Source organism: Erinaceus europaeus, chromosome X, assembly GCF_950295315.1.
Source record: "Erinaceus europaeus chromosome X, mEriEur2.1, whole genome shotgun sequence".
NCBI lineage: Eukaryota > Metazoa > Chordata > Mammalia > Eulipotyphla > Erinaceidae > Erinaceus > Erinaceus europaeus.
In genome coordinates this window covers 100459270-100531358 of record NC_080185.1, presented here as the reverse complement: position 1 = coordinate 100531358, position 72089 = coordinate 100459270, and positions in this window count along the sequence as shown.

Below are 72089 nucleotides of genomic sequence, written 5' to 3'. Positions count from 1 at the left end.
TGTGATTTCATTGCTCTCAAGCGAACATTTCCTTTTTTCCCTCCCTCCCTCCCTTCCTCCTCTCTTTCTTTCTTTCTTTTATTCCTTTTTTCTACTTTTCTTTTCTTGCCTGCAGAATTATCACTGGGGCTTGGTACCAGCACTGCTATGGCAACTGTTTTTTCCATCTTATTGGATAGGACAGAAATAAATTGAGAGAGAAGAGGGAGATAGAGATAGAGAGAGATAGAAATAGAGAGAGATAGATAGATAGATAGATGGATAGATGGATAGATAGATAGACCTGCAGATCTGCTTCACCACTCATGAAGCTGACCCCACTGCAGGTGGGGAGCAGGGACTTGAATCCAGATCCTTGTGTGGGTCTTTGCACTTTGAACTATGTGTGCTTAATTGGTTGTGTCACCACCTGTCCCCCTCTTTTTCTTTTATTAGTGACTTGATGTTGCTTTACAAAACTATGAAATGAAAGGGGTATAGTTCTGTACCATTCCCACCACTGAAGTTTTTTATTCCCATTCCCTCCATTAGAAACTCCAGTAGTTCTCCCAAGGTCACAGATATGGATTAGCTATTATTTCTATAATTATCTATCGATATTTATACATATTTGTCCATTGTTCTATGATCCTACCTTTTCTTCCTTTCTAAGTCACACCTACACTTACTTCTACTTCCAAGTGTCCTTCCTTCTTTCCTCTTCTCTCTACAGGTCCTGGTGGAATTAGAATTCAGAGACCTCTGAACATATTCTCTAACGTTTCTTCCCCCTCTAGGAGTTAGGATCAAAGAACTTTATGGGGTGCAGAAGGTGGGAACTTTGACTTCTGTAACTGCTTTTTCGTTAGATGTTGGCATTGACAGGTCGATCCATACCCCCAGCCTGTTTCTATCTTTTCCTAGTGGGGTAGGGCCTGGAGAGATGAGGTTCTGGGACATATTGGTGAGGTTGTCTGCTCAGGGAAGTCAGCATGGGATCATAATAGTATCTGCATCTTTGTGGCTGAAAGACAATAGGATATTAATAATCAGGAATCAAAAAATAAGAATAGAGCAGATGAGAATAGGGATCTTAGTGTGGAAAGAAGCTAGACAGTCCATTCTAGGTTTGTTCCTAGAGATGAATGACTTTAGTAGTTTTTGCTTGAGTTTGATAGTTAACATGGAGGTGGAGAAAAATATTGTCTGGGAAGACAGTGTCAGAGTTGAGACTAGAACTAGAAAACTGGATTAAGGCAAAGAGTAGCTCCCAAACATGAAGAAAGTATATAAATAAAATAAACTGTTTACTCCATTAACCTGACCCAGAGCCCATATATATTCATATTTAGCACAGGAGCCTGTGTAACCTTTGAGTCCCTGTTAGTATGAGCTCACAGTTAATGGTCACAGCTGAGGACATTCTAGGCCCAAGCCAACTTTTTCTTTTTAAACACATTTCAGAGAGAGACAGAAATAGAGACCATGACATAGCTCTGCTACCTCTAGTTCCTTCTGGTTCTGTCCATGGAGCTCCCATATGGTGTTGGGACTCAAACCCAGCTCCTGGTACAGAGTAAGGTATGTGATCCCCTCCCCTGGGTGAGCTATCTCTAGGCATGTGGTTAAGGGTGTACTGTGAAAGAATCAAATGGGGGGGAAGTCAGCAAAGAATTTTCCACAGGAGGAAAGGCAGCTGACTGAAATGATCAATGATAAACATTCAGGATAGGCGGCGGGGGGGGGGGAGGGCTGGCACTGGCACACCAGGTAGAGCCCCGCATGTAAACATTCACAGGGGCCCAGGCTCAAGTCCCTAATTGCCACCTGTGGAGGGGGGGAGCTGCACAAGCAGTAGAGGAGTGCTGCAAGTGTCCCTCTTTCTCTCACCTTCTCTTTCCTCTCCCTCTGTTTCTGTCCCTATCAAAAATGAAATAAAAGGAGAGAGAGAGAGAGAGAGAGAAAGAGAGAGAGAGAGAGAGAAGAAGAAGAAGAAGAAGGAGGAGGAGGAGGAGGAGGAGGAGGAGGAGGAGGAGGAGGAGGAGGAAGAGGAGGAAGAGAGAGAATGAAAGCCACTGAGAGTAGTGGATTTTCCATGCTGGCACCTAGCCCCCGTGATAATTTGTAGAAAAAAAATCAGGAGGGGAGCCAGGCAGTTATGCACCAGATTAAGCACACATGGTCCATGTGCAAAGAACTAGGTTCAAGCTGCTGGTCTTCACCTGCAGGAGATAGGTCTCATGAGTGGTGAAGCAGTGCTGCAGGTGTCTCTTTCTCCCTCTCTGTTTCCCTTTCCTTTTCAATTTATCTCTGTCATTGTCCAATAAATAATTAATAAAGTGTTAAAATTCAGGAGGGCTTTTATTGAATGAGATAAAGAAATGGCTAAGAGGAGATTCACAATGAAATAGTGACCTTAGCCATAACAGGAGTGACAATAATCTCTCTGGCAAACAAGTTATTCTTGTTATGTATTGTCGTGTTGTTAACTATAATACCTTATGGTTCAATGCTGGGTAACATGCCTTTGGATGAATAATCCAAAAACATTTCTTCCCTTTTTCATATACAACAAGAATAAAGGAGATCTGATAATTGGCATGTCCAAGCAAGCTGGTTTATTAAATTCTTCATTAGAGCCATGAAGATGTCTTATTTACACGGTATTGATTAAGTCTGAGATGAGATTTAGGGAATCTATTGACATTTGTATCTTGGTGGGAGGTGCACTCTGAATTTTGGCAGTCTCTTCAGGATATTGCTCAATAGGAGGAGGATGGTATCTGGTTCAATAGGAATAAAACATAAGTAGCTTCAGAATCAACTTTAGTACAGTCAGAGACAGTACAGATAAAGGGAATTAAATAGTCACTGACTTTATGTGCTTGACTGTCATGATCATTACTGTCAACTTCTAGAATTATTTCTCCCTTTGGAGGAAAGAGATTCAGCAAGATACTTTTCTACAAAGTCTGGACCTAATAAATGAACACATGCTGAGGATCTAATGAGAAAAGATGGGTATCTCCCAGGGGCCTATACAAAAGAGAATAGCTGTAGAAATAGGAAGATTTTAAAAATGAAATCCCACCATTAAACTGCTATACTACTCCAAGGTAGATGATGTTTATAACTATGAATTTAAGCAATAAAATATGACTAGTGTCAAAAAGGACAGAGATATGTATTCCCAATCTGGGGGTGGGGGTTACCTCTCACATCTGATTAAGAGGGATTACTGGGAAAAAGCCCTTGGAGTTCCTATAATCCCTGTAATTGGGCATTGGAAATACTTTGGGAAAGGCTGGTTTGAAGACTACCTACTTTTGAAAGTCTTAAGTTTTTGGTAATCTCTCTTTCTGTACCAGACTGTATGTAGTAATGGGAAAAAATAGGAGAAGTTTGCTTCTGTATACAGAACTTCATTTGGCAGAGTTTAAGATGAAGACTGTAATATCTCTTTTAGGTGGCTCATTTTAGGTTCCAGTGAGTTGATTTGCCAAATTAACTAGACTTGAAGTAGATAGGATAGCTTTCCATTTTATCCTGTTTCTTTCCTTCTTTCTTTCTTTCTTTCTTTCTTTCTTTCTTTCTTTCTTTTTTTTTTCTTTCTTTCTTTCTTTCTTTCTTTTCTTCCTTTCTTTCATTGGGAGGGGGTTTAATAGTTTACAGTATAGCTGTTGGTACATGTGTACAATTTCTCATCTCATCATGATTGGTGTCTGTGAAACATTCTCAACTCCAACTTAAGTCCTTTTCCACCATCGTGCACCAGGATCTCTTTGCTCAGTCCATTATCAAACACAGAATGGGAGACCAACCTTATCTAGCATCAATAGGTAAACTGAATTTTCTTTTAAAACAATATGAGATCTACTATCATAACTGTGAGAAGGTTCATCAGTCCCCACCTGCAGGGGGAAAGATTTGCGAGTGGTGAAGCAAGGCTGAAGATCTCTCTCTCTCTCTCTCTCTCTCCTCCCCCTTCCTTCTCAATTTCTAGCTGTATCTATCTAATAAAGATAATTAAAGAAACAATGAATAAATAAAATATTTTAAAAGTTCATCAAAAATTTCTGTACAAATTTGAATTTTATCCCAATCAATAGACAATTCTATCACCCAACTCTTTTTAATTTTTTTTAAATTTTAAAAAAAATTTCTTTATTGGTGGGGTTAATGTTTTACAGCTGACAGTAAATATAATAGTGTGTACATGCATAACATTTCTCAATTTTCCACACAACAGTACAACCCCCACTAGGTCCTCTGCCATCCTGTTCTAGGACCTGAACTCTCCCCCCCAACCCACCCCAGAGTCTTTCACTTTGGTGCAGTACACCAACTCCAGTCCAAGTTCTCCTTAGTGTTTTCTCTTCTGATCTTGTTTGTCAACTTCTGCCTGTGAGTGAGACCATCCCATATTCATCCTTCTGTTTCTGACTTATTTCACCTAATATGATATCTTCAAGCTCCATTCAAGATGGCTGAAAACGGTGAACTCACCATTTAAAAATATATATTTATTTATTTCCTTTTGTTTCCCTTTTTGTTTTTTATTGTTGTAGTAATTACTCTTGTTGTTATTGATGTCTTTGTTGTTGGATAGCACAGAGAGAAATGGAGAGAGGAGGGGAAAATAGAGAGGGGGAGAGAAAGATAGACACCTGCAGAACTGCTTCACCACTTGTGAATCGACTCCCCTACATGTGGGGAGCTGGGGGCTCAAACCAGGATCCTTACACTCGTCCTTGTGCTTTGCACCACCTGCACTTAAGCCGCAGAGCTACTACCCAACTCCTGAACTCACATTTTTAATACCTGAATAGTCTTCCGCTGTGTATATATACCACAACTTTCTCAGCCACTTACCTGTTGTTGGGCACCTGGGTTGCTTCCAGGTTTTGGCTTTTACAAATTGTGCAACTATGAACATAGGTATACACAGAATTTTTGAATGGGTGTGTTTGGTTCCTTAGGATATATCCCCAGGAGAAGAATTGCAAGATTATAGATAGGGTAGGTCCATTTCTAGCCTTCTGAGTGTTCTCCAGACAGCTCTCCACAGGGGTTGGACCAATTTGCATTCCTACCAGCAGTAAAGGAGGGTTCCTTTGTCCCACACAACCACTCCAGCATTTGTTGCTGCTATCTTTTCTAATGCATGACATTCCCACAGGAGTGAAGTGGTATCTCATTGTTGTCTTTAATTGCATTTCTCTGACCATAAATGACTTGGAGCATTTCTTCATATGTTTCTAGGCCTTTCAGATCTCCTCTGTGGTGAATATTCTGTTCCTGTCCTCTCCCCATTTTTGGATGGGGTCATTTGTTTTCTTGTTGCTGAATTTGGCAAGATCTTTATATATTTTGGTTATTAAAATCTTTGTCTGATGTATGGCATGTAAAGATTTTCTCCCATTCTGTGAGGGGTCTCTTTGTTTGGGTAGTGGTTTCTTTTGCTGTGCAGAAGCTTTTTTTTTTTTTTTTAATTTTTATTTTTTATTTATTTAAGAAATAATTAATTAACAAAACCATAGGGTAGGAGGGGTACAACTCCACACAATTCCCACCACCCAATCTCCATATCCCACCCCCTCCCCTGATAGCTTTCCCATTCTCTATCCCTCTGGGAGCATGGACCCAGGGTCATTGTGGGTTGCAGAAGGTAGAAGGTCTGGCTTCTGTAATTGCTTCCCCGCTGAACATGGGCATTGACTGGTCGGTCCATACTCCCAGTCTGCCTCTCTCTTTCCCTAGTAGGGTGGGTCTCTGGGGAAGCGGAACTCCAGGACATATTGGTAGGGTCTTCAGTCCATGGAAGCCTGGCCGGCATCCTGATGACATCTAGAACCTGGTGACTGAAAAGAGAGTTAACATACGAAGCCAAACAAATTGTTGAGCAATCATGGACCCAAAGCTTGGAATAGTGGAGAGGAAGTGTTAGGGGGATACTCACTGCAAACTCTAGTGTACTTCTGCTTTCAGGTATATATTTTGCAGTAGTTTATGGATATGTGTGAACATATGCTCTCTCTCACAGAAACTGGTGTATATCTAGTTTTTGGGACTTTGTTAGAAAGTGAACCACCTGAGATGGAATAAGAGTATACTATGAAAGGAACGGTCTCACCTGAGTAATGAAGCTGAAGGGTTGTCATTCCACATGTGAAGTCTCTGGACACAGTCTGAAGTGAAGCATGTTGAGGTGTGCAGAAGCTTTTTAATTTGATGTAGTCCCATTGGTTTATTCTTGCCTTAGTCTTCTTTGTAATTGGATTCGTTTCATTGAAGAGGTCTTTAGAATTGATGTGGAAAAGAGTTCTGCCAATATTTTCCTCTAAGTATCTGATAGTTTCTGGTCTAACATCCAAGTCCTTGATCCACTTGTAATTTACTTTTGTGTTTGGTGAAATATAGTAGTTCAGTATCATTCTTCTGTATGTTTCAACCCATTTTTTTCCAACACCATTTGTTGAAAAGACTCCCTTTTCCCCACTTAATGGTCTGGGCAACTTTGTCAAAAATTAGATGTCTATAGGTGTAGGGGCTTACTTCTGGGCTCTCAATTCAATCCACTAGTTAGTGTGTCTATTCATGTTCCAGTACCAAGCAGTTTTGATGACAGTGGCCCTATAATACAATTTGAGATCTGGGGGTGTTATGCCTCCAGTTCTGTTATTTCTTCTCAAGATTGTTTTGGCAATTCTAGGTCTTTTCTGGTTCCAGATAGACATTTATAGCTTTTTAATAATGTCTATTTTTTAATTAAGTGATCGTACAGAGAGGAATTGAGAGAGAAGTTGGAGATAGAAAGGCAGAGAGAGGGAGTCGGGCGGTAGCGCAGCGGGTTAAGCGCACATGGCGCAAAGCGCAAGGACCAGCGTAAGGATCCCGGTTCGAGGCCCCGGCTCCCCACCTGCAGGGGTGTCGCTTCACTGGCGGTGAAGCAGGTCTGCAGGTGTCTTTCTCTCCTCCTTTCTGTTTTCCCCTCCTCTCTCCGTTTCTCTCTGTCCTATCCAACAAAGACGACATCAATAATAACTACAACAACAAGAACAACAAAAGGGAATAAATAAATAAATATTTAAAAAAAAAAGAAAGGCAGAGAGATACCTGCAGCTCTGCCTCACCACCGTTTATGAAGCTTCCCCTCTGATGGTGGAAACTGGGGGCTCAAGCCTAGGCCCTTGAGCATGAGAATGTCAGTGCCCAGCAGGGTGCACCGCCACCCAGCCCCTTCTTCACTTTTTGAATATTTTTAAAGTTAAAATCTTATTTTTAAACAAATTCAAAATGAATTTGTTTATTTAATTCAGAAAAGCAATGCAATAGAAAATGAAGTGGTAGGGATATCACATGCTAATCAGAATTAAAGTTTTTATCAGCTTTACTGATAATTAACAGGTAAATTGTATATATTTAAGGTGCACATAATATGTATATTTGATATGCATATTACTTTTTGTTGAGATATGGTGTGGAAAGGGAAGAAAGAGGGCAAGAGTGAGCTGGAGAAGGGAAAACATCTGAAAGGTGTGATTGGAAGCAGGAAGTGGGTCCTTACAGGTTTTCTTGATTATGGAAAGAAGCTAAAGTTACTAGAAACCTTCCCCAGGTATGGCTGGCAGCAGTGGTTGAGTGGTTAATTCACTGGATGTGATGCTAGAGGCCCTTGATCAAATCCATTGAGTCGGATGTCTTTACTCAAACTTTTTCATCTTTTTCAACTTTAGATCTTGCCTAGGTGTTAGAAAGAAAGCACTCTTGACCACTAAAATGTCAGTCAGTAAAGATAACCTGTGAGTTATTAGTAAAGTTGTTATCAGCTTTACTGATAACTCACAGGTAAATTGCCTATATTTAAGGTGTACATAATATGCATATTTGATATGCATATTATCATTGTGAAATGATTACAGCAATTCATCTCACTCAACAACTTGCATATTATCTACATCAAATGGTTGTTGTTTCTGGATTAAATATATTTTCTAACATACAGTACACACTAAGGGAATATTATTCATTGGATACTACTTTATTTTTGTTGTTCTACTTGACTCTGCTTCAGCCATTTGGAATTCTTTCAGTTGATGTTTTGCTCTATTGACAGAACTTCACTGATACAGATTGTTCTATTTTATTTTGAGAATTTTTCTTGCTTTCTGGCATTTTAAGATAGTCCAGTTTCATCTTTACATATTTCCTGATCTATGCCTAGAATCACTTTTTTCAAGAATATCTGCTCCTTTTACTGGGAAATGGTTTTGGGACATCAAATTAAAAGGCTTCTTCACCTTGCAAGTCACCTGAGAGTAGAGACATCCTACTCAAGGGATTCGGTCACAGGCCTCTAGCTTCACATCCAGTGACTTAACCACTCAACCACTGGGGTCAGCCATGCCAGGGAAAGGTTTCTAGTAACCTTAGCTTCTTTCCATAATCAAGAAAACCTTCAAGGACCCACTTCCCACTTCCAATAGCACCTTTCAGATGCTATTGGTACTGTAGTTGTAGTTCTGTACTGTAGTTGTCTAAATTTGAACTCCTTTCCTGGAACAGATCTGCTATCTGAACTCTTCAAGCAGTAGAAAGGTAGGCTATGAATTCTTCCTTCACCTTTCAGGCCTGAATTGATTTCAGCTCTAAATCATCAGGATTCCAAAATGACATATCTTAGGGTATCCTGCCCTGTACCCCATCAAGTTGAATTTTAGGACACCCTCTGGTATCTGGAGAATATTTGTTGATAACATACAGCGCCCCCCACACACACACCACATTGGATTCAGTGACTAAATGCTGTGATCATTATAGAAATTTCCCTGTTAGCCTGTTAGAGCTCCATGTTGTATGTTTGAGGCTCCAGAAGTCCCAGGTTCAATTCCTGGCACCATGGTAAACCAGAGTTGAGCAGTGCTCTGGTGTCCGCCCCCTCCCTCCCCCATAATACATAAATCTTTAAAATAGAAGGGTTTTTTTTTTTGTTTTTTTTTTACTTTTATACTTGCACATGAATTACAATGCCTTTAGGAGTGTTCTTCAACATAAATCAATTGGCCCTGCTTAGGATATGTTTTTACCTGTGACTGTGGAATGTCACCACAGTTATCAAAAAGTGACCAGAGTTAAGCATTCATCTGTGCCAGCTCTTTGAAGCTCATGTCCCAACTCATTTGATATTATTCATCATTTATATATTATAATCTAATAATATAGTTTCAGATCTGAGGTGTAATGTCTCCAGTCTTGTTCTTTTTTTCTCAAGATAAAGCACGAGATTTTATAGGCAGAGAGGAATATACATAAGTTATTCTGGGCACTGCTGACTGAGTAAAGCAGGCTCACTTTCTTTAAATGGAACAAATGAATATTTTGGAGCAGGACCAATAATTGGTGCTGATCAGTAAGTGGTTGTTCTAGGCCTTTCTTTTCTGGAAGAGGCAGGCATTGAAAGGTTTTGGTTGCTGATCTGGGATATAACATAAAAACTACTTGTTGGGCTTTTTTTACCCCAGGTTATTTTAATACCTTGATATTATAAACTGGAAATCTTGAAACAATTAAAATTCAGCACCAAAACATTTGGCCAAATTTCTGCTTGCCTTTCTTTGCAAAGCTGATGAGAAGCTTTCTAAAAGAGTAGACTAAGTGACAGTGAGAGAACATGTGGGAAAATTAGACCTATGTCTGTGCTGTTCTTACTTCCAAAGGAAGTAAGACTAAGACTGATCAACTCAACTCAGCTTATCTGTAGGCAGAGATGTTAGAGAAGATTTTGTTTTTTTTTCCCCTACATGGCCTACATTCTAAATCTGGAGTCTTTTAGTATGGGGGGTGAGAAGGCAACTGCTCTGTGTTCCAAACGGAGGCACTTATACGTCTACTTTGAAGAAGCACCCTTAGCAAGAGATAAATCACTGGCCTGGAGCTTTTTATTATTATTATTATTCCCTTTTGTTGTCCTTATTGTTTCATTGTTGTAGTTCTTGTTGTTGTTGTTGAATAGAACAGAGAAATGGAGAGAGGAGGGGAAGACAGAAAGGGGGAGAGAAAGATAGACACCTGCAGAACGGCTTCACCGCCTGTGAAGCGACTCCCCTGCAGGTGGGGAGCCGGGGGCTCAAACCGGGGTCCTTCCTCCAGTCCTCACACTTTGCGCCACATGTGCTTAACCCGCTGTGCTACCGCCGGACTCCCCTGGCCTGGAGCTTTTACAAATGCTTTCCATTAATAGTTCTCTGTCAGACAACAGCAGGTAAGCCAGCAGTGAAGATCAGATTAAGTATGTTGTTTTCCCACCCAAGTCTATTCTTTTAAGTGGTCTCAAAGTAGAATCAGGCTTAAAAACTAGTGGATCTTGAAGCCAGAAAAAAAAAAAAAAACCACAAACCTGGACCACAAGTGACTAGAGCTATTAAAATTTAATAGAACCTGAGCCTGTACTGGAAGGAAATACTGTGTTGTTGTCTTGACTTCAAGACACATTCTTATATAGAAAAGTACAGAACTCACACTGAAGCTAAGCAAGATCCAGGACCCTAAAAACCAGTATCTGAGAGAACAGTCTTCCTCTTGCTGGTCACAAGATGTTTGGATTCCTTGCAGGAGATAGTTTCTGAGTCTGTACATGCAGAAGGTTCTGGAGGCCAGAAGTATCAAGAGACCGGGGGTTGGGGATGAGGGGGGGAAGAGGGAAAAAACAGAAATGAGGAAAACTGAGTTGTCAGATTTTTGGGGGGTGGGATGAGTGGGGGGGGTCAAAAGATAACATTCAGAGGTACATGACTGGACTGAAGCAAACTCCCCAAGTGTGGTTTGAGCAACTCCTTTATCTGTTGATTAGCCCCACCTACCAACACAATCCTATCTACCATAAAGTGAATTTAGGGCGAGGGCCTGTGATTTAATGATGCTTTGTTGCCTGCCTGACATCTGAATGCATTGTGCACTTGGACATATGGATGATGACTTTGTTGTGGTATGAAAAAGGCAGGGAAAGTCTCTATCCACGGGCACAATGATCGTCAATGTAGCAATGAATGCATTTCTCTGACTCTATAGAAAAACTTGCTTCAAGGATACTCAGAATTTATTGAAATGTCAACCTATTTTCCAACAGGCATAATCACGAGAAACATGCAAATTAAATTCAGATTCCAAACACAATGTCAAATAAAAAATCTACTTCAAAGCTCTCTTGTGTGATAGTTTTTTTTGGCTTATTTCTTCTGCTCTATGTTATGCATTTATGTATGATAACTGTAATGACTGAACAAGTTCCAACTGGAATAGGGATTTATTAATTTACTGTTGTTGGTGCTGCTGGTACTTCACCACTCTTGGCCAGATTTTTTTCAGATAGAAAGAGACAGAGGGAGGGAGAGAGAGAGAGAAAGATGTCAAAATTTCCCTTTGCACTCTGGAGGCCGGACTTAAACTTGAGCCACATGCATGGCAAAACAGACATACTAGCCAAGTGAACTATCTTCCTGGCCTCTTGCCTCTGTGTTTGAAAAAAAAGTTAGCATTGAGCACTGAAGAACTAATGGAAGAAGTAACTCAGATAATAATAACACCTATAATGTTATAAGCCAATGTTACTTCAGTAATAAAAGTTACCAATTTTTATGAAAAAAGCAGAGGATTTTTATTATTTTATTTTATAATTTATTTTATTATTAATTTTATTTTATTAATTTATTTTATTATTTATTTTATTTTATTAATTTACTTTAATTATTTTTTTTAATTTCCCTTTTGTTGCCCTTGTTTTATTGTTGTTTTAGTTATTATTGTTGTTGTCGTTGTTGGACAGGACAGAGAGAAATGGAGAAAGGAGGGGAAGACAGAGAGGGGAAGAGAAAGATAGACACCTGCAGACCTGCTTCACCGCCTGTGAAGTGACTCCCTTACATGGGGGGAGCCGCCTCGAACCGGGCACCTTATGCCGGTCCTTGCGCTTTTGCCATGTGTGCTTAACCCGCTGCGCTACCACCCGACCCTCCGAGGATTTTTATTTTAACCAGAACACTGCTCAGCTCTTGTTTATGGTGGTGATGAGGACTGAACCTCAGAGCCTTGGACATGAAAGTCTTTTTGCACAACCATTATGCTATCTCCCTGGTCAGATTCAATCTCAGTCATGCCAGCTGCCACCTTTATGAAGATAGATAGGTTTTACTTTACTACTCAAGTCAGTTGGAAATCTTCTTCTAGCGTTTGCCCTTCTTCCGTAGCCAGTCAACAGGTCAGGTTGAAAGCTGTCAGGAGCTGCTTGTTGCTGGCTTTGAAAGTGACTGGGATCCATGTGGATTCAGTCAGCTAGGAAGGATCGTCAGTTTCCCCAATGAATGGGTACTCACGGGATGCACCATGAGAAGGTCGATCGAATGCATCCCGTTGGAAATGAATTATGATATCAATGTGTTGAGTCTGCATCAGCTTACATTTCAAATAGCAGTACAGGAGGGAAGGTGGGTATAAGCCGCTCCACTGCTGGCTTGGGATACTGGTGTGCAGATTGAGACAAATGTTGGCTTCTGGTTGGCAAGGAGGGAAGAACCACTTCTCCTGGACAAGTGTCCTTGGATGTTCTCATTAATGAATGTCTCTGGGCCATAGGCAGAGTCCAGAAGCTACCTTCTTTGGGCCTCATCAAATGCCTACTAACATCTCATAACTCAGGGATGCATTATCAAGAGTACCTGTGGATTCAGTTAAAGCAGGTTCCAGCTCACTGTCAGTTGTTACCTGTTCTTGGCTCTCAAGCTGCTGGGGGCCAGCCCCGGGCGAAAGTAAAGTAATTAGGAGTTCCTGAAGGAAAGGGAGAGTCAGCGAGATGAATGAAGTGAGTGACGCGTCAGCTGCATTAGGTGCAGGACAGAAGCATCTCTGTCCTTTGTTTGCAGAGGTTTATTATTTAAACACTTTTTTGCCCGGATATAGTTGACATCATAGAAGATTGTTTTCATTAACATCAAGGATACAGATGGCATCATGTATTATTGTTTTCATTAACATCAAGAATAACCTTAAACAACAACATTACTATTATAGGTATGTTTTCCTTAGAAAGTTCCCTAGGTCTGGGGCATCTTGATTTTCCCTTGAAAGTTTTTTGGGTCAGGGGTAGCTGAAATCTATCCTTGAAAGTTTCCTGGGTCTGGGGTAGTCTAAATTTTCCCTTGAAAATTCCCTTGAAATGACCATCTGTGTTTGACCATCTCCCTGTTCTGACCTTCTGTATGAATAAACATTTTCCCCTGGAGCTAAATCTAATAGCTTTACTTCTTAACCCATTCTTGGATGGGTCTAACTAGGTCATAAACCAAGTTTTTTTGTAATACAGTAGGCTGTCCACCTAAAGAAATCTTCTGCTGTAAAGTAAGCACACACCATGGGGGCTCTCTTCTGGTTAACCTTTTTAAATATGAAAGTTCACTAACTTTTAGCAATATTAAAGTTTAATAACTGCTGCCCATATATCCTAACATCAGCTGTTTAACTACACATCCTCTATATTCATCATGGATGCCTGTAAGTGGAAGCATGGGATTTGTGGGTGAGGGTAAGCAATAGGGCCTTCTTATATTTAAATGGAAACCACAGTCTGCCATTCATGCTACAAGCCACCCATAATTCTGGCTTTTGGTCTGAGTCCAGCTAATTGAGAAACTGTAGTGGTGATAAATAGCTCTTTTTCTGAAAGCTTTTCAGTGGGTACAGCAACTTCAGCTCTTAGGCCATTTTTAGTCTTGTTACACTCACTGCCATAATTGTTGTCACAATGTGCTTCCCCCAGGAATCTCCTTTTATTGTCCCCAGGTGTTATTTGTACATATCCAATATAGCCAGTAGGTCTTTAAATTATCAATGTAAGGAGAAATAGCTTCAGTTTAGTCTTAGGACTCCCTGCTTTGCAGTTAGCCCTAGCCTGCTGGGGCTGTGCCGTACAGCAGGCCTGACTTACCACTGCCATTGTCCTCAGGTAATATTTGTGTATTTTCATTAGCCAATAAGTCTTCAAATTCTCAATGTAAGGAAAAATAGCTTCAGTTTAGTCTTAGGACTCCCCGCTTTGCAGTTAGCCCTAGTCTGTTGGGGCTGTGCCCTACAGCAGGCCTGACTTTGCTCCCGCCATCAAGAAGGTCTGCGTTTTTGGTGAAAAAGTCACCCTCACTCATCCCAACCTTTGCATCAGTGGGATACTCCTCTGTATGGCGGGCCCCCACCTTTAAGCCATCTGGATTGTTGCGCTGAGTGAACCCCACCTTTTCACCAGCTGGGGTTGTTACAATGCAGTGCACATAATATTGTGATCTTTTAGGATTATTACACTGTTCATGCATATGACAAAGGCTTAAGAAAAGATTTTGGAGCAAAACTTGGGCCTGCTGTGTGGTGCCACAAAAAGCCTAACATGGTTGGAATGGCAAGAGAGCTCACTGGGATAGTGTGCCTGCTTGTTATGTGCATGACCCAGGTTCAAGCCTGTCCCTCATTGCACTGGAGGGAGCTTCAGTGCTGTGGTATTCCCCCCCCCCATCTCTGTATCTTTCTATCTGAAAATATAGTCTCAGAGCTGTGAATCCCTGGCAACAACAAAATAAATGAATGTAATCTTTTAAATGAAAGTTAAACACTGTTATAACAGCTTTTACGTGAAGGGAAAATTCTCACTTATTGCCATTCCAACCTGCAGTGGAAGCAAGAGCTATACTTCAGCCAGACTTTGCCTCCATTTCCAGGGAGTATTTATAAAGGGAGAAGCAGGAAGGCTGGGGAAGTTGTTGCTAGGTCCCACAGCAAGCAGGGTGGAAGCCTGAGGTATAATCTCTTTCTAGGGCCATTCTGATCTCCATTTGTAATCCCCTCTCCCTGTCCCTGTCCCTGTCCCTCTTATGTTGAAAAAGAAAAAAGGAAAAAAAAAACCTAGTATAGTCATAGGCTTTTTGGAATATAACTAAAACAGGCCTACTACCTATCTACAAAACGGAGACCCCCAACTCTTCATCTGCACTATTCCAGCCTTCAGGTTCATGATTAGTCAATAATTTATTTGGCTCTATATGTTAACACTTTTTTCAGTCACTAGGTTCTGTGTGTGTGCGTATGCATGTGCGTGTGCATGTGTGTATGCTTGTCTGATGAATTAGAGGAGCAGAGGAGACATTATGGAGAATCAATAGGTGTTAGAGCACATTCTACAAAGGAACTGACAGTTTGTGCTTCATTTACTAAGGGGTGAAAAATTGACTATAGGGACAGAGAAAGATGGCAAGATAGAGTCTAAATTAGATCCAAATACCTTCTAAGCCCTCAGAACAGGCAGTGCTGGGCAAATATTTATTGAGCACCTAATGGGGAGAGGCTGTAAATGGAGACTGGGCTGACAAGTTTGGTCCCTGTCCCTGATTACATAATGATGAATCTTGTGATTGTTACTGGACTGTATTCAGTAGGAATGGCTTGCTGTGAGAGAGCTTAAAGAATAGCTTCTTGGCCTAGTGGGGGTTGTATTGTAATATGGAAAACTGAGAAATGTTATGCATGTACAAACTATTGTATTTACTGTTGAATGTAAAACATTAATTCCCCAATAAAGAAATTAAAGGGAGTCGGGCTGTAGCGCAGCGGGTTAAGCGCAAGGTGGCGCAAAGCACAAGGACCGGCATAAGGATCCCGGTTCAAACCCCGGCTCCTCACCTGCAGGGGAGTCGCTTCACAGGCGGTGAAGCAGGTCTGCAGGTGTCTATCTTTCTCTCCTCCTCTCTGTCTTCCCCTCCTCTCTCCATTTCTCTCTGTCCTATCTAACAACGACAACAACAATAATAACTACAACAATAAAACAACAAGGGCAACAAAAGGGAATAAATAAATAAAATAAATATTAAAAAATATTTAAAAAAAAGAAAAAAAAGAAATTAAAAAAAATAAAAGAATAGCTTCTTGGGAGGCAGGAGAAAATGTGCCTCAAACCCAGGTATGGGTACTTGTCAGAGTCCAGGAAGAATTCAGGAACAAAGACGCCAGCAAAGACAGACTGGATTTATTGGGTGCTCCTGGTGCATGGTGGCAGAAAAGGACCTATGTTGGAGATCAGACTGTTTTTCTGACAGAAGTCTATTACAGGAAAATGAGACATTGTACCCATATGTAAATAATTGTACTGTAAATATTTAACTCCTTGATAAAAGGATTAAAAGGAAAAAACGTGGAAACAGACTCTAGAGGAATAAGGGCATTTGCAGGGGTCTTTTGGGGGGAGGGTAAATAGGGTTTTCTCTGGAAAAGAGGAGTTGATTAATATTCATTAGGGGACACGAATAGGAGAGAACTTTCTAAAAAATTATCATTTTTCCTAGAATTCGGGGCCCTCCTCTTCTTTGACCATTTTTGTCCATTTCAGAACTGTCATGGTGTTAAGTGAAGATGGTTCCCTTAACCATTTGGAGATTTAAAAAGTTATTAACTCCATCAGCTGGGGCCCTAGTCGGGGAGTCCTGAGATTCCCAAACAGACATGACAGACCTAGACCTCGAATAGATCCCTCTCTCTATTGTTACTGGTCATCTCTATCAGGAACAACACAATAGACCTCTTTGTGGGCCCCTGTAGGACCTTGCCCTCAACATAGATAAACAATGGTAGAGAATGTTCTAGCCTCCAAAGGGAGGCTGGACAACATACTCTATGTTCCACCTGAGGAAGATGGGTCCTGAAATTGGGGCAGCTTGGAAAGTTCCTACTCATGACCACAGAATGTGAGCTCAGATCTATAGGGATGCAGAGGTCACATAGGCTTCCAAGCTGAATATGGAAAACAATATTTATACACCTTTCCCATATTTGGGAGCCACTCTCTTTCCTGATCCAGCTTTCTGGTCCTTCTGCCAGCCATGACATCATCTCCCCAGACAATTACTTGGATCCACCTGCATATCAGATGTCAGGCTGAGAAAAGAAAAAAGAAAAGGAAAGGAAAGGAAAGGAAAGAAAAAGGAAAAGAAAAAACCTAGTATAGTCATAGGCTCTTTGGCCTATAATTAAAATAGGTCTATTAACTATCTACAAAATGTAGGACCCCCACCAATTCTTAATCTGCACCATTCCAGCCTTTAGGTTCATGATTAGTCAACATTTTATTTGGCTCTATATGTTAACACGTTTTTAAACCACCAGGTTCCAGATGCTAACATGATGCCAGCTGGACTTCCCTGGGCAGATGACCCCACCAGTGTACCTTGGAGCCCCACTTCCCCAGAACCCCGCCCCACCAGGGAAAGAGAGAGAGAGGCTGGGAGTATTGATCAACCTGTCAACACCCATGTTCAGCGGGGAAGCAATTACAGAAGCAAGACTTTCCACCTTCTGCACCCCAGAATGACCCTGGGTTCATACTCCCAGAGGGATAAAGAATAGGAAAACTATCAGGGGATGGGATTATGGAGTTCTGGTGGTGGGAATTGTGTGGAGTTGTACCCCTCTTATCCTATGGTTTTTTGCCAGTGTTTCCTTTTTATAAATAATTTTTTTAAAAAGTTATTAACTCATTGTTTCATATAGAGACAGAGAGAAACTGAAAGGGAAGGAGGAGGTAGAGAGGAAAAGAGAGTCTGCAGCACTGCTTCACCACTCTAAGCTTCCTCTGCAGGAAGCTGGGTCCTTGCTCATTGTAGCATGTAGCATGTATGCTCTACCAGGTGCACCACTACCCGCTCTCCCCACCATCTGTGGATTTTATTACAGTGACAGTATAATGAGGCTCAGGGTAGCCTGGGGAACTTTTGGTTAATCTTGGTTCTATTAATAGTTGGTTCTTTCCAGTTCTCCTTTGCTGATTGGTCCTTAGGGAGGTGAGGTGATTGGTCTTGCTCTTTAGGTTTTGTATTGCTATGGTAGTAGTGGAGATGGTCTCTCCCTCCTGGCTAATCAAATCTGCCTCTTGATGACAGAAGCTTCACTCCTCATAGGTTTTTTTTTTCTTTTTCGGAGTGCAGACTATTTCTTTTTTTTTTTAAAAAAAAAAGGTTTATTTATTAATGATAGAGAAAGGAGACCAAACTTGGGATCTCATGCTTATTAGTCCAACCCTTTAGCCACTCAGCACTTCTTGGACTCCCTGAATATTTTTTTAGGTTCCTGATTTGCACTTTCATTCTCAACCTGTTTCTGAAATATTGCTGATAGCCCAATAAATCAAGTGTTGTTTTATCTCAGAGTCCCTAGATGGGATGTGTGTAAAATGGACCTAGGCATTGCCAGGATTAGCAGGTGCCTCTGAGAGATTTTACTAGGAAGTTTAAGAAACATTGTTGTTGCTGGTGCCTACAATTCTACCTTTTCTGTTTCTTGCTCTGGTCAGACAGCAAGTTTCACATGGGTTTGCACAAAAGGACCTGAATCTCCACTATCTGAATTTAATCCTATTAAGCAGACCCTCTCAAAGATACTAAGCATGATAAACTTGCATTACCCTACCCTGATAATATTGAATTGAGCAGGTCAGTTGTGGAATCCATTAATCTTTGTTTTGATAAAGGTGACCCTTGGAAGGAACTTTGAGAAATATTGGTTCAATTAGGAAGTATCCCTCTTGAGAATAAACACATATTTTGAGAGCTTGTTTGGAGGTTCTAGCAGGGGAGCACAACTACTCATATACCCTCAACTGAAGACCGGTCCATCTCTATTCGGGGAAGGCCATCCTCTTTGACTGAGTGTGCAGCTTCAGGAGGGACGCACATGGAGCGGTGAGGGAGGAAGGGGACACTTGCCTAGTCAGCCAGATCAGCCGAATCAACCCTGGCGATCAGTGGGGTGACAGATGTCGCAGCCAGATCGCCCTCACATCCATCCCATCCTTGTATTTTGGTATAAGCAAATAATTTAAAAAATGGATTTTATTCTAGACTATAGACCCAGCAGAATTTAAACTTTTATAAGGACAGGGATTTTTTTCTGTTTTTTTTTTATTTATTTTATTCGGTTTTTAGATGGGAGAGAGAGAGAGAGAGAGAGAAAGGAGAAATGCCACAGCACAGCTTTGTTCAATGCAATGGGGATTTGTCTCAAACATGGGTCTCACATATGACAAATCAGCTCAGTGGGCTATTTCACCAGACCCCCTTTTTTCTGTTTTATTTTTCAGTGTTTTTTGTTTGTCCAGCACCTGAGAGAATGCTCTCTGCATAGTAGTTGCTCCCAAACTATTTGCTGACTTGACAAAAGGACTCAAAATGTAAAGATGTCAGATTACTATTCCATTCCTCCCATATCTCCCTGCTAAGCTTTCTCCAGAAAGAATTAGTGGGAGGGAAGTGGGTCTGTGGAGATAGCTCTGAAAGGGGGGGGGGCTGAAACACTGCTCCACTGCTCAGGAAGTGTCCCATCTCCAGGAGCTCCTATGTGGTGGTGCCAGGCTTGAACCAAGGTCCTCTCTCATGGCAGTGCATGTTCTCTCCCAGCTGAACCTCTACAGTAGCGGTGTTCTCTCTCTATCTGAAAAAGTTCTGGAGCAGCGGATCCAGGAAATGACAGAAAGATCAGGGTGATGTCAGCATCATAGAAGGTGGAAAGGAGTATTTCTTTGTCTTCAATATTTTGGAGGAGCTTAAAAAGTATAGGTATTGTTTTTTAATTTTTATTTATAAAAAGGAAACACTGACCAAACCCATATGCTCAGAATGAAATGCTTATCTTTGCAAAGACTGAAATGACTCAGTTCAAAACTAAAGCTTAGAATTAAAGAAACATAACATGAAGGACTGTAATAATATTGCTCTCATCTATAGAGAACAGACTATATGCCAGGAACAAACACTGAACTTTTTTCTAACCCCTACCATTATGAGGTAGCTCTTACTCTGATTTTGCTGAGTAGGTGATAGACTAACAGAGGCCAGTAATTTGCTTAAGGTTTCAAAACTAGTATATATATTGTAGCAACTAATCGAGCCTTTCTCTATCTGTTTCTAAAGACTGAATTTTTATCCATATACTAAAATGTTAGGGAGGTGTGGAGGATAGGCTTTTAAATTGAAGGGAGAACAAGAGTTCTAAGTTTCAAACTATTGTCAGAGAAAGGAAATATTGATATTATGAATATTCTCATGTACATACAATGTGTGGTAGGTTAAATGGACAGCCTGGTAGATTATAGGTCTGTTAGGTGAATGAGTACAGTACTCTGTCTTACTCTTGGATTGTTCCGTAAAAGAGTTGAAAATATATGAAGAATAAAGTGTTATCTCCATTAAAATAATATATATATATATATATGTTAACTCTTTCTTGAAAGTTTAGTAGAATTCACTCTGATACAAAAAATAGATAAAGACACAACAGAAAAAAGTGGAGATTACCAATGTCTACCAACACAGTCTAATAATTTTTGCTAAACTACCTTTGCTCAGTTTGCACCTTTTTTTTTTGCCACCAGGGTTATTGCTGGGACATGGTGCCTGCATAAATCCAAAGCTCCTGCTGGACAATTTTTTCCCCTTTTTTTAAGATTTTTTTTTTTACTTTTTAAAAAATCATATTTATTTATTTATTTATTTATTTGTTATTGGATACAGACAGAGAGAAATTGAGAGAGAAGGGGGAGATACAGAGGAAGAGAGACAGAGAGACACCTGCAGAGCTGCTTCACCACCTGTGAAGGTGACTTCCCTGCAGGTGGGGAGCCGGGGCTCGAACCCGGATCCTTAAGCCAGTCCTTGCGCTTTGCACCACATGTGCTTAACCCGCTGCGCTACTGCTCGACCTTTTTTTTTTTTTAATAGATACCTTCAAACATGCTTCACCACTGGTGATATATATATATCTATCCCTACTTTTTGGTTTCTGTTTATTAAAAATTTTGTATTGCTTTATATCTTAATGCCTTTTAGCCACCAAGTTGCAGATGCTACTATGATTCCATCCTGACTTCCCATGGCATACAACCTCGCCAATGTATCCTAGAGCCTCACCTCTCCAGAGCCCTACCCCACCACGGAAAGTTAGAAACAGGTTGGGGTTATAGATCAACCTGCCAATGTCCATGTCCAGCAAAGAAGCAATTACAGAAGCTAGAACTCCCACCTTCTGCACCCCATAAAGTTCTTTGGTCCATACTCCCAGGGGTTGGAAAAAAAGGTAGGGGAAGATGACCAGAGGTCTCTGAATTCTAATTCCATGAGGACCCAGATAAAAAAGAAGGAAAAAAGGACATTCTGTAGATATGACTTAGAAAGTAAGTGAAGGCAAGATCATGGGGGCGTGGGAAATGCAAATATTCAGACTCGTAGATCTCAAATTGTATTATAGGGTCATTTTGTTCAAAACTGCTTGGTACTGGAACATGAATAGACACACTGACCAGTGGAATAGAATTGAGAGCCCAGAAGTAAGCCCCTACAACTATAGACATCTAATTTTTGACAAAGCTGCCCAGACTATTAAATGGGGGAAAGGGAGTCTTTTCAACAAATGGTGTTGGAAAAAATGGGTTGAAACATGCAGAAGAATGATACTGAACTACTATATTTCACCAAATACAAAAGTAAATTCCATGTGGATCAAGAACCTGGATGTTAGACCAGAAACTATCAGATACTTAGAGAAAAATATTGGCAGAAGTCTTTTCCACATAAATTTTAAAGACATCTTCAATGAAACAAATCCAATTACAAAGAAGACTAAGGCAAGAATAACCCAACCATCAAATTAAAAAGCTTCTGCACAGCGAAAGAAACCACTACTCAAACCAAGAGACCCCTCACAGAATGGGAGAAGATCTTTACATGCCATACATCAGACAAAGAGTTTAATAACCAAAATATATAAAGAGCTTGCCAAACTCAACCACAAGAAAACAAATGACCCCATCCAAAAATGGGGAAAGGACATGAACAGGATATTCACTACAGAAGAGATGTGAAAGGCCAAGAAACATATGAAAAAAAAAATACTCCAAGTCATTGATTGTCAGAGAAATACAAATAAAGACAACAATGAGATACCACTTCACTCCTGTGAGAATGGCATACATCAGAAAAGGTAGCCGCAACAAATGCTGGAAAGCTTATGGGGTCAAAGGAACCCTCCTGCACTGCTGGTGGGAATGTAAATTGGTCCATCCTCTGTGGAGATCAGTCTGGAGAACTCTCAGAAGGCTAGAAATGGACCTACCCAATGACCCTACAATTCCTCTCCTAGGATATATCCTAAGGAACCCAACACACCCATTCAAAAAGTTCTGTGTATACCTCTGTCTATAGCAGCACAATTTGTAATAGCCAAAACCTGGACGCAACCCAAGTGTTCAGCAACGGATGAGTGGCTGAGAAAGTTGTGGTATGTATACACAATGGAATACTACTCAGCTATTAAAAATAGTGATTTCACCATTTGGATGGAGCTTGAAGAAATCATGTTAAGGTAAATAAGTCAGAAATAGAAGGATGAATATGAGATTATCTCACTCACAGGCAGAAGTTGAAAAACAAGATCAGAAGAGAAAACACTAAGCAGAACCTGGACTGGAGTTGATGTATTGCACCAAAGTAAAAGACTCTGGGGTGGGTGGGTGAGAGAGTACAGGTTCTGGAAAAGGATGACAGAGGACCTAGTTGGGGTTTTATTGTTATATGGAAAAATGGGAAATGTTATGCATGTACAAACTATTGTATTTATTGTGGAATGTAAAACATTAATCCCCCTATAAAGAATTTTTATAAAAAACCTAAAAAGTGTTGTGAATGTACAAACTATTATATTTATTTTCGAATGTAAAACATAAATCCCCCAATAAAGAAAAAAGGGGCAAATATATATAAATTTAGTTAAAGAAATAATAGCCCTTATCTGTGGCCTTGGGAGAACTACTGTAGCTTCTAATGGAGGGAATAGGGGTACAGAACTCTGGTGGTGACAGTGGTGCGGAATTATACCCTTTTAACTCATAATTTTTTAAATAAATATTAAGAAAGTGATAAAACAAAGAAAAAGAATAATCTTGGGGCCAGGTGGTGGCACACCTGGTTGAGTGCACATGTTACAATGTGCAAGGGCCTGGGTTTGAGCCTGTAAGGCGAAAGCTTCATGAGTGGTGAAGCAGGGATGCAGATGTCCTTTTTTCCTTTCTATCCCCTTGTCCCTTCTCAATTTCAGGCTGTCTCTATCCTATATATAAATAAAAATAAAAATATAATAATCTCAAGATAATCGGCAGATATGCGTAACATGCTGGATATTGTCATGTCTTTAACATTGTGATCCTTGTTGGGCCAGGACATGATGCACCTGATAAAAAACATGTGTTCCCATGCATGTGGACCCAGGCTCAAGTCTTCTGTCCCCACCTGGAGGGGGTGAGTTTCAAGAGTGGTGAAGCAATGCTGCAGATGTCTCTCTCTCTCTTCGTTTCTACCTCCTATTCCTATCTATTTCTCTCTGTCTCGAGCAGGAAATAAATGAAAGAAAATGCTTTAAAAAATTAAAAAAAGAAGAACAAAAGAAAAGGCCTCCTTGAGTGGTGGAGTCAGTGTGCAGGCACCGAGCTCTGACAAAAATAAACAAACAAGTAAATAAAAGAAAGAAAGAAAAAAAAAAAGAACCTTGTCTAGATTTTTTTTTCAATCACATTCTTATATCCCAGATGCCACTTCTTATTTTTCTTGTTCCTGATTTCCCATTTGAAGCCCCAGGAACCTGATTTCTTCACTTTTATGGACATTTGCTTGCACATGGGCATCTATTTACATAGACTAATCTATTTACATAGATTAGCATGTGAAATACTATTTGCAACGAGAGCTGGCACATCCCAATATAACCACTCAAGAGCTGGTCCAGATTGGTGAAATGATTTGGCCGAAGTCACATATAGAGGTCATCATAACACACAGCTATAACTCTATTTGCTTATGACAAAATGTAGCATAAAATGTCCATATATGTTTGGTTTGAGAAAAATTGATTCCTTCAGTCACTCCTGTAAACTCAATTCATTTACAATGGAAAAAAAACCTCATTTTTCTACTTTTCCAGTAGATGAAAATTCAGATAAGAATTTTAGGCACTTTACATGATCTCATTTCTACTTTCAATTCTGAGATAAGCAATGTATGAAAATTTGTTTAGCTGATATATGCTCTGTGTTTTTGATAGTATAGACAACCTTTTACAGGCTTAACCTTTATTTTTACTTCAACTTCTCCATTCTAATATAAATTTATTTATTCATGTATGTATTTATTTTTAGAATATATTATTTATTAATTAATGAGGGGGTGGGGAGAAAGGAAAGGGAACCAGTGCATCACTCTCGTACATGTGCTGCCAGGAACTGAACTCAGGACCTCATGCTTGAGAGTCCTGCACCACTTCCCAGACCATCATTGTAATCTACATTTATTTGAGCTTTAGAACTCTAAGATTTCCTGCTTTGATATTCCTCTCATTAATATCTAAGATAAGTTTTCACATCCGTAGCTTAGGTCAAAATGAACTAGATACTGATATTAATCATGTAGCATTTCTGAGACCTAAATCTGAAGGTCAGGTTGAGATGAATGCCACCTGATACCTGTCTGAATTGTCTAGAAATCAAATATTTGATGAGAGAAAGCAATCATTTAGTGAGGCCATGCTTGTGAGAAATTGGTCCTTCTACTTTTAATTTTAGTGACTTAATATTGATTTATAAAATTATAAGATAACAGGGATATAATTCCTCAATGTTCCCCACCACCAGAGTTCTGTATCCCCATTCCCTCCATTGGAAGCTACAATACTTCTCCCAAGGTCACAGATATGGGCTATTATTTATATAACTGTCTACCTATACTTATATATATATATAGTTGCACATTTTTTCCATAGTCCCATCTTCCCTTCCTTTCTAAGTCACGTGTACACCCACTACTACTTCCGAATGTCCTTCCTTTTTTTCCTCTTCTCTCTCCAGGTCCTGAAGGAGTTGGAGTTCAAAACCCTCTGGTCATTTGCTCCTTATCTTTTCTCCCCGTTGGGAGTATGGGCCAAAATTCTTTTTTGGGGAGCAGAAGGTAGGAGTTCTGGCTTCTGTAATTGCTTCTTTGCTGGACATGGGCATTGGCAGGTTGATCCATACCCCCAGCCATATAGCCTGCCTTTTCCAACAACCCAGTAGTATTCTCTGTAGCATGAACTGCATTGAGTATTTCTCTTGTATCTGTTCACAATGATATTTCTTAGGCAACTAAGAATATTTGGAGACCAATAGTCACCTGTGGTTTCTTGTGATTTTCTTCTGAATTGTCTGTTGGGAGGTGGATCATTGAATAATCCAGGGTGGTGGGTAAATGAAAGGAGGGAGAAGAGATGACTATAGTTGGTTCCTGGTTTAGTTCTCCTCTGATGGGGGAAAGAGATATCTTATTCTGACTGCTGCAGCTTGGAAGTCTGGAGTTCATTCACTTAACACCATCTTTGGGACCTACCTGCCTTGTTCTGTTTCAGAAATGTGCCTCTTAGTTCCTCCTCTTTGATGATACTGTTAGTGAAAATTCAACCTTGAACTTATTTTCAATATCTTTTCTCCTCTTTGCCTTAATTTCTATTTCCATACAGGGAATTGCCCTAGATATTAGAGGAGAAAGAGGGCATCCACTTTAAAGAATAACCCCTCTCTGCTTCAATGATAACACTTAACCAGAAATTCATGTTAAGGAAAGGAAGGTGGAGGGGCATCTTGGAAAATAAAACAGTTTGAGATGACGCATGAAGCAATACCTAAAATGACTGTTTATATTACTCAAATTGGATAAATTTAAGCTAAATGACATGTATACAAATATATGCATACGTTCAGTGTGTACAGTAAATGTATATATGTGTAAGGTGGGTGTGGGGGGGATAGTGAAATAGAGAGAGAATGAGAATATGTATATTTACTCCACTACCTAAGAAGCAGGTACATAGCTTGGACAAAACAGATTTGTTGCAAAATAAAAATTAAGATGAACCATTTATCTCCCCATTAAATTCATTACATAACATCATCTCTAGTCCAGCTCCATTTTCTGTCTTGGATTAATTTTTAATTCCCTCCACATGCTTATAATTACAGTATCTCCCAGACTGGACTCTCACTGAAATTTTTAGTTTCTAGAAAAATCAAATGAGTACATCATGTGTTCAGTAATTAAGAAGCAATTTCCCGTTAAATCTCTTGATTTCTTGAAGTTGGGAGTGCTGTGTTTGAATTGCAGTTTTTACTGTCACAGGAAGTCAGCATAGTAGATAGACTTCAAAGAGTGCCATTTTACAAGGTGAAGAAAGGAAACCTTTCGTAGGAAAGAGACTCTATTCTTTTTTAAATTTTTTAATATATTTATTTATTTTCCCTTTTGTTGCCTTTTTATTGTTGTTGTTAGTGATATTGTCGTTGTTAGATAGGACAGAGAAAAATGGTGAGAGGGGGGGAAGACAGAGAGGGGGAGAGAAGGACAGATACATGCAAACCTGCTTCACCACCTGTGAAGCAATGCCCTTGCAGGTGGGGAGCCAGGGGCTCTAACCTGGATCCTTGAGCTTTGCAACATGTGTGCTTTAAGCCGCTGTGCTACCACCCGACTCCCAAGAGACTCTTATTCTTAGTGACTCCACTGGTTAGGTAGTATTGTCTTAGGGTGAAGGGTATTTCCTCCAAGCACAGGAAGAGTGGGAGCAACTTAATATTAGCACAGCACACAGATGCAGTAGAGAAAGAGAGAGATGGAGGGGGAAGGAGAGGGGGAGAGGGAGACTGAGAGGAAGAGAGAGTCTTGTAGACTTGCATAGTCTTCTGTCCTCCTGAGGTTTAGCAGCCTCCTGAAGTTTCTGCCTCAGAGAGGAAATGGAATGGCAGTTGTGGACAACCAGCACTTGTCTTGGTTGCAGGCCCCTGTGTCAGTTGGGCTCAAGAGGCTGGCTGTCTGCATAAAACAACTTCCAGGGAAAGACTGACAAGCAGTGTAACCACACTCCTCTCCTTTCATACAATTACCAGCAAAGAAATCAAGCTTTACTAAGAACATTATAGACGTAATATATATTGTTTGTTAAACCTGCTTTCAGTCATCAGGAATTTTCACAGAGAGACTCCAATAATATACTGGGGGGATTTAATTAACTGAAATTAATCTTAATGCATCTTTGCAAGAGATTTGAAAGCAAGGTTTGTGATTTATGATGGCAGGGAAATGTGTGCCATTTGTAGGAATTTAAGGAGGCTGAACTCTTAAAGCCAGTCCCTTTCTTCCTATAGGAAGCTAAAGATCTTTTGACAGCTTTCAAATAGAAGTGGAATTTTCACCCACCTTTTATACAAGAGCTAAATCACTTTAATTCTTTTTTATTGTTTTTACCAAGTCACTACTCAGGTCTGGCTTATGGTGGTATGGGAATTGAACCTGGGACCTCAGAATCACAGGCATGTAAGTCTTTTTATATAATCATTATGCTATCTCTCTAGCTTCATTTAGACTCTTGAGTGTTCAATCATTTTATTTTTAGACTATAATTTGTCCTCCTATTAATCACTTCAAGGTAGATATGCTGAATGGGTAAAATTAATCTGTTCAAATATACCTGATGGATATGGTCCCCCGTTAGTTGACTATCACTACTTTATCAAGGACAGAGTCCTTAAATGAGAGGAGAGCCTAGGTGTCATGGGCAGGAGACCTGATCCATTTACAAGTTGCTAGCTTTGATGTCCTCTCAGTAGTCTATGTCAAGGAGAACCTGTGGGTGGACTAACTGAATTGCACTGCATTACACAAGCCAGGAGGCTTTTTATCCATCTTGGAAAACAAATTTTACATGATGTACCAGAAATGAAAGGAAAGCTGTACAGAAGAAGTGTGCTACTGGTAAATGGTCAAAACAGATTTTGATGAGGTTAATATTTCAATGTCTATCTCTGTAGCAAAACATGCTTTATTTGAGGGAAAAGGATTCATATCTTAGGAGTGTAACCAAAATTTAAAAAATGGATTTCTCTGACATTTTCATGGTGCTGTTGCTTTGATGCACCTTCCTTAATGGTTTTGTTAAGAATATCTTCTAAAGGAGTGTACATAATTACTTCATACATTTATGAAATTTAGGGTGTAGGAAATCTGGAAAGACTATAGGAATCCATGTAATCCTGGCATTTTAAGATAATTTAAAATGAAATTGAAGTGAACTGATGAATAAATAACGTGAATTTACTTAAGAATCAGAAGCAACAGATGAGAACATGGAGAACTTGTAGAGTCTTTGCTGTGCATGACTTATCTTGTATGTAGCCTAAATGCATTACCTTTTTTTAAAAAATCAATAATTATTTAAGGATCTGTTTTATTGATTTAATAAGATAGAGAGGCTGCAGAGTGAGACAGAAAGGTCAGAGCAGCACTCTGTCACACATAGTGTTGGGGATTGAACTCGGGACTTCATACCTACAAGTCAAAAGTTCTACTGTTCTGTCACCATCTAGGCTACAATGTATAATGTTTTATTATTGGTGATTTAATAATTGTTTACATAATTGTAAAATATCTGGGGTATAGTTTCATATGCATGTATGTGTGTGTGCAACTCACTGCCCATTAACTTCTGTAGACGGCAAAACTCTTCAAGGTAGAGTATTATTTTTATGGAACAAATGAAATAGCATCAATCATTTGTACTATATGCACAGAAATAGTGGAAATTATTTGCCCAAGGTCAAAGAGTAACAAAACCAAGATAGAAGCCTAGATATTTTGGTTCCAGATTTTTTTTTCTCCTTAAAGGTACAGCTTTCTATTAGTTTTTTTTTTAACTTCTTTGTTGGGGAATTAATGTTTTACATTTGACAGTAAATACAATAGTTTGTACATGCATAACGTTTCCCAGTTTTCCATATAACAGTACAACCCCCACTAGGTCCTCTGTCTTGGTTCCAGATTTTATGCTCTGAAATAAACACTAACCTGCCATCTCATTTTACAAAATATTTCCACTTCGGGAGTTGGGGTATTCATTTTATAATTAGTTTCATTGAGGTATACAATTTATATGTGAGAGAAATGACTGGTTTTCTCCTATTTTGCTGGCCTAGTCATCTTGTTCTTTACAATCAAGGCAATCATGGCAATGTTCAATGTCAAATTTTTTTCTGTGTTTTAAAAGAACTCAAACACTTTTTAATTAAAGTAAATTTATGGAGAAAAAATGCAGGTATACCTACTTATCAATTTGTACAAACCAAATGAAGCATTCCAAGTTAATTTCTAGTATTATAATGCCCTTCATATGTGGGTGTGTGACTCTTTCAATTTTGAAAAATATATCCAGATGTTTAATCATCATGACATGGAAGTTACTCAAATTATTCATCACTCTGACCAGGAGATAGCCCAGCCAATATGACACCCACTGTGCAGAGTTTGAGACCCTGGGTTAGAGCCCCAGCATATAGGGCACCATGAACAGCATCAAGGAGAGCTCTATGGATGGTGAAAGCTCTATGGATGTTGTGTTTCTCCTCTCTATCTTTCTCTTTCACTTCTCTAAAGTAAAGAATTAAAAAAATGTACTGGAAAAGCATTTTAACTGTAGTATCAAACATGCATGAGGCCCTGGCTTTAATCCCTGGCATCACATTAAATTGTTTATTAATTACTTCTTCTTCTTCTTCTTCTTCTTCTTCTTCTTCTTCTTCTTCTTCTTCTTCTTCCTCTTCCTCTTCTTCTTCCTCTTCTTCCTCTTCTTCCTCTCCTTCTCCTTCTCCTTCTTCTCCTTCTTCTCCTCCTCCTCCTCCTCCTCCTCCCCCTCCTCCTCCCCCTCCTCCTCCTCCCCCTCCCCCTCCTCCTCCTCCTCCCCCTCCCCCTCCCCCTCCCCTCCCCCTCCCCCTCCCCTTCCCCTCCCCCTCCCCCTCCCACTCCCCCTCCCCCCCTCCTCCTCCTCCTCCTCCTCCTTCTTCTTCTTCTTCTTCTTCTTCTAGCGTTTGCCCTTCTTCCATAGCCAGTCAACAGCGTCAGGTTGAAAGCTGTCAGGAGCTGCTTGTTGCTGGCTTTGAAAGTGACTGGGATCCATGTGGATTCAGTCAGCTAGGAAGGATCGTCAGTTTCCCCAATGAATGGGTACTCATGGGATGCACCACGAGAAGGTCGATCCAATGCATCCCTATTAATTACTAAAAACCAATGAAGCCTTACTGTCTGGTGCCACAGAAAGCAAAACACGACACTAGCTTTTACCAAAAGAAGAAGGCACGTTTATTGCCATTTTAATGAGCAATGAAGGCAGGACCAGTGTTCAGATCAGCCTTCTTTTTGTCCCCTTGTTTTAAGGGATATTTTCCCAAGCAAAAGGAGGGGGACTGGAAAAGCAGGAGCTGGATTCTGGGACAAACTCAATGGAATATTGAGGCCATCAGGTCATTCAGCCTCCTGAAGTATGGCCTCCATCATGCTATTCTTTTCCCGTTTCTATTTGTATTTTAACCAGTCCATTGCTCAGTTCTGGCTTATGGAGGTGTTGGAGATTGACTGTGGGACCTCAGAGTCTCAGGTACAAGAGTATTTTTTTTTGCCTCCAGGGTTATCACGGAGTCTTGGTACCAGCACTAAGAATCCACTGCTCCTGGTGGCCATTTTCCCATAACCTGCACAGGTCCTTGAGTGGGTCCTTGTGCTTAGTACTATGTCCCCTTAACTGGGTATGCAATTGCCTGGCCCTCCACACGTAAGTCTTTTTGCATAACCATTATGTTATCACCCTGCCCCTACCATGGTGGCCTTTTAGGTAAATTTCCTCAGAAAGTAAAACTTTTAACAGAGTTTTACTTTTTTTTTCTTGATCAACTCCAGCTCTAAATGACCTCAGATGTGTATGTTAGGATATTCATCTCTATAACTACATTTCTTTTTTTAAAATTTTTATTTATTTATAAAAAGGAAAAGTGACAAAACCATAGGATAAGGGAGGGGGGTACCATTCCACACAATTCCCACCACCAGAACTCCATATCCCATCCCTTCCCCTGATAGCTTTCCTATTCTTTTATCCTCTGGGAGCATGGACCCAAGGTCATTGTGGAATGCAGAAGGTGGAAGGTCTGGCTTCTGTAATTGCTTCACCGCTGAAGCAATTGACAGGTCAATGGGCATTGACAGGTCAATCCATACTCCCAGCCTGCCTCTCTCTTTCCCTAGTGGGGCACAGTTCTGAGGAATCAGAGCTCCAGGACACATTGGTGGGGTTGTGTGTCCAGGGAAGTCTGGTTGGCATCATGCTAGCATCTGGAACCTGGTGGCTGAAAAAAGAGTTAACATATTAGGCAAACAAGTTGTTGACTAATCATGAACCTAAAGGCTGGAGTAGTACAGATGAAGAGTTGGGGGTGGGGTCTCCGTTTTATAGATAGCTAGTAAGCATATTTTAGTTATATTTCAAAGGGCCTGTGGCTATACTAGTTTTTTTCTTGCCTGAGCCTGAAATGTGATATGCAAGTGGATCCAACTTATTGTCTGGGGAGATGATGTTATGGCTGGAAAAAAGACCAGAAAGCTGGATGAGGGAAGAGAGTAGCTCCCTAATATGGGAAAGGGGTATAAATATTATTGACTGTAAACCCCATTTATTTGATGTGATAGTTTTACTTTTTAAAAAATATTTTATTTATTTTAATTTTAATTTTAATAAGAGATTCAGAGAAAAACACACACATACACAAAGGTACATACACAGAAATAGAGACGGAGAGGGAGAGACAGAGAGAGGGAGAGAAAGAGATACGTACACTGAGCACTGCTCAGCTCTCTCTGGCTTATTGTGGTACAAGGGATTAAACCTGAGACCTGAGAGTCTCAGGTACTAAAGACTTTTTGCAGAAGAATCATGCTGTCTCCCCAGCCTCCTATAACAGATTTTTAACTTTTCTCATTATTTTAAAGGACAAAGGCAAGGAAGGAGGAGGGAGGGAGGAAGGAAGAGTGGCAGAGAAGGAGACAATAGAATAAAGGAGTCTTGGCTAATTGACCTTTTTTTAATCTAAATTCAATCTTGAAACAGATGAATCATTCTTTACAAATAGTAAGACAGTACAGAGAACCAATTCTCCTCCCTCCCCCTTCCTTAGTTGTTAAGTCTCAGATCCCCTGTCCTGCCATGGTCATGCCAGGCTGTCCTGTTCCTTTGGGATCAAGGGTTTCTTTACTACCCTGTCCTCAGTACATCATCTCAGCCAATCTCCTTGCCTCATTGGTAGCCATGAGCAACCAGTGAATTCCTTTCACTATGTGTAGTTTTCCTAGAATTCTGTGAAATCACAAAGTGTATCTTTGGGTATGTCTTCTTGCTTTGAGCACAATACTTTTAAAGACAGACACATACATACACTTTTTTTTTTAACCCAAAACAATCAATGCTCAGCTCTTATAGTGGTACTAGGGATTAAATCTGAGATCTTTGGTCTCTCAGGCATGAAAGTCTTTTTCATAACCATTATGCTATCTCTCTCTCTCTCTCTCTCTCTCCCCCTCCCTCCCTCCCCAAGAGTGGGGATGATAGAGTGGTCTACAGTAGTGAAACCTTGCCCAATCTCCTTAAAAATAAGTAAACACATAAATAAAATAAAATTCAGATTATTTTGAGTGGAGAAAAATGAATGCCTTTGAGGTTAAGAAGCATCTTCTGCCCTTCCTTAAACCTTTGACCTGCCCTCCAGAGCAAAGAAGTAATCACTACCGTTTCTAATGACCTTAAAAATGTAGTGGGGCCAAGTGGGTATCTTTCAGGTGTAGGTCTTCTCTAGGCATAGAAGCCCATCTTTTTACTCTCAGAGCAAAAAAAAATTAAGTTATTGCCTCTTCATTACTCAAAAGCCTCTCCTCTTTCTTGAGGCCCTAGTACAGGAATTCAGTACAGGAATCACACCCTTGGCGTGTCCCATTTTACTTTAGAAGCTGCAGCTTTGTAAATTCTTTGTGTCTACTCTAGGCTTTGGATTTTTCTCCTTACAAGTCTCTCTGATGTCAATTTATTCAGTCTTAAAAGACATAGAAGGGTGTTAGAATGTCCCCCTCTGTCCTGATACTAATGCTCCACACTTTTTCCAGTAGTGAGATAATCATTTTAGCCACTCTGATGATTACATAATACAATTCAATGTAATTTCAATTAGGGTTTCCTGGCAATAACCATCTTTTCATGCACTGTTGTCTTTTCTTCTTTCTTTTTGGATGCCTGCATAATTGTTTTTCAGTTGTTTACAGGATCTTTGTCTCTTATACTATTGAGTTCTTCTAAAAACAAATCAATTTCAGGAAAATCCTTTGCAAATATTTTTCTCTAAGTGGATTTACCACTCATGTACTTATTGATCATATCTGTTCTTACTTGACTGAGAAATGTTTTAATCATGAATCAGTATTAGTGTTCTGTCAATATTTTTCTCCATTTAGAAAATTGTACTGACTTTCATATAAACCCAACTAGTATGATGTAATACTTTGATTTTCAATTGTTAAGCTAGCATCAAATACCTGATAAACACCCAAATTGGTCATGATCCATTATCTTTGTATTACTTGTTTTTAAATTTTGAAAATGGTTTATTAAAAAACAAACCAAGATATAAAGTAGATAGTATGTATGTGGTAAGAACCACGTGTCTCCTCAAATCCTAGTCTTTTTTTTAAAAAAAAATTTTATTTATAAAAAAGAAACACTGACAAAACCATAGGATAAGAGTGGTACAACTTCACACTATTCCCACCACCGGAACTCCATATCCCATCCCCCCCCCCCCCCCCCCGTGATGGTTTTCCTATTCTTTAACCCTCTGGGAGTATGGACCCAAGATAATTGTGGGATGCAGAAGGATGAAGGTCTGGCTTCTGCAATTGCTTCACCGCTGAACATGGGCCTTGACAAGTCGATCCATACTCCCAACCTGTCTCTCAAAATCCTAGTCTTTCAAGCTCCTGTGTAACCCCTGGAGGGCACCTCAGGTTTCTTCCAGGTGGGAAGCAATAGGAGATGCCAAGCATGCTGGGCCCACTGCTTGCTGACTTACTTGGGAACTCTTTGTAGCTTCCAGACTCCATTAAAAATATTTCAGGGGAGTGGGGCATTAGCACAGTGGTTAAGCGCACATGGTGCAAAGTGCAAGGACCTGCGTAAGGATTTGGTCCCGGCTCCCTACCTCCAGGGGAGTCACTTCACAGGCAGTGAAGCAGGTCTCAATGATGACATCAGTAACAACCATAGTAGTGACTACAACAATAAAACAAGGGCAACAAAAGGGAACAAATATTTAGAAAAATTTAAAAAATAGTTCAGAATGGGCTGGGGAGATAGTATAGTGGTAATGCAAAAAGACTTTCATTCTTGAGTCACCAAAGGTCCCAATTTCCATCCCCAGCACCACCCCAGGCCAGAGCTGATCGGTGCTCTGGTAAAACAAAAAAATGTACAGAATATTAATAGTCCCAGTAAAAATTTGTTGCCACTCAGAGGGGAGAGAGAGAGAGAGAGGATTTCTAGACCTGACACTGCTGTCAATTACTACCTAGGTATTCATTTGTGAGCAAGTCAGTTTAACTTTCTCTGAGGCCAAAGAGATAGCTCATCTGATAGAATGTGTACTTTACTATGCTCAATGCTTGGGTTTGAGCCCTGGTACCACATGGGAACACCATAGGACCCAGAGAAAGTTTCATAAGTGGCTGAGCAGTGCTGTGGTATCTCTCTCTCTATGTATTTCCCTGTTTGAAATAGTAAAAAAGGATGAACAAAATGGATTTGGAATTGGTGAAATTATGCATGTGTGAAGTCCAGGTGATTCAGAAACAAATAAATAATGCATTCTTAATCGACAAAGTATTATAGTGAAACTGGTTAGATTATTTTGTAGGTTCTGATTAATTCAAACCTTGCCTGTTTATCACTAGATACTTTTTTCCCACAGATTTATCACACTGGTAAGATAGCATGATGGTTCTACAAAAAGAATTTCATGTCTTAGGTACTAAAGACCCTAGGCTCACTCCCCAGCACCACCATAAGCCAGAGCTGAGCTGTGCTCTACCAAAAAAGATTTGTCACATCTGAGAGATTTAATCTCATGTCACACAGAGAAAGTGAGAAAGACAAGCCAAAGCACCATTCTAGCACATGTGGCAATGGGGTTCAAACCCTGAACTTCGGGTAATTATGTCTAATGCTCAACTGGTTGAGCTGTTTTCCTAGCCATTATCACTCAGTTTTTGCATTAATATTTCGGAGAGAAGTTATTTTTAGATTTTTCTTTCATTGATACTATCATCTGCTTCTTACAAATGTGGGTATACTCTGTTTATTAAATTTCACAGATTTGTGGTCTTTATTTCTTCAGACAGCCACCTTGCTATGGGAAACCAGTTCCAGGTCTTTGTATAGTTAATTACTTTGCAGTCTCTTGCCTCTGTGTTTCATTTTGTTTTTATTGTCTTTTGTCTTTCTGTTTACAGCTTTTGCCTTCTCTAGTACCTAAAATGCAGTTAGTGCCATATTTTCCTTTTTCCTTTTAAGAAATTTTACTGTTGGGAGTTGGGTGGTAGCGTAGCAGGTTAAGTGCATGTGGCGCAAGGACCAGCATAACGATCCTGGTTTGAGCCCCGGCTTCCCACCTGCAGGGAAGTCGCTTCACAGGCAGTGAAGCAGGTCTGCAGTTGTCTGTCTTTCTCTCCCCCTCTATCTTCCCCTTCTCTCTATTTCTCTCTGTCCTATCCAACAACGACTACAATACAACAACAATGGCAACAAAAGGGAATAAATAAATGAATAAATATTTTTTAAAAAGAAAAGAAATTTCACTGTCACTTCTGTGAAGTTTCATTTGAATAATGTGGATCTTCCGTTTTTCTCTTCAATTCCAATTTTTCTTTTATATTCTTATACCTATTGGGCCTCTAAGATCCTTGTTAGTTATACCATCATCTCCATTGTTCCTGGGTCTACTTATATTGGCTGTTTATTTTCTTTTCTTTTGGCTGTTTATTTATTTTGCTCCTGATTAAAGTCATAGTCACCTGATTCTTTCATATATTTTTACTATATTGTGTTCTGGGTATTATTTAAATATCTTGCAGTTTGTTCTAGTGTACAGAAATATGGGATCAAAATTATTCTTCCAAGACTTAATAGTAAGGTTTGTTGAGGCAAGTTTAAGAAAACCTCTTTACTGTAAGGCTGTTTCACGTCTCCAGTAAGGTGATCATTTTTTGAGGACTCCACCAGGTGCTCCTGGTATTGTGACAGTTTTATTTTGAATACCTGTTAGTGTGCACTGAAAATGCCCCAGTCTTGAATACTGTGGGCATTTCTTTTTTCTTCTTCAACTTTTATTCTTTTTAAAATTTTTTATTTATAAAATGGAAATATTGACAAGACTATAGGATAAGAGTGGTACAGTTACACACAGTTCCCACCCCAGAACTCTGTATCACATCCACTCCCCTCAAAGATTTCCTATTCTTTATCCCTCTGGGAGTATGGACCCAAGATCATTATGCGGTGCAGAAGGTGGAAGATGTGACTTATCTAATTGCTTCCCTGCTGAGCATGGGTGTTGGCAGGTCGATTGATACTCCCAGCCTGTCTCTTTTTTTCCCTAGTGGGGCAGAGTTCTGGGGAAGTGGGGTTCCAGGACACATTGGTGGGGTTGTCTGCTCAGGGAAGTCTAGTTGGTATCATGGTAGCATTTGGAACCTGGTGTCTGAAAAACAGTTAGGATATAAAGCTGAACAAATTGTTGACTAATCATGAACCTAAAGGGAAGAATATTTCAGATAAAGATTTGGGGGTCTTCATTTTGGAAAAAGCTTGTAGGCCTATTTGAGGTATATTCCAAGGGGCCCATGACTTTACTAATTTTTGCCTGAGCCTGACGTCTAATATGCAGGTGAACCCAAGTTATTGTCTGGGGAGATGGTGTCATAGTTGGAAAAAGAACTAGAAAGCTGCATCACAGAATAGAGTAACCCCCAAATATGGGAAAAGTGTATTAATATTGTTGACTATAAACCCTATCGATTTGATCTGGGGCCCATATTAAGCACAGGAGCCTAGGTAATCTCTGCATCCCTGTAGGTGTGAGCTCACATTCTGTGGTCATAGCTAGGAATACACCAGGCTGAACTAATTTCAGGACCTATCTTCCTCAGGTGGTAGAGTATGTTGTTCAACCTCCCTTTGGAGAATGGAACAGTCCCTATTGTTGATCACATTGAGGGCAAGGTCCTATAAGGGCCCAAAAAGGGGTCCACTACATTTCTCCTGATGGAGATGGCCAGTGGCAGTGGTGAGAGGTATCTCTTAGAGATCTAGGCCCATCATGTCTGTGTGGGAATCCCAGGACTCCCTGACCAGGGCCCCAGGTGATGGGGTGGCCTGGTAGTGACTAAAGAACCATCATTAAAGTATGCCAGTCTCTTGCCCTTATTCAGCTTTTGTAGTCCTTACTTTGTCTGACAAGGTTCGCCTTGGAGTGATTGAGGGACATGTAATAGGAGGTAGGTGAGGAGGGTATCTAGGTCTAAGTAGAAATGATTTGATTAGGTACTTTACAATGTCTTTTTAGGTCTTTCTACTTTCTATATTTATTGACTCACTGTACCCTATTGTGCATTTTTGCTTTAAGGTATATATTTTTCCCTAACTTATGGATACATGTACATATGCCTTATCTCATGGGTCCTGGTCTATATCTAGGTTTTGAGGCTTTCTTTTTTAAAATATTTTTTTATTATCTTTATTTATTGGATAGAGACAGTCAGAAATTGAGAGGGGATGGGGAGATAGAAAGGGTGAGTGACAGAGACACCTGTAGCACTTCTTCACCACTTGTGAAGCTTTCCCCCTACAGGTGGGGACTGGGGGCTCGAACCTGGGTCCTTGTGCATTGTAATATGTGCTCTCAACCAGGTATGCCACCACCTGGCCCCTGAGGCTTTCTTAAGAAGTACACCACTCGAAATGGAATTAAGGAGTTCTATGAACTAGGAACCGTCTCACCAGAATAATGAAGCTGGAGGGTTGACATTCCACACCTGAGGTCTCTCTCTGGACACAGTCTGAAGTGAAACATGTCAAGGTGGTACTGGTTGCATTGATTAGGTTGGGATCAGCAGATGAAATATCAATTGTTATGAATTGAGGGAAGCATGCAGGAAAGCGAGCCCTACCCTAAAGGCTCCAGGCCTGGGAAAAATATGGGCTTTAGAGAGAGAGGGGAAGGTTTCTGCTGTCTTATGGTTTAAGAAGGCAATAAATAGTTATTATTATAAACAAATCATTTGGCAATTGGGTTAACTTTGAAAATTCCATTCTTAGGATTTTGCTGCATCATACAAGACCTCAGGGGCAAGTGTAGATAGCATAATGGTTATGCAGACTCTCATGCCTCAAGCTCCAAAGTCCTGGTTTCAATCCCCAGCATCCTCATAAACAAGACCTCACCATGATTTATGCCCCTTAGTGCTATTTAAATATCTTATAAAGTAACACCACCAGTTGCTTCTGTTCTCCCTAGTCTATGCTTTTAGAAGATTTAAAATTTCAAAGAACAAGTCATTATTAGAAATGTATTAACAATTTGACCCCAGTGTTAAAATTCAATCTGATTACCAATTTGAAGTCTTAAGTGCTTAGATTGAAGGAACATATACTAAGCCTATGGTCTATGCATCAAAAAGTTTGAGACATTCAATCCATTTTCCCTGCTTATATTAATTAGTGATTTGTGAGACTTTAAGTTAATAGGAGTGTATATTAACACCATTTCCACAACTAAAGGTCTTTGCCCCTACTCCCACTGAATCTGAACATCTACCCTCCCCCCAGGAATTTTTACTTTGGTGCCCTACTCCAAACTCAGTCAGATTCTCCTTTGAGTTTCCCTTTCTGTTCCTTTCTCAACTTCTGTTTATGAGTAAGATCATCCCATACTTACCTTTGTCTTTCTGACTTATCTAACTTAGCATAATTCTTTGTAGGTCCATCCAAGGTGGGTAAGAGAAAGTGGATTAATTATTATTATTATTATTATTATTAGCTGAATAGTATTCCATTGTGTAAATATACCACAGCTGTCTCAGCCATTCATCTATTGTTGGGCACCTGGGTTGCTTCCAGGTTTTAGCTATTACAAATTCTGCTATGAACATAGGTGTACATATATCTTTTTGTTGCGTGTTATGGAGTGTCTTTAAGAGAATAGAACAGGGAGTTGGGCGGTAGCGCAGCGGGTTAAGCACACGTGGCGCAAAGGGCAAGGATCAGCGTAAGGATCCCGGTTTGAGCCCCTGGCTCCCCACCTGCAGGGGAGTCACTTCACAAGCGGTGAATCAGGTCTGCAGGTGTCTGTCTTTCTCTCCCCCTCTCTGTCTTCCCTTCCTCTCTCCATTTCTCTCTGTCCTATCCAACAACAATAATAATAACTACAACAATAAAACAACAAGGGCAACAAAAGGGAATAAGTAAATAAATTAATATAAAAATTATAAAAAAATAAATAAAATAAAAAAGAGAATAGAACAAAAAGTACAATCATTTATCTGGAACCAGAAAACACCTAGAATCACCAAAACAATCTTGAGGAAAAGAAACAGAAATGGAGGCATCACACTCCCAGATCTCAAACTATATTATAAGGTCATCATCATCAAAACAGTCAGACAGTGGTACACAAACTAGTGGAACAGAACTGGAAGCCCAGAACTAGTCCCCCACAACTATGAACACCTAATTTTTGATAAGGGAGCCCAAACTATTAAATGGAGGGTCTCTTCAATAAATGGTACTGGGAAAACTGGGTTGAAACATGCAGAAGAATGAAACTTAACCACTTCATCTCACCAGAAACAAAAGTTAACTCCAAATGGATCAAGAACCTGGTTGTTAAACTATCAAATACTTAGAGGAAAATATTGGTGGAACACTTTCCCACCTAAACCTCAGTGGAATCTTTGATGACACAAACCCAGTTGCAAGGAAGACTAAATAAAAAACAAATCAATGAGATTACATCAAAATGAAAGCTTCTGTACAGCAAAAGATAACATCATCACCCAGACAACAAGACCCCTCACAGAATTGGAGATCTTCTCATGCCATACGTCAGATAAGAGGCTAATCACCAGAATATACAAAGAGCTCACCAAATGTAGCAAAAAAATGAGGAGAGGATATGAATAGAATATTCACAACAAAAGAGATCCAAACGGTCAAGAAACATATGAAAAATTGCTCCAGGTCACTGATTATCAGAGAAATGCAAATAAAGACAACATTAAGATACCACCTCATCCCTGTGAGAATGTCATACAGCAAAAATGACAGAAGCAGCAAATGCTGGGGAGGTTGTGGGGACAAAGGAACCCTCCTGCCCTGCTGGTGGAACTGTAGATTGGTCCAGCCTCTTTGGAAAGCAGTCTGGAGAACCCTCACAAGGCTTGAAATGGACCTTTCTTATGACTCAGTAATTCCTCTCCTAGGGGTATATCCTAAGGACTTTAACTTTTATTCTTTCTTCATCAGTGTGGAGGTTCCTTTGATTTAATATTGATTTACAAAATTATAAGTCAACAGGGGTATAATTCCACACTGTTCCCACCACCAGAGTTCTGAATCCCCAATCCCTCCATGTATTGTAAACTACAGCAGTTTTCCTAAGTTTACATATGTGGGTTAACCATTATTTCTACAACTATTTGTCTATAATTGCCCCCCCCCCTTTAGGTCTTTTCAAAGCTACACATAACGTTATTACTTCATCCAAATGCCCCTCTATTTTGCCTCTTCTCTGTCTGGCCTTTGATGGAGTTGGAGTTCAGAGCCCCCTGATATACTTCACTTATCACTTCTCCCCCACTGGGAGAGTGGATCAAAATTATTTTGTGATGCACAGGGTGGGAGTTCTGTCTTCTATAGTTGCTTCTCTGTTAGATATGGACATTGGCAGGTTGATCCATACCCCCAACCTGTTTCTATCTTTCCCTAGTGGGGTAGAACTCTGGAGAGGGGAGGTTCTAGGATATATTGGTGAGGTTGTCTGCCTTGAGAAGTCAGGATGGAATCATGGTAGCACCTGGAACTTGGTGGCTGAAAGGTTGCAAGATATAAAGCGAGACAAAAAGGTTAATGAAATGGAACCAAAAAGTAGAAACAGAGCAGATGAGATTAGAGATCTTAAAGTGGGAAGAAGCTATTTTAAGCATGTTCCTAGGGGCCCTCGACTATCGTAGAGTTTGATAGCTAACATGAAGCTGGATAAAAATATTGTCTGAGAAGATTGTATCAGAGTAAAGAAAGGGGCTAGAAAGTTGGATTAGGGCAGAAAGTAGATCCCATTCTTGGAAAAAAAAATCTATGAATAAAATTATCTATTTACCCCCATCCACCTGACCCAGGGCCTAAGTTTATAATTTATATTTATATTTAGCACAGGGGCCTGTGTAATCTCTTGAGTCCCTGTTGGTCTGAGCTTGCAGTTAATGTTCACAGCTAGGAACATTGCAGGCTGCACTTATTTGGGGACCAGTCTTCTTCGAGTAGCAGGACAGGATTCCCCAGCCTCCCTTCAGAAACTGGGGCAGGCAGTCCCTACCACCACTGCTTTATGGTGAGGACAATGTCCTGCAAACACCTTCAATAGGACTTATGATGATATTCATGATGGAAGTGACCAGTAATGATGGAAAGAGGGATCAGTTAGAGATCTAGGCCCATCATATTTGTGTGGGAACCCAAGGATTCCCTGATTAGGGCTGTTGATGATGAGGTGGTGTGATATTGACCCAAAAGGCCATTATTAAGTGAGCCAGTCTCTTGCCTAGAGGTACTTTCCACATTTGCACAGATCAGAACTCAGCAAAGACTCAAGAGGAGCTCCCCATGACTTTCAATGGACATGTTAACCACAGCAGAACAGAACTCTTTTCTGTTTCCTGTTGCATTGTTGGGCTCGTGACACAGGGTCCAAAAAGATTACTCAGAGAGACATAAGGTATCTGTATGACCGAGAACCAGGTGTTGTCTTCCCTGGATATGCATCAAGAGGCCAGAGAAGCAACTGTTTTAGGGTCAGGGTCTTTTATTTTTTCAATGATTATCTAAATTTATTCCCAGATAATATTAGAAGTCTCAGGGTTCTATAAATAAATGTTCCAGGCCAAATTGCCCTCTTGTCCTCTTTCTGCTTCATAAAGGACATGGAGCAGCTGAATTATATCAACACTGGCTCTGAATTCCACCACAGATACAGCTTCTGAACACCTCTTCAGTTCTGGGGAAGCTGGGAAAGCAATCTGAACTTCACATATGTGAGTTATTTTGAGTACAGGCTGCCTAGAGCCAGAGGCCAGGTAGAGGGAAAGGAGATGAGAATGAGGAGATCCTCACCCCACAATATTGAACTCGTGATCATATGGCCTCAGTACTTGGTTTGAGGCTAATCTCACACTCCCATTTCTCATTCCAAGAATGCACCAAGGATTTTCCTTTCTTTTTTTTTATTGGTGATTAAATACAGATTTACAAAATTACATGTTGGGGTGGGGTGGACAGTAGCGCAGTGGGTTAAGCTCACATGGCGTAAAGCGCAAGGACCAGTGGAAGGATCCCGGTTCAAGCTCCTGGCTCCCTACCTGCAGGGGGGTCGCTTCACAGGTGGTGAAGCAGGTCTGTAGATGTCTATCTTTCTCTCCTCCTCTGTCTTTCCCTCCTCTCTCGGTTCCTTTCTGTCCTATCCAACAACAACAAAAACAATAATAACAGCAATGATAAACAACAAGGGTAACAAAATGGAAAAAAAATAGCCTCCAGGAGCAGTGGATTTGTAGTGTAGGCACCGATTCCCAGCAATAACCCTGGAGGCAAAAAAAAAAAATTTACATATTAATGGGTATAATTCCACACTGTTTCCACCATTAGAGTTTCGAATCCCCAATTCCTCCATTGTAGTCCTCTATAGTTCTCCCAAGGTTGCAGACATGGGTTAGTCATCACCTCTCCAATTATCTGTCTACATTTGTACATAATTGCCCCCTTTTTCTTCCACGTCCAGTCCTCTCTTCCCCTCCAAGTCACTCATGATATTGACCAAAAGGGCCATTTTATTTTATTGATTTAATAATGGTCAACAAGACAGTAGGAGAAGGGGGGGTACAATTCCACACAATTCCCACCACCAGAACTCCGTATCCCATCCTCTCCATTGGAAGCTTTCCTGTCCTTATCCTTCTGGGAGCATGGACCCAGGATCATTATGGGGTGCAGAAGGTGGAAGGTCTGGCTTCTGTAATTGCTTCTCCATTGGACATGGGTGTTGACACGTTGATCCATGCTCTCAGCCTGTTTTTATCTTTCTCTAGTGGAGCAGGAGTCTGGGGAAGAGGGGTTCCAGGGCACATCAGTGAGGTAATCTGCCTAGGGCAGTCAGGTTGGTGTCATCTTGGCATCTGCAACTTGGTGGCTGAAAACGCATTAAGATATAAAGAAGAACAAATCGTTTAATAATCAGGAATCTAAAAGTAAGACTCTAGCAGATGAGATTTGGTGTCTCCATTGTGGAAAAGGCTACTAGGTCTATTTTAGGTATATTCCAAGGGGTCCATGACTTTACTAGTTTTTGCCTGGGCCTGACAGCTAACATGCAGGTGGGCCAAAGGTGCTGTCTGGGGAGATGGTGTCATAGTTGGGAATAGGACTAGAAAGCTGGGTCAGGGAAGAGAGTAGGTCCCAATTATGGGAAAAAAATATATATAGTTAACTGCAAACCCCTTTGATTTGTTCTGGGACCCATATTCAGCACAGGAGCCTGTGCAACCTCCACATCACTGCAGGTCTGAGCTTGCTTTCTGTGGTCATAGCTAGGGACATTCTAGGCTAAACTCATTTCAGGACTCACCTTCCTCTAGTGGCAAAGTATGCCAACCCAACCTCTCTTCAGAAAATGGCGCCGTCCCCACCAATGTTGATCCATATTGAGGGCAAGATCCTGTAGAGACCCGCAAGAGGGTCAACTATGCTTCTCCTGATGGAGATAACCAGCTACAGTGGGGAGACGTATCTGCTAAAAGTCTAGGCCCATCATGTCTATGTGGGAATACCAGGATACCCCGACTAGGGCCTGGATGACAGGGTGGCCCAGTCATGGCCAAAGGAGCCATCATTAAAGTGTGCCAGTCTCTTGCCCCTACCCAGCATTTGTAGTCCTTACTTTGTCTGACAAGGTTAGACTTTAGAATTGGAGTAATTGAGGGGAGTGAAAAGAGGAAGTAGGTGTGGAGGGTGTCTAGGTCTAAGTAGAAACTATTTGATCAAGTACTTTGTGGTACCTAATACAAAAAGTGTCTTTTTTAGGTCTTTGTACTTTCTTGCTGCACTTAATGAGTCACTGCAAACTATTGTGCATTTCTATATTAAGGTATATATTTTCCCTTAACTTATGGATACATGGACACATGTGTTCTGTCTCATGGGACATGGTCTTTATCTAGGTTCTTTGGCTTTGTTAGAAAGTGCACCATCTGATATGGAATTGAAAAGTCTTATGAGCTAGGAACAGTCTCACCAGAGTACTGGAGCTGAAAGGTGAACATTCCGAGTCTGGCGTCTCTGAACACAGTCGGAGGTGAAACTTGTCAATTTGGTACTTGTTATGTTGATATGGTTGAGTTCAGCAGATTCAGTATCAAATGGTATGGATCAAGAGAAGCATGCCAGAAAACTGTCCATGCCCCAGAGGTTCCAGGACTGGGAGAAATAAGGGTATTATAGATAATGGGGAAGGTTCCTGCTATCTTAAGAGTTTGAGAAAGCAATAGATAGTTATTACTGTAACCAAATTATTTGGGAACTTGGTTGACTTTGAAAATCCCATGGTTAGGATTTACTGTATCATACAAGATGATACCCTGACTTATGGCATTTAATGCTATTAACATATAGCTGTATCTTATATAGTAACACAACCAGTTGCTTCTGGTCTCCCTGGTCTAAGACTATAGATGATTTAATATTTCAAATATATAGTCATTTTTAGAAATGAATAAATAATTTAAGCCCAACATTAAATTTAAATCAGGATACCATTTGAAACCTTCAGTGCTTAGATTGAAGGAATATATACTCAGGACTGGGGTCTATGCAACAAAAAGTTTGAGACTTTCAATCTATTTCCCCCTCTCATATTGATTAAATAGTGATTTATAAGACTATAAGTTAATAGGAGTGTATATTAACACCATTCCCACCACCAAAGGTATGTGCCTCCCCCCACAGTGAGGCTGAAAATCTACCCAGAATTTTTTATTTTGGTGAAATACTGCAAACTTAGTTAAATTCTACTTTTCTTTTTCCTGTCTGTTCTTCCTTCTCAACTTCTGTTTATGAGTGGGACTGTCCCATATTCGTCTTTCTCTTTCTGACTTACCTCACTTAACATAATTCCTTCTACCTCCATCCAAGATGGGTCAGAGAAGGTGGGTTCATTATTCTTAATAGCTGAGTAGTATTCCATTGAGTATATATGCTACAACTTTCCTAGCCATTCACCTATTGTCGGGCACCCGGATTGCTTCCAGGTTTTGGCTATTACAAATTGTGCTGCTATGAACATAGGTGTACATATATCTTTTTGGATGGGTGTACTTGAATCCTTAGGATATACCCCTAGGAGAGGAATTACTGAGTCATAAGAAAGGTCCATTTCAAGCCTTGTGAGGGTTCTCCAGACTGCTTTCCAAAGAGGCTGGACCAATCTACAGTTCCACCAGCAGGGCAGGAGGGTTCCTTTGTCCCCACAACCTCCCCAGCATTTGCTGCTTCTGTCATTTTTGCTGTATGACATTCTCACAGGGATGAGGTGGTATCTTAATGTTGTCTTTATTTGCATTTCTCTGATAATCAGTGACCTGGAGCAATTTTTCATATGTTTCTTGACCGTTTGGATCTCTTTTGTTGTGAATATTCTATTCATATCCTCTCCTCATTTTTTGCTACATTTGGTGAGCTCTTTGTATATTCTGGTAATTAGCCTCTTGTCTGATGTATGGCATGAGAAGATCTTCTCCAATTCTGTGAGGGGTCTTGTTGTCTGGGTGATGATGTTATCTTTTGCTGTACAGAAGCTTTCATTTTGATGTAATCTCAGTGACTTGTTTTTTTATTTAGTCTTCCTTGCAACTGGGTTTGTGTCATCAAAGATTCCACTGAGGTTTAGGTGGGAAAGTGTTCCACCAATATTTTCCTCTAAGTATTTGATAGTTTAACAACCAGGTTCTTGATCCATTTGGAGTTAACTTTTGTTTCTGGTGAGATGAAGTAGTTAAATTTCATTCTTCTGCATGTTTCAACCCAGTTTTCCCAGTACCATTTATTGAAGAGACCCTCTTTCCTTCATTTAATAATTTGGACTCCCTTATCAAAAATTAGGTGTCCATAGTTGTGAGGGACTAGTTCTGGACTTCCAGTTCTGTTTCATTAGTCTGTGTATCTGTTTTTGTACCACTATCTGACTGTTTTGATTATGATGACCTTATAATATAGTTTGAGATCTGGGAGTGTGATGCCTCCATTTCTGTTTCTTTTCCTCAAGATTGTTTTGGTGATTCTAGGTGTTTTCTGGTTCCAGATAAATGATTGTACTTTTTGCTCTATTCTCTTAAAGACACTTGGTGGGAATTTGATAGGTATCACATTAAACTTGTATATGGCTCTGGGTAGAATATTCATTTTAATAACATTAATATTTCACATTCATAAGTATGTGATATCTTTACATTTCTTTGTATCATTTTATATGTCCTTAAATAGCAACTCATAATTTTCAGTATACAAGATTTTCACTTATTTGGTCAGGTTTATTTTTTCATACTTTATTGATTTTGCTGCAATAGTACGTGGGAGTGATTTCCAGATATGTTCCTCTTCTGACTTAGTGTTTGTGTAAAGGAATGCTACTGATTTTTGTACATTGATTTTGTAGCCTGACACCTTGCTATATTGCCTAATAAATTCCAGAAGCTTTCTGCTAGATTCTTTAGGTTTTTCTGTGTATATTATCATATCACCTGCAAACAGGAGAGTTTGACTTCTTCCCTTCCAACCTGTATTCAAAAGGGCCATTATTAAGTGAGCCAGTCTCTTGCGCTTATCTAACTTATGTAGTCCTCTCTTTATCTGATGACTGTAAGATTTTCTACCAGATGTTTAAGCCTTTAGTGTCATTTGTTCAACACAACCAGAATTAGCTTTTTGGGATCTGTATTCTTTGGGTCTTTTTGCTAGATTGCCAACGTAGTTTGGTTTAAGTCTGATCAATTAACCAATTTATGATGCTTTCTAAGGATGCTTTTCTTAAACTAGGATTCCAGGCTCATTAGCTCCAAGTCTAATCACTAAGGACTATTGAATACTATTACTTTAAGTTATATAATTTCCCCATGCTTATGGACATGTGTATACCTGTACCTAGTAGGGTCCAGGGACTTTTTGTTAGCAAGTTTTATAATCCATTCATAATTCCAATTTTCAAAGGGGCTAATTCAAGCAGAAAGTGGGTCAGGCCTGTTGACCCCATCCATGTCTGAGGAATTTGCAAGTAGCTTACAGGTACAGAGTTCTCCAGGTGCTGAGCTAGACATTTAGCAGACTAAGCCTGAAGTTATGGATATCTGACATCTAATATAACAGTTCCCCCAACAGCTTCCACTACTTTAGTTCAATGATGCTGAAATTCCAACCTTCTCAACCAGTCTGAACTCACACTTTTGTCTTCTTAGCTAAACGGACAACTAAACAGATATCATTGAGGTCTGCCACCTCTTTCCCATAATTCAAATGACTTGGAATCTGCCTAACATCATAGGGCTTAATTTATTTGTATTCTTTCTCCCCTAAATTACATTCTTGTACTCTCCACTAATCAGTGTCTGAAGACAGAGGCTTGATGTGTTCTGTCTACTTTTCTAGTTTCTTGAGATGGGAAGGTAGTTTCCACAGTAATTAAACCTTTTATTTGGTAAATGTTGGTGGTAATGTCTTCATGCTATGTAATGTTTTAAGTTTATTACAGTCTTTTTCTCGCTGTGTGATCTTGAACAAACTGCTGGGTTTTCATGATCCAGTTGTGGGCTAGCAATTTCAATAGTAGGGGAATTCATCCTTATTATGCTCTATAGAGTTTTCTTGTTAATACATGAAGGTCCTGATAATATCTTGAGTCTCAATCTTGAGACTTTGGCAAATTAATTCTTTCCTCACTTTTAAAGGATAAAAAAGCACCTACTTTACAGTTTCATTTGAAAAATAAATCAGATAATGTAACTAGGAACTTAGCTCAGTATTTGAAATTATCTTGGTGTTCAATAAATTAAAGGTCAAATCTTTATCAATGTAATTTTAATGAAATGGTTATACCATAAAGTCTCTTTGTATGCATTTGGAATATTACAAGAAGGTATATTAGAGCATATTCTACTGCCATATGATTTTCAAGTGGATTTATTTCTTGTAGTATGAGATTCATAAATGAGCCAGTTTATTTTCTTTCCATAAAGATGTCATTTCAGCAAATACTGAAAACAGACACTGTGTAAAGCATTTTACTAGACGCACCAGATAACGAAATATTGGCAATATATAGTTCATGTCCTCATATATCTTTTCTTTTGGCCACGAGAGTTATTGCTGGGCCTATTGCACAAGGAGTCCACTGCTCATAGCAGCCTTTCTTTTTGATAGAGGCAGAGAAAAATAGAAAGGGGAGGAGGGATAGAGATGGAGAGAGAAAGAGTGAAACCTGTAGCACTGCTACACTGCTTGTGAAGCTTCCCTTTCTGCATGTGGGGACCAGGGACTTGAACTCAGCTCCTGAGCATAGTGACATGTGCACTCAACCAAGTTCACGTTACTCAACCACCCAGCCCCTAGTAAATTCTGTTTCAAAAGAACTCTTCTACTCACACATGCATGTAACTACTTAAATTTAAACTAGTCTAAGGTATGGGCTTTATTATCACTTGTTAATAAATTTCAATTTTCTATGATATTTATAATTTTTATTTTCACCAGAAGTATCCCTGTCTCTCTTAATGTTATTTGTGGATTCAATGTGGCCTCCAGGAGAGAGGGATAAAGGGAATCTCCTTCCATGGTTGTATAGCAGCAGTATTCTGTGACTCCACAGCATAAAGCCAGTATATAGTTTACCATCATTTAAACTATATCCCTCCCTTTAAAGTTGTATTCCTTTCTTTGTGATGTATTGGTGGACTTGACTTTAAGAACTGTGATTACTGGGAGCAGAGCCAAGATGGTGACTTGGAGACAACGCATGGCCTGAGCTCTTCAAGGAGACTGCTTCAAAACTGGGAAGTTCGGGTGAGGCCACCAGGTTCCAGATGCTAACATGATGCCAACCGGACTTCCCTAGACAGATGACCCCACCAATGTGTCCTAGAGCCCCACTCCACTAGGGAAAGAGAGAAAGACAGGCTGGTAGTATGGATCGACCTGTCAATGCTCATATTCAGCGGAGAAACAATTACAGAAGCCAGACCTTCCACCTTCTTCACCCCATGGTGACCCTGGGTCCATACACCCATGGGATTAAAGAATAGGAATGCTATCAGGGGAGGGGATGGGATACAGAGCTCTGGTGGTGGGAATTGTAACCCTCTTATCCTATGGTCTTGTCAGCGTTTCCATTTTATAAATAAATAAATTTAAAAAAATAAAATGAAAGCAAAGACTTGTAAAAAACAAACAAACAAAAGAATTGTGATTACTGGGGCTGGGTGGTGGTGCACCTGGTTGAGCACACGTGTTACAATGCACAAAGACCATGGTTCAAGCCCCCAGTCCCCACTTGCAGAGTGAAAACTTTGTGAGTGGTGAAGCAGGGCTGCAGGTGTCTCTCTGTCTTTTTCCCTTCCTATTATCTCCTTCCCTCTGGATTTCTGGCTGTCTCTATCCAGTAAATAAATAAAGATAAAGAAATAGTTGTGATTATTTGTTGGGTCATGACTATATCTCTGGAATTAGACCTCTGCAGAATTCCACAGATGGTCTCTTTAAATTTAGACAAAGGGCACTAGTCAGAGAAGACGAGAAAGGGAGATGGGGAAGAGCCAAGGTCAAGTCCTTCATCCCCATCTGCAGGGAAGGGAAGTTTCACAAGCAGTGGATCAGTACTTCAGGTTTCTCTCCTTCTCTCTCCCTCGCTCTCCTTTCTCCCCTCTTAATTTCTCTCTGCTTCTATCAAAAAGAAAAATAGCAAAGAAAAAAAGTTTTTATGTGAGAAGTAGGCTAGATTTAGCATCATTCAAAGAAAACTTTCTCATTGGCTAAATCAAAATATTTGTAATGAAAGAGTTTGCTGATATAGATAGATTAATCATTTGTTAGGATTTCTTTTCCAATTTTTTATTTATAAAATGGAAATATTGACAAGACTTATAGGATAAGAGGGGTACATTTCCACACAATACCCACCCCAGAGCTCCATATCCAATTCCCTCCCTTGATAGCTTCCCTATTCTTTATCCCTCTGGGAGTATGGGCCCAGGATTATTGGGGGATGCAGAAGGTGGAAGGTCTAGCTTCTGTAATTGCTTCTCTGCTGAACATAGGCGTTAATAGGTCGATCCATACTCCCAGCCTGTCTCTCTCTTTCCCTAGTGGGTCAGGGCTCTGGGGAGGCATTGTTAGGATTTTAAAGACTTTTTTGAAAGTAGGCTTTTGCCTTTGTCTGGCAATAGAGTTTCTCTGATATGTCTGTGACTAGGAACTTAACGAATTTCATGTGTAGGTCACACATTATAAACAAGCACTGTCATTGGTTTTATGTTGTGCAAGTATTCCATCATGCCCATCACTTGCACCTTCTCGTGTGAAATGGGTCTGTGCTTGTTAAAACTGTACAGGGACAGGCTGGGGGGTGGCCCTGTCTCTAAAGATTAGCAGGGGCTTTGTACCCTCTGAGGCCTGGAAGTCTAGCAGGGCCAATGCTCTGGGAACCTTGAGGGGACCACTGCAGAGAGATATCTCCTGGTAGCACTGGTGCACCACCGTCTGGGTTCCCTGGTAGAGGGAGCACTTGGTCATGTGGAGTGGAGTGGGCCAGGTGGCTGCTTGTCCAGCAAAGACACCCATCAGTGCGTCTGGGGTCTCATTTTTCATAGCAGTCACAGACAACTGACATTGCGCAGAATCACATGTCATTCGGCATGCCACTCCCATGAGAATGTTGTGACCAGGCTGGCAGAGGGCGGAGTTGCTGTCCTGTAGCACACTGTGGAAACCCCTGCCCTAGAAAGCCTCATGGATGGGGGGGCACTGAGAGGCATCCAAGGCCAGCGTGGTCGGGTCTTGGGGCACCACTGGGGCCTCGTGCATCTGCATGCACAGGGATTGCTGCTGGTGGCTTCTCTCTGAAACAGGATGGAGAAGATCTCATGGTTGTGCGGCTGCTCATCCGACAGGGTTCCCAGGGCCTGGGAGTTCCTGGTGACACCTTGCAATGCCGTCCAGAGGGCTTTCCCACCAGCAAGGACACCTCTCCTCTGCTGACTCCTTCTTAGCTCTCTGGGTTTGGAGACCAGCTGACCTGGGGTCTCCTCAGACATCTGCACCAGGTGGAAGGACTCACATGTCCCGTCCTCCTTCTGTACAGGGAGGGTGTCCTGGGTAGTAGTTTCAGGCTGGTCCTTGTCCCTAGCAAGAGAGATGCAGCTCTCCAGACGAGAAGGTAACCATGAGGCTGGTGCTGGGCCAACCTAGAATCAGCGACCTCCTGTCTGGGCCTCTCCAGGCAGACAGACACCCACTTGCTGCTCAGAAGCACAGAACACCTGATCCTGAAGCTGCCTTTAAACTTTGAGTTAGAGATGAACGAGACATTGGAGCATAAGTAGAGCTGTGGCACCTGCCTCCTTTGGCCCTTTGCATGTCATTCATGCACAAAAGCCACGTGAATCTTCTCCATACCATTCCAGTTTAGTAGATGTACTGCCAAAGAAAAAAACATGGAAAGTAATGACACCTACCTTGTGAAAATGTGGACATGTACCCTCATGAAGACAACAATAAGCCATGTGGTTCTAGGGGTCAAATGGGGAAACTGAGGCATTAAAGTCAGACATTCTGCTGGTTGAGCCATTTCCTCACCTGCTATTTTAGCCACTCTGTTTGGTCCAGAGCATACTATGATTTTTAAACTATCATGAACACATATACATTGTAGACAATTAATGGGTTGAGTGAACCCGGAGGTGGCACAATGGATAAGGTGTTAGATTCTCAAATATGGGTCCTGAGTTTTATCCCTAACTGATGCTCTGGTTCTTTCTTAAGCACTATTTTTTAAAAAATGTTATTAGTGACTTAATATTGATCTAAAAATTACATGTCAACATGGGTATAATTCCATACCATTCCCACCACCAGAGTTCTGAATCCTCAATCCCTCCATTGCAAGCCACCACAGTTCTCCCAAGGTTGCAGACATGGGTTAACTATCATCTCTACATCTATCTAGATTTGCACATGATTGCCCCATTTTTCTTCCATATCCAGTTTTCTCTTCCCCTCCAAGCCACTCATGACCCTATTACTACATCCAAATGTTCCTTCCTTTTTCCCCCTCTTTCCAGGTCCTGATGGAGCTGGAGTTCAGAGTCCTCTTATCCTCTTCCTCTTATCACTTCTTCCCCACTGGTAGTATGGATCAGAATATTTTTGGGGGTGCAGAAGGTAGGAGTTCTGGCTTCTGTAGTTGCTTCTCTGCTGGACATGGGGGTTGGCATGGTTCTTTATTTCTCTACCTCACTTTCTCAGTAATAAGTGAACATTAAAATAATAAAAGGACAGTTAATTGATAGAGACTAAATAAAGGTTTCCTCAAGGTCCTTTATTTTTTTCCTATTTCTTATTTGTGATTAATAGTGGGTTACAAGATTGTAAGATTACAGGGTATAATTCTACATTTTCAATGTCCTTTATTCCATTCTTAACCTTAGTGCCTAAAAAGACCCGAGATATTTACCAAAGCACGTGCCATCTTTCACTTAAAGAAGTGAGTCTTTTGGTATTTTAACAATACTAGTTCTCTGTAGTTGCTTAGTCACTTATCAGTGCCAAGAAAGTTTCCTGTTGAAAGAGTCACTATGGGATTCGGGCGGTAGCGCAGTGTGTTAAGCGCACGTGGCATGAAGCGCAAGGACCGGCTTAAGGATCCCGGTTCGAGCCACCCCCCGACTCCCCACCTGCAGGGGAGTCCCTTCACAGGCGGTGAAGCAGGTCTGCAGGTATCTATCTTTCTCTCCCCCTCTCTGTCTTCCCCTCCTCTCTCCATTTCTCTCTGTCCTATCTAACAACAATGATATCAATAACAACAATAATAACTGCAACAACAATAAAAAATAAAAAAAACAACAACAAGGGCACCAAAAGGGAAACTAAATTAAAAAATTTTTTTAAAAAAGAGTCACTATATTACTTTCCCTTGAACAAAAAATTATGGGTCAATATATGAAACAGAACTCTCTCAATTCAATAGATTCTCTCAATTTGTAGATACACACAAATCAAAAGAACAACCGAACAGAATTCCTGAGCAAGGGAATTTTTAAAATAGCAAGTTAATTACTCATTTTCCATTAGAGAATATATGCAGCACAGCTTTGTTTTTTATTATTTTTTATTTTTTAATAATTTTTATTTATAAAAAGCAAAGACTGACAAAAACCATAGGATAAAAGGGGAACAAGGGAGGCTGGACAGCATACTCTATGCTATACCTGAGGAAGATGGGTCGATATTGGGGCAGCTTGGAATGTTCCTACTCATGACCACAGAATGTGAGCTCAGATCTACAGGAATACTGAGGTCACATAGGCTCCTAAACTGAATATGGGTCCCAGATCACATCAAATCAGTGGGGTTTACAGTCAACAATATCTATACACCTTCCCCATATTAGGGAGCTACTCTCTTCCCTGATCCAGCTTTCTGATCATTTTTCCAGCCATGACGTCATCTCCCCAGACAATAACTTGAATCCACCTGCATATCAGATTTCAGGCTCAGGGAAAAAAAACTAGTATAGCCACAGGCCCTTTGGAATATAACTAAAATATGCCTACTAGCTATATAAAAAATGGACCCCCAACTCTTCATCTGCACTATTCCAGCCTTTAGGTCCATGATTGGTCAATAGTTTGTTTGGCTTTGTATGTTAACTCTCTTTTCAGCCACCAGGTTCCAGATGCTAGCTTGATGCCAACAAGACTTCACTGGACAGACAACCCCATTAATGTGAACTGGAGCTCCACTTCCCCAGAGCCCCACCCAGCTAAGGAAAGAGAGAGGCAGGCTGGGAGTATGGATCAACCAGTCAACACCCATGTTCAGTGGAGAAGCAATTACAGAAGCCAGACCTTCCTCCTTCTGCATCCCACAATGATCTTGGGTCCATACTCCCAGAGGGTTAAAGAACAGGAAAACTATCGGGGGGGGGGGGGTTGTGTGAAGTTGTACCCCTCTTATCCTATGGTTTAGTCAGTGTTTCCTTTTTTATAAATAAAAAAATTAAAAAGAGGGGTACAACTCCACACAATTCCCCCCACCAGAACTCTGTATCCCATCCATAGCTTTCCTATTCTTTATCCCTCTGGGAGCATGGACCCAGCGACATTATGGGGTGCAGAAGGTGGAAGGTGTGGCTTCTGTAATTGCTTCCCAGCTGAACATGGGCTTTGACAGGTCGATACAGACTCCCAGCCTGCCTCTCTCTTTCCCTAGTGGGGCGGGGCTCTGGGGAAGTGGGGTTACAGGACACATTGGTGGGGTCATCTCCCCAGGGAAGTCCGGTTGGTATGGTAGCATCTGGAACCTAGTAGCTGAAAAGAGTTAACATATAGAGCCAAACAAATTGTTGAGTAATCATGAACCTAAAAGGCCGGAATAGTGCAGATGAAGATTTGGAGGGTCTCCGTTTTGTAGATAGTTAGTAGGCCTATTTTAGTTATATTCCAAAGGGCCCATGACTATACTAGTGGGTTTTTTTTTCCTGAGCCTGACATCTGATATGCAGGTGGAACCAAGTTAGTTTCTTGGGAGATGATGTCAAGGCTGAAAAAAGAACCAGAAAGCTGCAGCACACCTTTGAAGAAAAAGATCTGTCATTCTCTTTGTTTAGCTTAACATAAAGAAGATGCTTCTTGGAGAAAAAATTTAATACAGTACAGCCTATAGGTTTTAGGATTCACTTGGTACTTTCTGAAGGATTGCTGATAAACACCATCATGCTTATATCCCTTGTGCTCCCTGAAGCTGTTCCTATTACTTAGTTAGAGAAATCGCATCACCCTTATTTCATCTTATATCAAACGTGAGTCTCAAAGTGTGTGCCATCCTTGATGTACACTCCCCGAGGCCAAGACCTATTATTTATTTCACTGTGACTATGATATCAGCACCTATGATTTAAAATTAAAGAATAATCAAAGCTGTAACTTGGGAGACACAAAATCCTCACTATGAAACCTGACTGTATTTTTTAAAGTTTTCTTTACTAGAGAGAGAGAGAGATGGAGAAGCAGTGCATCACTTTGACACATGTAATGCTGGGGACTGAATTTAGGACCTCAATCTCCCAAATATAGCATTCTTATCATTATGTTACCTCTTAGGCTGCAGTAGTCTGTATTATTTACTGTCAGGCTACCTGTTGTTTTCAAGTTCCCCAAGTGGCAGCATGCAATGCAATGCCCATTGAATGCATTAAATGAAATTGTGTGAGTAGACTGTTGTATCCCACCACACCCTAGAAAACTTTCCAATTCTTTATCTTTCTGGGAGCATGGACCTAAGATCATTATGGGGTACAGAAGGTGGAAGGTCTTAAGTACCCCATAATGATCCTGGGTCCATGCTCCCAGAAAGATAAAGAATAGGAAAGCTTCCAATGGAGGGAATGGGATACAATACAGAACTCTGGCGATGGCTCTTGTAGATCATTACTAAATCAACAAACATCAATAAATAAAAAGGAAAGATCTTGGGGCCTGGTGGTGGTGCACTTGCTTGGGTGAACATGTTGCAATGCTCACAGACCCAGGTTTGAGCTCTGGTCCTTACCTGCGAGGGGAAAACTTTGCAAGTGGTGAAGCAGTGTTGCAGATATTTCTTTCCCTCTCTGTCACCCCCTTCCCTCTTGATTTTTGGCTGTCTCTATCCAGTAAATAAATAAAGATAATAAAAATTAAAAAGGAAAGATATCAAATTAATAAGCTACTTACACATCTTAGTACTATAGAAAAAAGAGCAAAATCATTTATAGAATTATGAGAGCATGGATAGTTTGGAGAAAAAATTATTTCTTTGAATCTAATGTGTTAGAGCTCAGTTCCCAGCTTCTGAGAACTCAAAGTTCACTGAGTCTTGAAACATCCTCTCCTTTCTTTATGGCAGACAGTTACTTTACCTTCAGTTCTTTGAAAAGCCTCTTCTTCTCAGAATCCCCTTTTTAATTTTTTTAAAATTGCTTTTATTGCCACTAGGGTTATTCTGGTAAGAATTCACCACGCCCACTGGCCAAATTTTCCCCTTTCTTTTATTTTGATAGGTAAGAGAAAATTTGATAGGGGAGGGGGCATTAGAGAAGGAGAAGAGAGAAAGACAAAAATCTTTAGACCTGCTTCACCACTTGCGAAGTATTACCCATGCAGGTGGGAAACAGGCTCAGAGGTCCTTGCACATGGTAACATTTGAACTAAACTGGGTGAACCACTGCCCACCCCCCTCTCAAGATACTTTTGTGCAACAAAAGGGAAAATAAATTTAAAAATTGTATTATCTATTATCTTATTCCAGCTTTTGCCAGAAAGTTGCCATCAACAGGTAGTAATTCTATGAGTTAATTAAAACCTGAGTGATTTGTAGGTTATTTCTCCCCAATATAAATCTGGTTGGAAGTAAAGATAGACTCTGGAAGGGGAGTGACATTTCTATAACAGACCATCAAAAAAAGACTCGCAGCTCATTTCTTTCTTTCTTTTTAAAAATATTTTTATTTATTTATCTTATTTTCCCTTTTTTGTTGCCCTTGTTTTTTTATCATTGTTGTAGTTATTATTGTTGTTGTTATTGCTGTCATTGTTGTTAGATAGGAACGAGAGAAATGGAGAGAGGAGAGGAAGACAGGGGGAGAGAAAGACACTTGCAGACCTGCTTTACTGCCTGTGAATCGACTCCCCTGCAGGTGGGGAGCCAGGGGCTCGAACTGGGATCCTTACGCCAGTCCTTGCGCTTTGTGTCAACTGCGTTTAACCAGCTGCACTACCGCCCGACTCCTTTGAAAAGACTTTTATAGCCAAACATTTCCTCTGTCCTTTTGCTTTTCTCAGTCTCATTGCCCATAATCACTAAAGGAAGCAAATGTCATATTTCTTTCAGCATTAAATCTATGTGGGGCAAGGGGACTTGATATATAGTGCACCAAAGATATCATATATGCATACTTGTTCCTTTTCTGCATTTTTATTCATCTGAAATAAACTGGAGAGTTCTTTGCAGGGGAGAAAAAAAATTCAATTCCCATTACCTTTCTATTTTCTTACTGTGAACCGCAACTTATACACTGTGCATAGGATTAGTTTTCTCAGGTTTAAGTTCAACTTCTGGACTGTTAGATCTCTTAATTTTCAAAATATCTGTAAACCAATAAAAGTTTTTCTATAGCCAGTTAATAGCTTACTCGGTATACTGTATGCCTTCCCATGAGGGAGGCACTACACCAGAGCGCCATGAATGATTTCCTCCTTCTTTTAAGAAAGAAAAGTCTGAGTAGTAGTGCGCCTGGTTGAGCACATGTTACAATGTGCAAGGACCCATGCTCAAGCCTCTGGTCCCCACCTGCAGGGGAAAAGCTTTCTGAGTGGTGAAGCAGGACTGCAGGTGTCTCGCTTTCTCCCTCTCTGTCTCCCCCTACCTTCTTGGTTTCTGGCTGTCTCTAATGAATAAATAACGATTATAAAAGTTCAAAGAGAGGGGGGTCTGGCGGTTCTTCTTCTTCTAGCGTTTGCCCTTCTTCCGTAGCCAGTCAACAGCGTCAGGTTGAGCCTGATGTAAAGTTTTGAGACCTCCTTTGAATCTGGAGAGGTGGCAGTCGTTGACTATGTGGGTCATAGTCTGTCTGGAGCCGCAGGGGCAGTTCGGGTCGTCTCTGGCTCCCCAGCGATGGAACATAGTGGCGCACCGGCCATGGCCTGTTCGATAGCGATTGAGGAGGGCCCAATCATAACGTGCTAGGTCAAAGCCGGGTTGACGCTTACAGGGGTCTGTGATGAGGTGTTTGTTCTTTACCTCAGCTGACTGCCAACTCTGTTTCCAAGAGACTGGAACAGAGAAGTTCAGTGTAGGCGTAGGGGACCAGATTGGATGAGGAGACGTCAAGCGTTGAACAGGGTGGACTCTAAGATCAGGACCAACAGCTTGAAAGCTGTCAGGAGCTTGTTGCTGGCTTTGAAAGTGACTGGGATCCATGTGGATTCAGTCGGCTAGGAAGGATCCCCAATGAATGGGTACTCACTGGATGCATTGGTCTGGCGGTAGCACAGCAGGTTAAACGCACGTGGCGCTAAGCGCAAGGACTAGCATAAGGATCCCGGTTCAAACCCCCGGCTCCCACCTGCAGAAGAGTCACTTCACAGGCAGTGAAGCAGGTCTGCAAGTGTCTATCTTTTTTCCCCATCTCTGTCTTCCCCTCCTCTCTCCATTTCTCTCTGTCCTATCTAATAATGATGACATCAGTAACAACAATAATAACTACAGGAACAATAAAAAAACAAGGGCAGGGAGTCGGGCGGTAGCACAGTGGGTTAAGTGCACGTGGCGCAAAGCGCAAGGACTGGCTTAAGATCCCAGTTCGAGCCCCCGGCTCCCCACCTGCAGGGGAGTCGCTTCACAGGCGGTGAAGCAGGTCTGCAGGTGTCTATCTTTCTCTCCCCCTCTCTGTCTTCCCCTCCTCTCTCCATTTCTCTCTGTCCTATCCAACAACAATGACATCAATAACAACAGCAGCAACAAGGAAAATAAATAAATGAAATAAAAAAAAAACAAGGGCAGCAAAAAGGAAATAAATTTTTAAAAATTCAGAGAGAGAGACAGAAAGAAAGAAAATGAAAGAAAGGAAGGAAGGAATGAAGGAAGGAAGGAACGAAGGCAGAAAGAGAACTATGACTTTCTAGGCTTGTCAGAGTTGTAGAGTTGCCATTCTTGGAATATTGGTAAAGTTTATAAATCGAACATTACTGCCTATCTACCAGTGTGCAGCCCTATTTTAGGCACTATGTTCTGATGTGGTGTGGACTACACGTGTTGTCATCTTCGTCTCATGTGCTATTCTAAACAGCACGTGATAGGCATGAATCTCTTCCTACAGGAATCTTTTTAAATTTTTTTCATTTGTAATTATGAGTTGTAAGATTGTAGGATTACAAGTATAGCTTCACACCACATCTACCACAAAAGTTCTGTATCCACTCTCCCACCTCCCAAGGATAACTACCATAATTTTCACAAGTGTTACAAACAGTTTGCTTGCTTTTTGTTTTGTTTGAATTTTTTTTTGGCAAGTTCATGTAAACCAGTTCTCTAGACTTCACATATGAATGAAACCATCTGGTAGTTGTCTTTCATCTCTTCACTTCTTTTTCTTTTTTTTTTTATTTAAGAAAGGAGACATTAACAAAACCATAGAATAAGAATAAGAGGGGTACAGTTCCGCACAATTCCCATAACCCGATCTCCATATCCCATCCCCTCCCCTGATAGCCTTCCCATTCTCTATCTCTCTGGGAGTATGGATCCAGGGTCGTTGTGGGTTGCAGAGGGTGGAAGGTCTGGCTTCTGTAATTGCTTCCCCGCTGAACATGGGTGTTTGTTGACTGGTCGATCCATACTCCCAGTCTGTCTCTCTCTTTCCATAGTAGGGTGGGGCTCTGAGGAAGCGGAGCTCCAGGACACATTGATGGGGTCATCTGTCCAGGGAAGTCTGGTCAGCATCTTGCTGGCATCCAGAACCTGGTGGCTGAAAAGAGAGTTAACATACAAAGCCAAACAAATTGTTGAACAATCATGGACCTAAAGGCTGGAATAGTGCAGATGAAGTGTTGGGGGGTATTCCCTGCAGGCTCTTGTGTACTTCTGCTTTCAGGTATACATTTTCCCCTAGTTTATGGGCACGGGTGAACCTATGCTCTATCTCAGGGGACCTGGACTGTATCTAGGTTTGGGAACTTTATTGGGGAGTGGAACACCTGGAATGGAACTAGAGAATACTATGAAAGGAAAGGTCTCACCTGAGTGATGAAGCTGAAGGGTTGACATTCCACACCTGAAGTCTCTGGTCACAGTCTGAAGTGAAGCATGCTGGGGTGGCACTCTTTGCATTGATTAGGTTGCGATCTGTGGATACAATATTATTTGATTTGAATTGAGAGCAGCATGCAGGAAAGTGGGCCCCACCCTAAGGTTCCAGGACTGAGGGAAATATAGGCTCTATAGTGGAAATGTGGAAACCATCTGATAGTTGTATTTCATCTCTTCACTTATTTTTCTAAGCATAATCACCTTCAGTTACATCTACTGTGTCCCAAAGGATATATTACATATTATATATATTACTTAATGTCTTTACTTGGTTTTTGTTGATGGGTATTTAGACTACTCCCACTCTTTGCTCACTGGAAATAATACAGCTATGAATATATGGGGATACATATATCCCTTTGTATAAGTGTTTGTCTATCCTTTGGGTAAATGCCTAAGAATGATATTGCCAGGTTGTATGGCAAGTTCATTGTTATTTGTTTAAGGATTCTCCATATCCTCTTCCAAAGGGGCAGTACCAGTTTGCATTTCCAGGAACTTTTTAAATTTTATTTTATTTTTGCTTCCAGGATTATTGTTGGAGCTCGGTTCCAGCACTATGAATCCACTTCTCCTGGAGGCCATCTTTTTCTTCCATTGTTATTACTGTTATTGAATAGGCCAGAGAGAAATTGAGGGGGGGGAGACAGAGATGAGGAAGAGAAAGATACCGACAGACCTGCTTCACCACTTGAGGGGAGCTGGAGGCTCAATGGGGATCCTTGCCCCAGTCCTTGTGCTTTGTACTATGCACACTCAACCAGGTATGTTACTGCCCAGCCCTCTCCAGGAACTTTCTTCGTCTTCTTCTTTTTTTTAAAATAATTTTTATTGATAAAATGGAAACACTGACAAGACCATAGGATAAGAGGGGTACAATTTCACACAATTCCCACCACCAGAACTCCATATCTAATCCCCTCTCCTGATAGCTTTCCTATTTTTTTATCCCTCTGGGAGTATGGACCCAGGGTCATTATGGAGATGCAGAATATGGAAGGTCTAACTTCTGTAATTGCTTCTCTGCTTAACATGTCCATTGGCAGATGGATCCATACCCCCAGCCTTTCTCTCCCTAGTGGGGCAGAGCTCTGGGAAAGTGGGGCTCCAGGACACATTGGTGAGGTCGTCTGCCCAGGGAAGTCTGGTTGACATCTGGAACCTGGTGGCTGAAAAAGAGTTAAGATATAAAGCAGAACGAATTGTTGACTAATCATGAACCTAAAGGCAAGAATATTGCAGATGAAGATTTGGGGTCTCTGTTTTGGAAAAAGCTTGTAGGTCTATGTTAGGTATATTCCAAGGGGCCCAGGACTTTATTAGTTTTTGCTTGAGCCTGACATCTGATATGCAGGTGGACCCAAGTTATTGCCTGGGGAGATGATGTCATGGCTGGAAAAAGGACCAGAAAGCTGGATCGGGGAGAGAGTAGATCCCAGATATGGGAAGAGTATATAAATATTGTTGACTGTAAACACCATCGATTTGATCTGGGGCCCATATTCAGTATAGGAGCCTATGTAACCTCTGCGTCCCTGTAGGTCCGAGCTCGCATTCTGTGGTCGTGAGTAGGAATGTTCCAAGTTGCACCAATTTCAGGACCCATCTTCCTCAGGTGGTAGGTAGAGTATGTTATCCAACCTCCCTTCGGAGGATGGAACATTCTCTACCATTGTTGATCCACATTGAGGTCAAGGTCCTATGGGGGCCCACAAAGGGTTCCATTATGTTGTTCCTGATGGAGATGACCAGTGACAGTGGAGAGAGGGATCGGTTAGAGGTCTGTGTGGGAATCCCAGGACTCCCCAGAACTTCCAGGAACTTTCTTAAGGTTCCTCTCATTTGTTTCCACTGTGTGCCTTTTAAATTTTAGGTGATGAAAGTTAAGACATATATGGAACCACCTCTCCAGGTATGGAATATTCTCTACAGTGGGTACAATAATCTATTGATATTTTATCATAAAACTGTGCCTGTTTGTCCCCTGGAGAATGGTATGTTTGGCAACCTAGGGAAAGTAAGATAAATGAACTTAAGAAGCAGTTAAAAAGTTAAGACTGGAGTTGGCTAACTCAGTCCCAAAGGCATGCACTTCTTTGTAGATGAGCTCTTTGTAGAGAAAGCATGTAATGCTTATAATGAAAAGAGAATTTGAATGATTGAGCAATTTCCCAGGAGGTAATATGTGTCTTTCTAAACTATAGAGGAATGTACCAGCCCTCAGACTGCAAATGCCCTGGTGTTTGAAGTTTATGACTTGCATATATTTGAATAACAGTTTTTAAAAATGACTGTAGAAATAACTAAAGCAGTAAAACACAGTTGCTCAACTTTAGGAAGCAGAGTCTATGATGAGGAAGTTTAATGTTTTTTTATTATTATGTCAAGTATGAATATTGGAAGGGGATAGTTTTTCACCAAGGATCTTGAGACATACAAATTGAGCCCTTGTGTCACCAAAACAGACATGCAGAATTAAGGCAAGGAAAGAAGAAAATGACAAGGAAATTTGCTGTCAAGGGACTAGTTGAGTCACTCCTGAATAATACTGGCACTGTAGTCATGATTTACTTATTTTTGTATTAATCTGCTAACTTCCTGCAAACCTCTAAGTATATGACTGCTTGTTAAAAGAATATTGCTCAAGTTATTCTTTTGCTGTCCTTTGGTTTAATCCCTAAGTAAGAACTCCTTATAAACTCTAAGTAAGAAACTTCTTAGTAAGAGGGGGCTGGATAGTAGTGCAGCCACTTAAGCACACACATTACCATGCACAAAGACCTGGGTTCCAGCCCCCAATGCTGCCCTACAGGGGGTATGCTTCCCAAGCAGTGAAGCAGGTCTTCAGGTGTCTTTCTCTCTCCTTCTCTAACTCTCCCTCTACTCTCAATTTCTTTTCCATCCTATCAAATAAAATCAAGATTAAAAAAAAAGTTGAAAAATGACTGCCAGGAGCAGTGGATTCATATTGCCAATACCAAACACCAGTGATAACCCTGGTGGCAATCAATCAATCTCAAGTAAGGACTAATAAGATCAAAGACAGGAAGTGAGTATATCAAATAAAACCAGAGTTATGGTATTGATTTCCTAATTTTAAGAACCAGGTAACTTTAAATTACAAAATTAGCACCTTAAGGCTGTGAAGCCCCATTTGAGTGACTTTTTAAAATTTTTTTAGTATTTATTTATTTTCCCTTTTGTTGCTCTTGTTTTCTTTTTTATTGTTGTAGTAATTATTGTTGTTGATGTTGTCATTGTTAGATAGGACAGAGAGAAATGGAGAGAGGAGGGGAAGACAGAGATAGGGAGAGAAAGGTAGACACTTGCAGACCTTGCTTTACCTCTTGTGAAGCGATTCCCCTGCTGGTGGGGAATCAGGGGCTCAAACTGGGATCCTTAAGCTGGTCCTTGTGCCTCGTGCCATGTGTGCTTAACCTGCTGTGCTACCCCCTGACTCCCTTTTTTAAAATTTTTATTTATAAAAAGGAAACACTGGCAAAACCACAGGATAAGAGGGGTACAATTCTACACAGTTCCCACCACCAGAACTCCATATCCCATCCTCTCCCCTGATGGTTTTCATATATTTTTAATATTTTTTTAATATTTATTTATTTCCTTTTGTTGCCCTTGTTGTTTTATTGTTGTAGTTATTGTTGTTGTTGTTGATGTCATCATTGTTGGAAGTTTTCATATTCTTTAACCCTCTGGGAACATGGACCCAGAGACATTATGGGGTGCAGAAGGTGGAAGGTTTGGCTTCTGTAATTGCTTCCCCGATGAACATGGGCACTGACAGGTCGATCCATACTCCCAGCCTGTCTCTCTCTTTCCCTAGTGGGGCAGGGCTCTGGGGAAGTGGGACTCCAGGACACATTAGTGGGGTCATCTTCCCAGGGAGGTCCGGTTGGCATCATGGTAACATCTGAAACCTGGTGCCTTCTCCAAGAATCCCAGGTTGAAAGCAGCTTCTTTGAGGTGCTCACACCAGGTGTTGTCTTTAAGTCATCATCTTGGATCCACCTCCTTTTTTATTTTTTCAGAATTATCTGAGAGACAGTTTGATCTCTGAATTTGTACAGGTCTGGAATAGAGGCCCTGGGTCAAGTCCTTTTCATCTTGTATTTGTGAAACTGAAGTGCCTTTCCTCCCTAGGTTTTGATCATTGCTTTTGTCTTAACCCTCCCAAAGGGCTCCTGAATATTTCCAACAGTAGACAGACACAAAGATTCCTCACTGCTTTCCAGGTCTCATGGAAGTGAAGTGATGATTTCTTCTCCAAACAGTACCTTCTTACACCTTTGAAAAGTCAGACCTTCCACCTTCTGCACCCCATAATGACCCTGCGTCTATACTCCTACAGGGATAAAGAATAGGAAAGCTATCAGGGGATGGGATGGGATAGGGATTTCTGGTGGTGGGAATTGTGTGGAGTTGTACCCCTCTTATCCTATGGTCTTGTCAGTATTTCCCTTTTATAAATAAAATTTATAAAAAATAAAAAAGGAAAAGTAGGAGTAATAAAGAGAACATCCTAATGATGAAATTGGCTTACTGAAGAACGTAGGTCCTGATACTGACTTTTCAAGTTGTTATTCAGCTCTTCATTTCATCATTAATAACTTTCATATCACTTAAAAACTTTATTTATTTATTTATTGGATAGAGACAGCCAGAAATCTAAAGGGAAGGGAGCGATAGAGACGGAGAGAGATAGAGAGATAACTGCAACACTGCTTCACCACTCACATAGCTTTCCCTTTTCAGGTGAGGACCAGGGGCTCCTGGTCCTTGAATATTGTAACATGTGCACTCAACCAGGTGTGCCACTACCCAGCCCCTTTCATATATATATGTATATATATATATATATGTATGTATATATATATGTATGTATGACAAACACTAGTCTATCCACATGCAGCAGTTAACACAATACACACATCTTATATAAATCTGCTTTGTTTAAATGTATCTCTGTAGAGAAATATTTTATGGGAGTGGTGAATTCAGTTGAAATATTGTTCCCATCTTCTAAAGATCTGAAATCTCCTCGAAAGTCCAGGTAAGAATGTAGGATGATGAGCAAGAAGATGGAAATGGGAAAATTTGTCAGCGTCTCAGCAAGATCTTAAAATCATACTAATCAGAAACATTATTTGTGAAAAAGGAAGATGGGGAGATTGTGTAATGGTTATTTAAAAATCTTTCATGCCTGAGGTACCAAAGATCCTAGATTCAATCACCATAAGCCAGAACTGAGCAGAGCTCTAGTAATAATAAAGATGGGAATCGGGGGGGGAGGGTAGTGCAGCGGGTTAAGTGCATATGGCGCAAAGTGCAAGGACCAGCATAAGGATCCTGGTTCGAGCCCCCAGCTCTTCACCTGCAGGGGAGTCGCTTCACAGGTGGTGAAGCAGGTCTGCAGGTGTCTATCTTCTCTTGCCCTCTCTGTCTTCCCCTCCTCTCTCCATTTCTCTCTGTCCTTTCCAACAATGACAACATCAATAACAACAACAATAATAACTACAACAACATTTAAAAAAGCAAGGACAACAAAAGGGAAAATAAATAAATAAGTAAATAAAGACATTAACCAATTAAATGTCATTCTCAACGACATGGAGACAGAGGGAGATAGACCTTAGTGCTGAATTTTCCTCTGGTGCAATGAAAGCCAGCCTCAAATCTGTGTTGCACACTTAACAAAACAGATGCACTGCCCAGGTGAGCTATTTCCCCCGTCCTTTTTATTGAAAAAATGTTTTACTAGTGACATAATATTGACTTACAAAACTGCAAGATAGTAAGAGTATAATCCCATCCAGTCCCTACCACCGTTGTTCTGTGTATCCATCCCCTCCTTTGGAAACAGCGGTAGTTCTTCTCTCAAGGTCAATGATATGGGCTGATTCTATAACATATATATATTTCCCCCATTTTTTCAATGGTCATGCCTTCAATTCATTTTTTAAAAATTTTAAAAAATATTTTATTTATTTATTTTCCCTTTTGTTGCCCTTGTTGTTTTATTGTTGTAGTTATTATTGTTGTTGTTGTTGATGTCATCATTGTTAGATAGGACAGAGAGAAATGGAAAGAGGAGGGGAAGACAGGGAGGGAGAGAGAAAGATAGACACCTGCAGACCTGCTTCACTGCCTGTGAAGCGACTCCCCTGCAGGTGAAGAGCCGGGGGCTCGAACCGGGATCCTTATGCTGGTCCTTGCACTTTGCGCCATGTGCATTTAGTCCGCTGTGCTACCTACCGCCCAACTCCCCTTTCACCTCCTTTCTCAGTCACCCTTACACCTATTACTACTTCTGGTCTCTCTCCCATTTTCCCTCTTTCTCAGATAAGAGAAACAGTGCCTGGCTTCCTCTGGTATTTTACAGATTCACTTCCTTCATTGATGGAATAAAAACAAGATTCCTGGTGACAAACACTTGGAGTCCTGGTGATGTGCAGAGCACTCTGGTTTACTTCTTTCATTTACCTGTCTGGGAGGACCACAATTATTGTTGAGTGCAGAAGGTTGGAGTTCTGGCTTCTGTAATTGCTTCTCCACTGGACATGAGCATTGGCAGGTCAACCCATGCCCCTAACCTGTTTCTATTTCTCCCTGGTGTGGTGGGGCTCTGGAGAAGTGAGGTTCTGGGACACATTGGTGAAGTCGTCTGCCCAGGGGGTTCAGTATGAAATCATAGTAGCATCTGCAACTTGGTGGCTGGAAGGCAGTAAGACAGAAAGCAGGACAAAATATTTAATTAACAGGAACCAAAAACATAGGAATAAAGCAGATGAGAATAGGGATTTTAATGTGGAAAAAAATTAGAAAGTCTTTTACATATGTCCCAAGGGGTCTATGACTAGTAATTTTTGCTTGATCATGACAGCTAATATAGAGTTGAGCTAAAAATATTGTCTGAGAAGATGGTATCAGTGTTGAGAACTAGAAATCTGTATTAGGGCAGAGAGTAGCTCCCAAACTCACACACACAATAAACTCATTTCATACCTGTGAGAGAGTCATACATTAAAAATGGCAGAAACAACTGTTGGCAAGAATCTGGGGGAAAATGTAATCTTACACCTAGAGTGCCCCAAACACACCACCAAAAAACTGCTGGAAATAATTAATAAATTCAGTAGAGTATCAAGATATAAAATCAATACATGCAAATCTGTAGAATTTCTTTTTTTAAATTTTTTATTTAAGAAAGGATTAATGAACAAAAACATAAGGTAGGAGGGGTACAACTTCACACAATTCCCACCACCCAATCTCCATAACCCATCCCCTCCCATGATAGCTTTCCCATTCTCTAGCCCTCTGGGAGCATGGACCCAGGGTCGTGGAGGGTTGCAGAAGGTAGAAGGTCTGGCTTCTGTAATTGCTTCCCCGCTGAACATGGGCGTTGACTGGTCGGTCCATACTCCCAGTCTGCCTCTCTCTTTCCCTAGTAAGGTGTGTCTCTGGGGAAGCTGAGCTCCAGGACATATTGGTGGGGTCTTCAATCCAGGGAAGCCTGGCCAGCATCCTGGTGGCATCTGGAACCTGGTGATTGAAAAGAGAGTTAACATACGAAGCCAAACAATTTGTTGAGCAATCATGGATCCCAAGCTTGGAATAGTGGAGAGGAAGTGTTAGGGAGGTACTCACTGCAAACTCTAGTGTACTTCTGCTTTCAGGCATATATTTTGCAGTAGTTTATGGATACGTGTGCACATAAGCTCTCTCTCACAGAAACTGGTGTATATCTAGGTTATGGGACTTTGTTAGAAAGTGAACTACCTGAGATGAAATTAGAGTGTACTATAAAAGGAAAGGTCTCACCCGAGTGATGAAGCTGAAGGATTGTCATTCCACACGTGAAGTCTCTGGACACAGTCTGAGGTGAAGCATGTTGAGGTGGCAATCGTTGCGTTGGTTAGGTTGTGATTGGCGGATGCAATATTATTTGGTTTGGATTGGGAGATGCATACGGGAAAGTGGGCCCTATCCAAGGGTTCCAGGACTGGGGGAAGTAGGGGCTCTATAGTGGAGATGTGAGGTTCCTGCTGTCTTAGGGTTCAAAAAGACAATCGATAGTTAACGTTATCATCACATTATTTGTTAATTGGGTTAACTTTGAAAAGTCCCTTTGTTATGGTTTGCTGTACAGTATCCAGTATCTGGTGTGTACTCCTATGTTCATAGCAGCACAATTCATAATAGCTAAAACCTGGAAGCAACCCAGGTGCCCAACAACAGATGAGTGGCTGAGAAAGCTGTGGTATATATACACAATTGAATACTATGCAGCTATCAAAAACAATGAACCGACCTTCTCTGACCCATCTTGGACAGAGCTAGAAGGAATTATGTTAAGTGAACTAAGTCAGAAAGATAAAGATGAGTATGGGATGATCCCACTCATCAACAGAAGCTGACTAAGAAGATCTGAAAGGGAAACTAAAAGCAGGACCTGATCAAATTGTAAGTAGGGCACCAAAGTAAAAACCCAGTGGTGAGGGGTAGACATGCAGCTTCCTGGGCCAGTGGGGGGTGGGAGTGGGCGGGAGGGATGGGTCACAGTCCTTTGGTGGTGGGAATGGTGTTTATGTACACTCCTAGCAAAATGTAGACATATAAATCAGTAGTTAATTAATATGAGAGGGGGAAAATCAATTGTATGTCTCAAAGTTTCTCAAAAGACAAACTGAATCTTGTTAATATATAGGCTATGTATTTGATATGCGGACTCTCTCAAAAGCCTAGACCAAGTAGATTAGAAGCATCCAATAGCACAGCTATATACAAGATCTGTAGAATTTCTGTATACAAACAAGGAATCAGAAGAAAGGGAAATAAAAGACTCAATCCCATTTAAAATTGAACCCCAAAAGATAAAACACCTTGGAGTGAATGTCAAAAAAAGAGGTGAAGAACCTTTACAATGAAAACTATAGTACATTGCTGAAAAATAGAAAAGGACACACAGAAGTGAAAGGACATTCCTTGTTTCTGTATTGGAAAAATAAATGTTATTAAATGGCCATTCAATCAAAAGCAGTCTACAATTTCAATGCAATTTCTATCAAAATTCTAATGGCATTTTTTAAAGCAAATTGAACATCTTGTCCAAAAATTTTTGCACTGGGGACTAGGCTCAAAAAGCCATAAATTGCCAAAGCATTTCTGAGGAAAAAAAATGAGGTATTATGCCCCCCAAGTTGAGTTTATACTATAAATCAGTAGTAATCAAAACAGCTTGGTACTGTAGTAGAGAACACATAAAAATATTCTTACAAATAAATATTATTACATTAAATATTAAGTGATATGTAAAATAATGTATCTATTAGTTAAATCCATTTGAAATATTTCAGAATACCCTAAATGGACTTAATTTAGTTGCAAGATAAAATATAAATAAAAATATTTTTATTTAAAATATTTAAATATAATAAATGTATATACCACACAATGATTCTCTTCGTCTATTAAAAACAATTTCAAATGAGTCAGTAAAAATTCTTTATTTGGTTTTTGTTTTTGTCATCACTGGGTCTTTATTGCTCTGGGCTAACTTTTTTCATGTAGATAGAAAGAAAACTTGTCATGTGCATGACCCAGGTTTGAGCCTAGTCCCCAGTGCACTGAAGCTTCATTGGTGTGGTCTCTTTCACTCTCTCTGCCTTCTTTGTCTCTACCTAAAAATAAGAAAGAAAAAAGAATTGAGGGAGAGAGAGAGAGAGACCACAACACTGAAGCTTCCTCAAGTGTGGAAGAGGCCAAACTCAAACTTGGTGGCTGGCATGGCAAAGCAGTATCCAGATGAACTATTTGGCTGTAGGAAAAGTCATGATGTATTTTGTGTAGAAAAACAGAAATCTATGTCATAACTTTCTCAACAACCCAATATTTTTCCAGCCCATCGGTAAAAATTCTTTATCTACTACATAGAGGTCATCATGCTCCATATTTTGGGAGCTATACAATACTGAGTAATGTATGACTGTTGGCCTAAAAGAAAAAGGATCGAACCTCATATAATGAAGCAGAGCACAGGAAGCGCCATAAGAGCAAGATTATTCTCAGTGGAATAGCAATAGAGGCAGAAACACTATTGTGTTGGAGGTGGACCAACAGAAATTGCTTAAGGAAAGAAGCAACATTTGATCTGTGCTTTTATAACCAAGGGTGGATAGAGAAAACCTTAGATAACAGGAACAACAAAGACAAATACACAAAAGCAGGATGTACAGCTAGTTCGACTTTGCTTTGAACAAATACATGATAATGTGGAAAGCAAGCAGCAAAAAATGTTATATACAGTATGTCATTATGAAGATAAAGAAGGGGAATCCAATTTCAAAATGAGTAGGAAACCTCCTAAAGTTTTTTATCAGCAGAAATGAAATGACCAGAGCTGTAATTTCAGCCATGATTTTTTGTCCATCATATCCTCAGAACTTTATGACTGGAATGAGTAAATTGTATAATTATAGTGCCATATTATTCTTAATTAATGCTTATTAAATAGTCATTCTATAGTTGATTTTATATATAATTATATAATAATGATCATATACTATATCATTGAGTTATATGATTTAATTATAGTTTTAAAATTTGTTTTTGACCAGACCGTTGCTTGGCTGTGTCTTACAGTGATGCTGGAGATTGAACCTGGAACCTCTGAACCTCAGGCACAAAAGTCTGCTACATAACTGCTGTGGTAGGTCCTTGACCCATTTAATTATAACTTCATAATTTCAAGTTGGTAGCTTTGGATATAAATTGCAGTATAAGCAGATTCTCTCTTCATTTATCAGAATGTTATCTTGACAGTATTGTGGAGCCCTGTGGCTTGAGGAGTAAATATGATGTTGTGATGTGATACAATTCTGATCAAGGTTCTGATGGTAGGAATAGAAAAGAAGAAAGGACATAGGGAGTCGGGCAGTAGTGCAGCGGGTTAAGTGCACGTGGTGCAAAGTGCAAGGACCAGCTCAAGGATCCCAGTTTGAGCTCCCGGCTCCCCACCTGCAGGGGAATCGCTTCACAGGTGATGAAGCAGGTCTGCAGGTGTCTATCTTTCTCTCCCTGTCTCTGTCTTCTTCTCCTCTCTCCATTTCTCTCTGTCCTATCCAATGATATCAATAACAACAACAATAAAAACAACAAGGGCAACAAAAGGGAGAATAAATAAATAAATATTTTTTAAAATTTTAAAAAGGAAGGACATAGTCTCTGAAGATAAGCTTTCTAATATTTAGCAGCTGGTTAGATGGTGGTAAACTTGGTAATTTAAAACAATAAGTCTTTTAAAATTTTGTATCATTTTATTTGATAACAGAAATTGAAAAGAGAGGAATTAGAGAGGGAGAGAGATATCTGCAGCACTGCTTCAGTACTCGTGAAGCCCCCCCCCCCCTTTGCAGGTGGGTATTGGGGCCTTAAACCCATATCCTTCCATATGATAACATTTGTGTTCAACCAAATGTGTCACCACCCAGCTCCTAATTGTAATAAATCTCGTCTTTTACATTTCCCAAAAAATGGGGATTTGAGAGTGATCTGGATTGGCCATTCTGGTTTGGGGCATGTCATGATCTTGCAGACAGCTTTCAGCCGAGGTTGGAGTTTTC